At 39.7% G+C, this 60,948-nt stretch overlaps 1 protein-coding gene across 4 annotated transcripts; it reads left to right on the top strand.

The window, feature by feature from the left end:
* The first annotated feature begins 21,756 nt into the window (after positions 1 to 21,756).
* On the top strand, positions 21,757 to 31,535 carry LOC137237003 (uncharacterized). 4 transcript variants are annotated; one of them, XM_067760127.1, is made up of 6 exons: positions 21,757 to 22,021; positions 25,621 to 25,732; positions 28,007 to 28,885; positions 28,984 to 29,196; positions 29,254 to 29,410; positions 29,473 to 31,535. In XM_067760127.1, the coding sequence occupies exons 3-6, from the start codon at positions 28,025 to 28,027 to the stop codon at positions 29,595 to 29,597; spliced, it is 1,356 nt and encodes a 451-aa protein (XP_067616228.1). In that variant the 5' UTR covers positions 21,757 to 22,021; positions 25,621 to 25,732; positions 28,007 to 28,024; the 3' UTR covers positions 29,598 to 31,535. The 4 variants fall into 4 exon arrangements, with proteins under 4 accessions (XP_067616228.1, XP_067616227.1, XP_067616226.1 ...); XM_067760126.1 differs by lacking the exon at positions 21,757 to 22,021 and adding an exon at positions 24,422 to 24,643 and having other exon boundaries at positions 28,020 to 28,885; XM_067760125.1 differs by lacking the exon at positions 21,757 to 22,021 and adding an exon at positions 24,422 to 24,643.
* Positions 31,536 to 60,948: the final 29,413 nt, after the last annotated feature.

Genomic DNA, 60,948 nt, shown 5'->3' with positions numbered 1-60,948 from the left:
TGGCTTTACAAAAAAAATATTTCAATTGTCTCCTCTCTTCTTCTTCTTTTAATCTAACTTTTGTTTGCATAAGTGCTCGTGTACATATACATGTATATATATATGTACATGTAAGTGCACCTATGCATAATTTAATATTTATGAATTTTAAATTCACCCCAAATTCGATCGAATAAAGATCCAATAAAATAAAAATTCACAACAAATATTTTGACGGGAATACAATGAAAAATATTGTTCACAACGAAAACGTTCAAAATTTTACAGGGAATGTTGGGTCAGAAATGTTTAGTTTGATAATGGCGGAATGTTTTTTTTTTTTGTGTAAAAACGCCAAAGAAAGATTTATGGAAAACTCTACTTTCGCGAAGTGGACTTTAGGTTGAGCCGATCTAACGATTCGAGATTATTTTTAACTCAATTGATTTTTTTTTTTTTTTTTTTTTTAAAAAATCTAGAAATAAAATGGTTTACTAATAACTATCCTGTTTCACAAAATTTACCAAAAAAAATGTTAATTCCAAACAAAATTATTTAAAACAACGTTCAAAGAAAACAAAAAAAATGTTCTAATAAAAGGAAAAAGGTGTAAAAAAAATCGCGGGTAAAAAAAAACACAAAGGTTTCAAAACAAAAAATAATTTCATATCTCATACTTTGACTTACCTGTGCCTTTGCTGCTTTCTTGAGGGGATTTTTCCACGCCCAGTGGTGGCGATACTCCTTGCTCTGCGGTGCACCTAGGGAGGATTCCCTGGTATCAAAGTTCACTATTATTTTTTTTCGTTCGCGTTTACTTTTAGCGTGAAACCGCACTTTGAAAAAAACTTTGTCACTCGCGCACCCACACTTTAAGGTGAAAAAAACGCACTTTGAACACCTAACTTTTCACTTCACTGGTGGCACTAATTAAGACCGCGACTTTTCGATTTTTAATGCTGTTGATCAGCGGGACCCCCTTTTATACCTACTAAGCCTTGCGGCATTTAGGTCACGAATCGCCTTCCTGCTTTGGTTGAACCAATCCGCGTTCGCCCCTTAGGCGGCACGTATATACACCTATGTGCAAGCGACAGTTCAACCCACTCACACAATCAAACATCCGCTTTGTTAATATCGTAAAGCGGAGAAGGAGATTTGGTTAGCGGTTGCCTGCACATCTGTTCATATACCCGCTTGCGTGTCGTCAGAGAAATCCTCAAAGGCTGTCGTTACAATTCTTCATTTAAGAGCAGGACCACCTGCATCGTCGCCCTTTCCGTCTCCTCGACGTTGGCTACCCGCCAGCTCTTCGTCGGGAGATTGGGCTTGAAATCCTGACGGGTGCCCAGAATTTCAAAAGGTTCCGTAGGCTTCACTGGAACCCATATTCTCGCTCTTGGGCGCGATGAAATATCCTTCGGTTCCATCACTTTTAGGCGTGCACCCGGGTACACCTCCCCAATAAGAGCCACCGCTGATTTATACAGCTCCACAGACCAGTTGTCCCCACAGGCAATCAATTTTTCGTTTCCCTGGAATCATTCCGCATCATTCCGCGTAGCTCCAGGGTTTTCTCGTAGTACCTGCCGTGCTACACTAGAGATCGCGGCCTCGATCCACTTCCACTGTTGCTTAGGGATCCTACCTTCGGCGTTACTCTCATCAATCACGCCAATGATGTTCCGATCTTTGGCTATCTCCGCGAAAGACTGTGCCCAGCCTCCCTGCGTTTTGACCCTCTATGGTGCCTTTGGGGTAGCTCTATCCGCTGAATGCTGGCGCTTTGAGACTTCCCCTTTGCCGTACATCTTCTCGTCGAAATCCGGCATAACCATCCTCGCCCACGCAAGATCTTGCCGCCCCTTCACCCACTCCTCAGCAGGTACCATGACCTCCCTTATCGGTGAGGTGGCATTCCTACGAAGGATTCGGGCTGCAGTGCGCTTCTTCTGGTGGTTTGCCTTTGCCGGAAATTCCTTCGAACTCCCTTGGCCAAATAGCTGCAGCCCCCCCCCCCCCCTGTGCGAAGTACTGGACTTTGGCCTATTCTACATACAGCGTTTTAAAAGCATCTATAGTAGAGTGATTTAATCGAACATTAAAAGGAATGATGTGGAAAGAGTTTAGTGTGCAGGGAACATTTAAATGGATAAATATATGAGGTGGGTTTTGTCTAAGGCTGGGGTAACAATCAGTCAAGTAAAGGTCCCACAAACCCCTACTGCATAAATACACAATATTGATGTTTTACGAAAACACGCATACACGGCTGAAGGTATCAGGCGGGCAGCAGCTTTCCGTCGCAAGATGGTGACGGGCGGAGCGGCGGCTAACGGTCGTCGGAGCAGAGGAGGTATCGGCAGGACGGTTGAACGGTAGTCGGGTAACGGACGGAATGGTACGGTGCTATGGAAGCAGCGGCGGGATAGAAGCAGCGGCTTAACGGCGGTAGGATGGCGGAAGGCCAACGGTCGTCGTAGCAGCGGCGGGATGGATGCGGTGGCTGAATGGCGATAGGATGGTGGGCGGCCAGTGGTTGGTATCGCAGCGGCGGCACCAGCAAGGCGGGACCGGCACGGCGGTAGTATGGCGGACGGCCAACGGTCGGCGTAGCACTGGCGGGATGGAAGCAGCGACGGCAGCGGCGGTGGGCTACGGAGCGGGTATCAGAGCCGGGACGAGAGGTGAAGTAGGCTGGCGATGGGGTTTACCTAGACAGCTGCGGCTCGTTGCGGGCGGGGTTGGTTGACGGTATCGGCGGGATCGGATTGATCGGTAGTCTTTGGCAAGGGGGGGGGGGGGCGTACGGTCGTGCGGGAGGCGAGCCATCCCCCGCCTGACCAGGGCGACGGAGGGATATAGTCCGAAGACACCACTCTCGTCGTCCGGGCGTAGCAAGGGGGGTGATCCGTGCCGCGGCCGCACTCTCTTTTCCCCAGCTCGCTAGTGGGAGTGGTTAAACCCGCTCCGACCAGCTTATTATACAAGAGCTGAGGGGGCAGGTGTCGCTTGGTCGTTCGGTGACGCGCCACTCGACACCTGGGTGGGAAACGGAGGGAGATAGTCCGAAGACACCACTCTCGCCGTCCAGCCCAGATGTAGGGTGACCCGCGCCATACCAGCGCCCCCTTCCACTCAGCCCGAGCTGCGGGGGAGGGGCGGTTTAGTCATTGGGGCGTCGTGCCCCCCAACACTTAGGCGGACGACAGAGGGAGATAGCGCGAAGACACCACTCGCGCCGTCCAGCCCAGACGGAGGGTGACCCGCGCCATGACAGCGCCCCTTCCACTCAGCTATTTAGCCGGAGTGGCAATTTTGTCTTTAAAGAGACAACCACTCCCGCTGGCTCACCTGCGAGGACTGAATTGCAAAATGCAAATTCGCTGTTTTTATACGGGTGGTGCAGCAAACTGCTTGAGAAATTAATACACGACTATTGTGATTGTCTCGTGTGATGATCTTGTTGACAAAACACACCATTGGTTTGCAATCAGTCGTTTGCAGCGTGTGGTTATTTACCATAGTATTTGTTGGCTATGCTATAGAAAAAGAAGTACAGGGGTGTTCAGACTTAAGTGAAGAAAAGGAAGTACAGGGGAGTTATGTTATTGTAACGCTACGTTACAGTCCCCCTCTCACTTCGCTTGACGGAAAGCTGTGGTGGGGAAATTGGGATCTCCAGGCATGGCCTAGGTCTTATGCCGGTGTGCATATGGGCGAAGCACTTTATTAATTATTTTTTTTTCTTTTCTCTCAACAATATACAGAGTCATTCCACTTATATCTAACAGAGTTAATGTTTATATGTCACGTTTTTATTTAGTTGTATAACGGAAAAGTAATTACATTTCATCGTTCTGACAACTAACAGAATATATTTCTATTTCATACAATTTCGTTTCCATCTTCTTCGGGTTGTGATTTCATCATGAACATCAGGTGTTCGGTAAAATTCGCCCCAAAAAAAATTGATACCCTTTGAACTTCCGCTCGGTTGGCTGGCCACTGGTATTGCTCCCTCCGTGTGCACCCGCTCTGACGTCGCTTTATTCCGCCTAAGTTTATGTATGCTGAAGATGCCTTTGTACACTCTTTGCTGACCATATTTACTGCAAGTGCCATTTGTGGAATCTCCTAATCCCATGCGTGGTGGTCGCTCAGGAACGGTGCTAACGCTTTTCCGCCGAACTGCTTCCCATTGTCGGTAAGGAAGGTTTTCGGACAACCAAGTCGGTATATGACCTTTTCTTGTAGCGCTTTGAGCACGCTTGCCGTTTTTGCTTTGCGCGCCGTGATTAACTCCACCCACTTGTAGAATTTTTAGATCATGGCGAGGAGGTAAGTGCTTCTTTGCTTGCAACGTGGTAGTGGTAGCACGATGTCGGCGTTTACTAATTCCCATGGCTGCGGATATTGCATGGTTGCCAATAATTTCACCGGGCTCTTCTCTTTCACTTTTTATTGTGTAAAATATGTCTGGTTCGGTGTTTTGTAACGGGAAGCGGGAGAGCGCATTGCATATCGCGTTCGGCGCTCTTTTTCGGTACTCTTTATTGAAGTTGTATTTTTGTATAGCCGGGTAACGGGGGTAGAAGCTTTGCTTCAGCGGTAGGTTATGTTTACGAATGGACGAATGTTCGGCTGCGGTAATTGGGCTAACGGCTTTGCTCAATCGCTTCTGGTGGTGCGCTGAAAAAGTATGCTGCTCCGAGTTTTGGCCATTGTTCGCGTGTTCCCGGCTGGTCATTGCACATAGTGTGTCTAGCTCGGCTGATCTCCTGGTTAAGGTGACTTCTAGCGGATGGACATCTAGCGTTAGGGTGATTCCCCTTTCCCGTAGAAAGCCCATTCCTAAGATCATCTGTTCTGCCAGGATCGGGATGACGGACATCATTTTATTAGTCGTTCGTCCTTGGTACGTAATCATTCCTGGGTAGGGATTCGAACTATAGAGACACGTCTGGTCTGCCAATTGGACGCTCCGCCTGTTAAGACGTGGTTTGATATTGTTACTCTCCAGGTGATTTCGCATTGACTCATCGACGCATGTTAGGGTGGCGCCGGTGTCCACTAGCGCGCGCACGCTTATGCCCTCGATGGTTATTGGTATGTAGAAACGGTCATCTATTTGCATTTCGGCAGCGAGCTAGCATGCTGGTGGTTCCATTGGCTTCTGTGGCCGAACAAATAATGCTTGGTGACTTCCTCTCACATAGTTTGATGGCATCCTGGATGTGTTCTTGTCCGTGGATTGGTTGGTCGAAGAGCATAGGCCGTCCCTGGAGAGGATGTTGTATTGCTCACACCTGGAACAGAATATTCTCCAGCGGCCCCTGCATTCAAAGCATTGCGCGTTCCTTGCAGCGCCAGCAGCACTCCTTGCTATCGTACTCCGTTTGAAGATGATACAGGCTGTGGATCGCCACTTTGACCTGTTTCGCTTCCTCGCTTTTTAGCATCTCATATTCCTCCGTTATTACCAGGAGCTCATCAATCATCTTAAACTCACTGCGCTTGACGAAGAGGCGGTATTGAACGCATAGGCCACCCCTTGTTGCCTGCGTTGTCGGATGGCCTCTTCTAAATGTTGAAAATTACGCATAGACAGGAAACAATTTTTCACCTCCCTTCGAATATCGCTCCAGTGCCACAGTGTTTCGTGTAGAACAAGCTAGCTGGACAAAAACAAAGTTCTTATTCCAAGAAAAGTGTAATGAGAAATGAAAGAAAACAAACAAAATAACGGGATTTTTGCTTTTTTTTTGATATTTTTTCTCATATATATTGAGTAATTGAAGTAAGAAGGCAGGAGTGGCCGTAAAATGCATTGATTAATTTGCAAAATTCTTGTTGAATATTAAGCTTCATATTTCTTTTAAGTGAACACTTTTATATAATTTTTTTGATGGATTCTAAGCTCGAAGGTAAGTAAAATTTTTTATTAGTAATTCTTTCGCAATTAGAGTATTTTCAATATATTTAACATTCCCTTATTGAGAAGAAAAGGTATTTTTTCTCTATATTTTTAATTTTGGGATAAAAAAGTTACATAATCCGCCGACATCCAGGCTAAATTTTACATATGTTATAGTCGCATGTATTCTCTAATAGTCCAAAGAAAAAACCATTGCGAATTCTTTGCACAACTATTTTTAACATTTTTTGTAGATTTAGTTATCTCTACATATAAAATAGGATGTATGTACGTACCAGCTCCGACGAGATATTTGAACCTTTAAAGCTGATCTACAAACGGCAAAACCAATCCCAAGGTACAGGGAACACACACGTAGCCATAAAACACACAAAAATAAACGCGCAAGGTCAACAAGAGCACACCAAAAGCAAAAAGGCGAAGATCACTGACTTCAACCTGCCACAACCTACCGCACCAGTCACCAATGCATAAAAACAGGTACATACAAAGCAATCCTAATGCAGGTATAACCACACACGAACGCTACACAAAACAACCCCATTTGGTAGCATCTGCGCCAATACCTGAATGTAATATAAATACTGCGCAACTGATAACAAATCAGAACGATCAACGACACTTAAGATGGCAGCACAACAATCATCAACTATTCACCCTGTCGGAAAATCAAAAACACAAAGCAGTTTAGTTATAACCGTACCAAGAACGGAGTTTTTTGACATTTGGGTTCAACATTCGAAGGAAACCAGATATAAAGAATTATTGAGTTTTGGTGTACTTAAGTACGATTTAAGCGAAGCAGCCGAGTATTCGATAAAAAGTTTAAGCTTACAAATATCGGCATATTCGTCGAAGCTGGATCAAAAGTGGAACACTTCTGGAAGACGTAAGGAGCAATTTTTGAATAAAAACTCGGAGTGGCTTTCGGGTCAAGACTTCACATTTACAATAACGGTGGATTCAAAGTTGCCATCAGACCAACCAACCACTTCTTCAGGTAACCCCGGCACCGGAAGACGAATGAAGGACTTTGTTAGCTGCAGTGAAAAAACCAAACGGCATCGAGTGGATGACCTATTGCAATCTAGTCCTGGTGAGTTATTTTATGCGGCAGAAGTATCAACGCGTATGTCCGGCAACAGAAATGTTGCTAACATTATAAAAAAATCACAGGAAACCACTCAAATATCCGGCAAAAAGATGACATGTGAGCCAGATGCAAGATGCTTGAGCAATGTAGAAGCTTTAGCATACTACGTAGATAGCAAGTCGACGACTCATGGGTACAAAACGGCTCGGAAGTGGAGCATCAAGGCAGGTCATAAGGTTTATCCATTATTTTATAGTCTAAGAAAAGCTAAGGAAGAATGCTATCCAAATGAAATTGATGTGGGTGAAACACGTGCGGAAATTAAAGTCCAGTCCGTATTAGATAAAACTGTTGAGCGTTTAGTTTTAGCAAATCAAGAAGTTTTTGTTAGTTTATTACCTACAAACATGACGTATACTTTAATCAGCAAGTGGGGTTACGATGGAGGCTCTGGCCATAGCACATATAAGCAAAAGTTTACATGCAGTTCTGACACTGATGAGTTTTTGTTTATATTTTCCTTCGTTCCTCTTCAATTACAGGATGAAAAAGGTAACATTGTTTGGCAGAATCTTCGACCTTTTTCTACCATGTATTGTCTTCCAATTAAATTTATTTTTTCTAAAGAAACAAAAGATTTTATTGTTTTTGAAACGAACAAAGTTATAGAGGAGATAAATGCGTTGTTGCCAACAAAGTACATGCTCGAAGAATACGAAGTTTCCGTAAATCACAATATGCTTCTAACAATGATTGACGGAAAAGTTTGCAATGCTTTGACTGAAACTTCTTCCGCACAAAAGTGTTATATTTGTGGTGCCACTACAAAAGATATGAATAATGAGTTACGAGACTTTACGCCTAACCGAGATAATCTTGATTTTGGTTTGTCTACTCTCCATGCATGGATAAGATGTTTTGAATGCTTGCTTCATATAAGTTATCGCCTCGAAGTAAAAAATTGGCAGCTTAGGAATGAGGGAGATAAAGAGAGTGTAAAGCTACTGTCACTGATGCTACTGGCAAGTAAAAAATATATGTTTACTAGTTTTAAAAGTGAACATTTAATTTCCAAGTCTTGAGCGTGTTACACTTTGTTGGCGTCCAGTATTTAACTGAACTTATAAGTTACAAAGAAAGGTTAACAACGAATAAATTGAACGAGTGAAATAGAACAACATAAAGAAATATGATAAATATTCAGCAATACGAAATACAAGAAATAAAGAAATAAGGCAAATATTCAGCAATACGCAGGGTTGCGTTTGTTAATACGATAATGGAGCAGTTACATTCCACCCCTCCGTGAATCCATGGGGATTCACAGCGCTAAAGCGGCTAGCTTACAGGTCGGTCTTCGCAGGATACCGTGGCTTGTTCGCACCGTGGCGCTCCTCACCTGACCATCCTTTGCGGTAATGACTTCGGTTATGCGGCCTGTTTGCCACTGACTTCTTGGGAGCTGTGAGTCACACACCAAAACCAACTGGCCTACCTCCAATGGTCGAACTTCTTCACGCCATTTTTGCCGAAGGAGCAATTGGGGCAAATATTCGGATATCCACCGTTTCCAGAAACGGTTCTTTAAGTTTTGTGCTATACGCCACTGTTTACGTAAACAGACATTCTCCTCACTGGGAGCTGGGGTCTGTGTCGAATTCAGGCCACCTAATAAAAAATGATTTGGTGTCAATGGTTCAGGGTTGTCGGGAGTCACTGGGATGTCTGTCAACGGACGACTGTTTATTATATTTTCAGCTTCGATAAGCACGCTTCGCAATGTCTCGACTCGTGGTGCTTCGTCTTTGAGAACTCTTTGTAATATGCGCTTAACACATTGCACCAGACGCTCCCAGCATCCACCAGCGGCAGGATGACCTGGGCAGTTGAAAACCCATTCAATTCTATTTTTAGCGGCCTCCTGTTGTATTGCGTCGAAATCAAAGATTTGCTGATCCTTTTCCAGTACCTTTTGGGCCCCAATAAAGTTGGTGCCGTTGTCGCTTCTCAAACGAACGGGCACGCCCCTACGGTTAACAAAGTTTCTCATACATATAATGAAGGCATCGGCTGATAAGTCCTCAGCGATTTCTATATGGACAGCTCGTGTTGTCAGGCAAGTAAATAGCGCTACCCAGCGTTTTTCACGACGTCGGCCGATGGTGACAAGGAATGGCCCACAATAGTCTACACCCGCATATGTAAATGGGCGTACATAGGGCGTAAGGCGGTCCGGTGGCAATTGACCCATCCGCGGCACAATAGGTTTAGCGCTACTTTTAATACACACAGGACAGTTTCTTTTAACAGTTTTCAATAGATGACGGGACCGGGGTATCCAGAAGTGCTGTCTCATTTCGTTGATTATAAGTTGATCGTTATGATGATGCCGTTTTGTATGGTAGTAGTCCATTACTAAATTCGAGAGGGCGTGACCATTCGGCAGTATAATGGGGTGACGAGCTGAGTATGGGAGACAGTAAGCTGCATCGATTCTGCCGTTCACCCGTAGGATACCTTTTTCATCGAGCTTCGGGGTAAGCTGGTATAGTGCGCTAGACTTCGGCACAGATTGGTTATTTTGTAGAGCGTAGATCTCTTTATAAAAAACTTCATGTTGGACCTGTTGGCACAGGTAGATTTCGGCCTCAGTCAGTTCCTCTGCTGTAAGTTCTCCGCGTCTGCTCTGTTTAGCCTTTACATTATCAACAAAACGTTTAACCCAAGCAATAACTCGCAACAGTCTCAAATATGACGAAAACTTGCTAATTTCCACAATGTGCTTTACCTTGTTGGCTGTGACCAGCAAAAATTTGTGCGTTTCTTCTTTGACGCAGTGCTCGGAATGCATGTGCAAGGGTTCCTCCGGCCACATGTCTTCGCTGACATGTAGGAAATCGGGACCTTTTACCCACGGTGAATTTGATTGGAGTATGGGTGGCGACTTTATTTTTGTTGCGGCATCGGCTACGTTTATTGCCGATGGTATCCACCGCCACTGTGAGGGTGCGGTGTTGTTTAGTATCTCTGCAATACGATTGGCGACAAACTGTTTGAAATTTCGCGTGGTAGAACGAATCCATAGTAATACGGTTTTAGAGTCACTCCAAAACGTTATACTGTCCATTTTTCGCTCAAGACATTCTTCTATGGAACTCTTTAAACGGCTACCCATCACAGCGGCTTGCAGTTCTAATCGTGGAACGGATATTTCTCGTTTAGGGGCGCACCGCGATTTTCCAGACAAAAATGCGACGTCGATACTGTCATCTTGCTTGATTCTTAAATATGCCACTGCAGCATAAGCTGTGTCGCTTGCATCTACGAAGATGTGTAACTGTATTTCGCCTGCCGTTGAGTAACGGGGTGAGAGGCATCTGGGCACCGCGAACTGTTCCACGTTCTGAAAGGATGACCACCATATTACCCACTGCTTGTTAAGCTCCGCTGGTAAAGGATCGTCCCATTCAATGCTTTGTTTCCAAGTAGCTTGGATAATTATCTTGACGGTAATGGTAACGTTCGCCAGAATGCCAAACGGATCATAGATAGACATAGCGATGGCAAGTAGTTCTCGTTTGGTTGGACCACGTACACAATCGATAACGTCTCGACATATTTTGTAGAACCTAAAATGAAATTCCAAAACATCGTTATTGCTGTTCCAATACATACCAAGAATTTTGTCGGTCTGTGATTGGTCCATATTGACGACATTTGATTTGGCTATGGTGTGTCCATTTAACTGTTGTTGCAGTTGCTTGGCATTGGATACAAAATTTCTCAAGTTAAATCCTGCTCTGGCATTGATGACTATAGTTTCATTAACAACTTCGGCCGCTTCTTGCTCATCGTCGAAACTGATGACCAGGTCGTCTACGTAAGTGTTGTGTATTACTGCTTTGGCACCACGCGGCATGGATTGTACAAACTGATCAGCGTTTTTATTTTTCACGTACTCAGCACAACATGGTGAGCAAGTTGCACCAAATATCATGGACGACATTACGTATACTCGTATAGGCTCGGATTGGTTGCCATCCTTCCATAAAAATCGTTGCGCATTTATGTCTTCCGGTCTAACCTTTATTTGAGAGAACATGGCCTCGATATCCCCAGCGACAGCAATTTTACGTTGGCGAAATTTGTACATAATTGCCATTAATGATTGAGCATGTTCTGGTCCCTTCAATAGTGTAGAGTTGAGTGATGTATTTTCCACAACAGCAGCTGCATCAAATACGATGCGCATCTTATTCGGCTTGTTGGGGTTAATTACACCGAAATGAGGTAAATACCAAGTCGTAGATGTATGGTGTTGTGCTTCACGCATTGTCAACAGGTGTGCATATCCCTTATCGATATACTTTGTTATTTCTGCTTTGTAGGTGGCGGCATAGCTGGCATCCTTCATCATTTTGTTTTCGACACTAATTAATCTTCGCTTGGCCATATCATAGCTGAGGGGCAGTTGGATATGGTTCTCGCGCCAAAGCAATCCTATCTCATAACGATTCCCAAGATATCTGGTGGTTTCTTCCAGAATGCGCCTGGAACGGCTGATTTCATTTGACTCCAAAGTCGCGTTTAAATGCTTGACACCAAAGTTTTCGACACTGAAATAGTCCGCGACAAGCTGATGTAATTGATTTTCTCTGACAGACTGGCGCACATGGAGCACCTGGGCTGTACTCACTGATCCTACTGGTCCGTACGCCAGCCAACCCAATTTGGTGGCGACTGCGATAGGCTGGTCCGGTCCGGCGTCAATCGTATCATTAGGTGTACATAGAAAGCTGTTATCAAGCCCTATCAACAATGACGGCTGCGCGTTTTCATAATCTGCTACACATGAATGTACCAAATGTTCATGCGCATCTTTGCGAAACGACTGCGTCGGCAGATCGAGGTGTTTTACTGTTCGTACATTCTTAAGATGATACGATGCTGAATCTAAACCACGAATTTCTAGATTGACCATGCGTGACTTCTCGGTAGTTTGTTTTTCGTTGTACCACTGTAATGTGAGTGGGGCGATGCATCCTCGAACACCTAAGACGTTGGCAATATTTTCTTCCAAAAGTGTGACTGATGACCCTTCATCCATCACTGCGTAGATTTTAACACTTGCCTTCGGTCCATTAACAATGACTGGAAGGACTTTGAATAGGCATGCAGTGTTCTTATTTATTGACGTATTTAAAATATGTGCGTTTTCTTGTGGTGTGGAAACATTCGATTTAGCTGCAGCCGGTACTGACTCTGCATTATGGAGCAGCTCGTTGTGCATACGTCGACAAGAATCAATGCCACATACCCTTTTAAATTGGCAGTTACTTAAATTATGGCCAGCTTTGAGGCAAGAAAAACAAAGGGAGCGTTGTTTAACGAACTCCCATCTTTTAAATACCGACAATGTTTTAAATTGACCACAATTTTCTAGCTGATGCTCTTGATTGCATTTAACACAGGCTTTGGACTCACCTGATTCGGAAGTGTACAACATTCGACGTGATGTGCTAGGGCCAGAATTTGACTGACGGGACGAAGACTGGTGTGACGTCTGTTGTTTTGTTGGCGATCCATGCTGGCGCCACGACGTTGTGGTAACCGGAGGCTGAAGGGCTGTATAAATTGACGGCATCAGACTAACCACTTTCGCCAATTCACTTAACCAATCAGAAAAAACTTGAAGATTAGGATGTGATATATTCAGGATGTGACGACTCCACTCGAACTGCTTCGAGGGTGGCATCTTAAGGACGAGTAACTCCAATAGCATAGGGCTCATTAAATGATGATGGCCATTGGAAGACTTTAAAAACGCCACTATATTGCGTACCTTATTTGAAAAGTCAACTATTTGTTCAATATTTCTTTCATTTATAACTGGGCACTGTTGTATCTTTTGCATCTGTACACGTAACAGTAACTCAGGACGTCTGAAATTAAATTCCAGCTCATCTAAAACATGTGACACCTCGTCTGGAAAAATTAGCAGTGACGAAACCTTTTGCTTGGCATTTCCACTCAGCGCTTTCTGCAATCGTATCAAATTTTGCTTGTTATTGTAGCCGAACTCTCTGGTGGTGTCAATGTAACTCGCTTTAAATAATGGCCAGTCTTCCGGATCACCACTGAAAGTAGGCAGGGGATAGAGTTTAGCAGCTGCATTTTCCACGTATGTCATCGTTCCTCGATATTGCTCAGCTCCTGGCTGATACATCTGTGGTTGTGCGGCCTGCAAGGTAGGCAGCGATGGTAAATATTGGCTCGGTGGCGGTGTGTTCCCAAGGTTCACAGGAACATTCGGCATGGATCCTAGATATGGCAATGGTTGGTTATAGGCAACTTGTGTTACTGGTGAAACACCGGCGACGGTTGTGGCGACAGGAGAGGGAGAAATAATTAGCGAATTTGCTGTGCCTACAGTTGTTTGGTATGGCATATATTCTGATGATTGTTTGGTAGTCGTTGCGGAGTACTTGCAATGCGGAATGGTAGATACGCTGGTTGAATCAACAGCGGTGGTAGAGTTCAGCCCTAAATTGTTTAAAACATTTGCGGATGATGTAAATGTTATGGCCGATGAACCAGCTGGAAGATTAGCTGCGGCGGCATTATCTCTTTCCATTTGCAATCGCTCGTTGTCACGACGTAGTTCGCTAACTGACTCCTGCAGGGAATTTATGCTGGCTAACAACGCTGTCAATTCTTGTTGTGAAATTTGTGCTGATGCGTTTTCTCCGGTGGTATTATTCATTTCAACCATTGTTCTGTTTAAATTCTCGTCTTCCTCCGAATTTTCTGCCGAATTTCCATCGGTATTTTTATTTTCTTTTGATTTGTTTCTTGTCATCATTTACACGAAATTTTATGACGCAAAATGAACTTCTTTGTTGCAATTGTTTGTTCAAATGAAAATAAAGTGGCGAGTATTCGATGGGGCAAATGTTGACGGTTAATTTGATTTTCAGCAACAAATGTTGACGAGTTATGTATCTATTGCAACCAACTACAACAGACTTATTTTCTGTTATGCTACAATATGAAATGGCGAGGGTTGCGATGTTGACTGCGACGCTTATAAATTAAACAACCTGACGTGCTTCAACACGACTATGGCAAAGTGGCGACGGTTGCGACGCTGACTGCGACGTTTTGAATTAAGGCAGCCTGGGTGCTGCGAAGTGACGACAAATATTTAGAACGCTGACTGCGTGTGCGAATTTGGGCAATATTTAAATTTATTGTCACAATGGACAAGTTAATTTGGGACGCTGACTGCGATGTTTTTAATTACGACAGCTTGGCGTGCTGCGAATTGACGATAAATAGTTAGAACGCTGACTGCGCGTATGAATTTCGGCTATATTTCGCTTTATTGTCTCAATGGACAAGTTAATTTGGACGCAAAGTGTAAACTTATGTCACTGATGCTACTGGCAAGTAAAAAATATATGTTTACTAGTTTTAAAAGTGAACATTTAATTTCCAAGTCTTGAGCGTGTTACACTTTGTTGGCGTCCAGTATTTAACTGAACTTATAAGTTACAAAGAAAGGTTAACAACGAATAAATTGAACGAGTGAAATAGAACAACATAAAGAAATATGATAAATATTCAGCAATACGAAATACAAGAAATAAAGAAATAAGGCAAATATTCAGCAATACGCAGGGTTGCGTTTGTTAATACGATAATGGAGCAGTTACAGCTACGTTCCAACGAAATCCAGAATAAATTTAAAAGTGTACTTGGATTGATAGTAGATAAACCAAAACCAGGTTTCGGCAATACCAATGACGGCAACACTGCTCGTAGGTTTTTCGAAAATTCTGAGGCTAGTGCTGAGGAATCGGGATTGGATGTAACGCTCATCAAAATATTCGACACTCTCCTTCGCGCATTAGTATCTGGGTACAATATAAATATCCAAAGATTTGAAAAATTTGCGGTCGAGACTAAAAAACTATACATAGATCTCTATCCAGGTTTAATATGCCTGTTACAGTTCATAAAATTTTAATATTATAAAATCAGCAATTTTACCTATTGGTCAACTTTCTGAGGAAGCACAGGAAGCCCATAACAAAGATTTGAGACGATTCAGGGATGATAACACACAAAAGCAGTCGCGTGAAGCCACGAATAGAGATCTTATGAATATGTTGCTTATAACATCGGATCCTTTAGTTAACAGTTTTAGAGAGATACCTAAGATAAAATTTAAAAGTCTGACTTCAGAAGTCTTAAATTTACTGTCCCCCGATAATGTGAGAAGTCAATAAATACCCAGTTGTTTCAAGCTTGCAAAGTAGTGTTGCTGATGCTCATGACTATTCCACAAGTGACTCATCGAATGAAAGTGATGATAGCGAATAATAACATAATTATAAAAGATAACCTACCCTATAACTTTTTGTTGGATCAGGTTTTGTTTAATTTAAATCTATTGTCTTTTCTACTTTGTATTATACTTTACTTTTAAGTTTTTGTAATAAGTTATTTTCACATAATTAATTTAATTATTTACATTGTTGTTATTATTATTGTAATTTACTTTTACATTCCTGATTGGTGCTATAAAATAATTTTGTAAAAATTGTAGTGCCAGGATAAATATTCAAATAAATACAAAATATGTATGTACATATATACAGTCACTCACATAAATAAATAGACACCCCTTTGTGGACAATTCTTACAATCTTCGCTTTCGCAAATTTATTTTAACTAATTTCCCATAAGAAAATTTGTCACGATCTATAACAAAAACTAAATTATATTTAAAAAATGTTTGAAAAATTCGACGAATTTTCATAAAAAATTTTAATTTTTTTTCGGAATTTTTTAGAGTATTGAGATTTGTAGTCCATTCAATTTAAGTAAAATAAAGTAATATTCTTAAGTCCTTTAAATTTTTTTTGATCTATGTCACTTATTCACATTAGTTACTGTATATGAAATAAGCAAATGTATGCATATGAAGTAAAATTTTGGGAAAAAAATAAAAAAAAGAACATATGCCTGAAAAAAATGACGTAGTTGTAATAAATGACTGCATATGAAACGGAAAATCTCATAAAATAATTTTGTCCAGCTAGCTTGTTCTACACGAAACACTGTGCAGTGGTTGATTTGTTGCTTACGGATGCGGTACCATTGGAGTGCTTTTCCACGTAGCAGTTCCGGCAGCGCTAGGAGGAACCGGTCGACGGGGATGCGGTAACATTCGGCGAGCTTCTCTATCCTCTCCAGAAATTCGTGCAGCGACTCCCCTCACGAAAAATGCAGATCACAGTGGCGGACGGTATTCATTAGCTCGCCGGCGCTCATTTCGTCTCGTTTCGGTGGTGCGCTTTCTATCTCATGCGCACGCGAGTGCGAATTTTGTACCTGGATGGTGGGGATTGATTTGGTCGGTGGTGTGGGGGTGATGTTTAGTGTCGATGTTGGTAGTTTAGCTGGTTTCCCTTCGTCCTATTTTACTTCCTTCTCCAACTCCTTCAGTAGGTCTTCGCTTGACTTCCTCGGTTTGGCCCACCACGTAAATCCTATGCTTCTTGCACTCCTCTATCAGCTCCTCCTTTTTTAGTAAGTAGATCCAATTGAGTGAGTCGGTGTTCAGCATTGTACCTTCGGGAACCGGTGTGTTTGTTGTTTCTGGTAGTGTGTTCGTCGAACCCGCCCCGGAAGTCTTGGTGGTTGTTGTATTTGTTTTTTCATGGGCATCTGCGTTGGAGGGCCCCTGCTCAGGTGCCATTTATGAGGTGTGTTTTGTCTAAGGCTGGGGTAACGCTCAGTCATTACAGAGTTGAGTAAAAGTCCCACAAACCGCTACTGAATAAATACACAATCTTTATGTGTTACGAACACACACACACAAGGCTGGAGGTATTAGGCGAGCAGCAGCTTTCCGTCGCAAGATGGTGACGGGGCGAAGCGGCGGTTAACGGTCGTCGGAGCAGAGGAGGTATCGGCATGACGGTTGAACGGTAGTCGGGTAACGGACGGATTGGTACGGTGGTATGAAAGCAGTGACGGGACGGACGCGGCCGCTGAACTACGATTGGATGGCGGGCGGCCAGTGGTTGGTATTGCAGCGGCACCGGCACGGCGGTAGAATGGCGGACGGCACGGCGGTCGGCGTATCACCGGCGGGATGGACGGCACCAGAAGGCGACGATGCGACGGCACCGGCGGTGGGCTACGGAGTGCGTACCAGGTCCGGGGTGAGAGGGGAAGTAGGCTGGCCATGGGGTTTACCTAGACAGCGGCGGCTCGTTGCGGGCGGGGTCGGTTAACTGTATCGGCGCGATCGGATTGATCGGTAGTCTTCGGCACGATCGATAGCCGGCGGGATCGGTCACCTGGGGAAGAGACTGCGAGGACTCGGGTTAGTGCTGGTTTCACAGCTGGATATCTTCGCCTCCCTACTTGCACGCTAATAGAACGTGCTTAAGGGGGCGGGGCTGTACCAGCCAAGGCACCGTGGATCGATCCGTGCGCGGAGGGGAAGTGCACATTAACGGCACAGCGGTAGGCCCTTGTGCACACGCATCGGCTCACGGCCGAAACCAGAGCTGTGGAGAGAGGGGGGTGGTGCGGTCGTGCGGGCGGCGAGCCATCCCCTCCCTGGCCAGGGCGATGGAGGGAGACAGTCCGAAGACACCACTCTCGCCGTCCGGGCATAGCAAGGGGGTGACCCGCACCACGGCCGCACCCTCTTCTCCCCAGCTCACTAGTGGGAGTGGTTAAACCCGCTACGACAAGCTTACTATACAAGAGCTGAGGTGGGAGGGGTCGCTTTGTTGTTCGGCGTCGCGCCACTTGACACCTAGGTGGGCGACGGTGGGAGATAGTCCGAAGACACCACTCTCGCCGTCCAGCCCAAGTGAAGGGTGACCCGCGCCATGCCAGCGCCCCTTCCGCTCCGTCTGAGCTGCGAGGGAGGGGTGGTTTAGTCATCTGGGCGTCGTGCCCCCCAACACCTAGGTGGACGACGGAGGGAGATAGCCCGAAGACACCACTCGCGCCGTCCAGCCCAGGTGGAGGGTGACCCGTGCCATGACAGCGCCACTTCCACTCATCTAGCTAGCCGGAGTGGCAATTTTGTCTTTAAAAAGACAACCACTGCCGCTGGCTCACCTGCGAGGAATGAATTGCAAAATGCAAATTCGCTGTTTTTCTACGGGTGGTGCCGCAAACTGCTTCAGAAATTAATACACCACTATTGTGATTGTCTCATGTGATGATCTTGTTGACGAAACACACCATTGGTTTGCCATCATTCGTTGGTAGCGTGTGGTTATTTGCCTTAGTGGTTGTTGGGTATGCTATAGAAAAAGAAGTGCAGGGGGGTTCAGGCTTAAGTGAAGAAAAGGAAGTACAGGGGGGTTATGTTATTGTAACGCTACGTTACAAATATAATAATACATTTCATAGAACAATCAAAATGATTCCAAATAATGTAAACTCATCAAATGGAAATTTTTTACTGAATACAGTTTAAAAGTATTAGAAGCCAAAGTTTAAAGTTGGCGATATGTTCGTATAAGTAAATACAAACATATATTTGAAAAGGGTTATACCCCAAATTCTACAACAGAAATTTTCAAGATAAAAACTCTTCAAATACAAGTCCCACTACCTACATTTTAGAGGATTATCAAAATAATGAAATTAAAGGTAGATTTTATTAATTTGAGTTAATAAAACCAGATATCCAAAATTCATATTTGAGCCGTTTATTTTGAAAGTGGCATAAGTCATTTCCAACTCATGGTCTTAAATGCATTGTTATTTTTGAACGAATGCATATATAGATGGTTCTACAATTATAAAATAATAATAAGAATTGCATCTTTTGGGTATTGGACTCTAAAAAACTGGAGGCGAGGAGAGATACAAACAAATTATCACTGAACCTAAACGACATGAAATGACTTATGCCACTTTCAAAATAAACGGCTCATTTGATTGAGAAGGTTTTAAGAAGAAGAGGAAATATGGTCTACGTTAAATGGTTAGGATTCTCTTCAGAACACAATTCATGGATAAATAGCGCATCCATATAAAGTTATTACAAACATAATAAAAAATTTTATCCAATCATCAAACGTAAAGATGACAATAACATTATCGCTAAGCGGCAACTCTTCATTGCTTGCTACAGACTATTTTCCTCCAATTGAACTTGAGGAAAACTATGTTTGCGGCTTGATAAATTTTGATTCAATACCGATTGTTGATCTCGATAATAATCTATTTCATATTGGTAAACATATCGTAGAATAACTGATATATCTAGTTTATTATGGGATAAATATGAAATATTAAACGGCAAAGGAAATTTGAGTATCAAAGCAAATTATAATACATTGCAAACGGAAATAAAATGTTCTACTAATACAATTTATTTTAACAAGGATCTTTCAATCCGTGCATTATTAGGATTTGGTAAAACGGTTTTGGAACCAAATAAAATACATTCTTCAGACATGCCAATCGATATAACGAAAATAAATACAATATTAGTTTATTGTAACATTATAAGTGGTTCGTATATAAATAGTGAATCAGCACATTTGATGCATCAATTTTCACTCGGCGTTAGTCCTGGTTACAAAATCAATGAAACACAATCGAATGTAATATATTTATCAGTAAATACTAAAAAAATATACAGTATCGCTTTGAGAGTAGTCGATCAAAACGGGAATTTAATAAATTTTCGTGGTGAAGAATTAACTATAAGATTACATTTGAAACCTTTAAAAGGATGATTATTTTTAATTAAAATCAACAAGATATCAACCCACCGTTCAATTTATCTCAGTAAGCCGTAGACAACGAAAGGAAAAATTATCAAAATCAATTAGCAGAAAGGAAAACTAAAACGATATACAAACGCAAACTTCACAGCAGCAGCAAATCAATAGCTTCACTACTTCTAGTCGGGATTTCTTGGAATGTTTAGGATTTCGATAAAGTAAGACAGCTTGTGAACAACAAAAAAACATGAGTAACATAATAAATATATTACAACAACCTTTATTTGATACTGCTATCACTAAAAAGGAATATCACAGCTATTCATCATATTTACAATCATCTGATTATAATAATGAAATTCGTATACCAATTTAAAATCAAGATTTATATGTTTTACCAGCTGAAAGTTTTTTGTATATTGAAGGATTTGTTACGAAAAAAGATGGAACGGTCTCTACAACTATAACTCTAAAAAATAATTGTATGCCATATCTATTTGGACAAATACGATATGAACTTAATGGTGTAGAAATTTATCGTACTCGTCGAATGCAGGCTGGCGCACTCCAACCACATACGATCATAAGCTTGTTAGTGGTTATTTTGATTTTTGTATACCGCTGAAAATGATGCTTGGATTTGCTGAAGATTTTAACAAAATAATAGTTAATGCAACACTAACTAATATTACTACGTGCTAAGGACAACAATTATTCTGTTAAAACCATGGTCGCAACTGATAAACCAAATTTAGAGATATTGAATATTACATGGAAGGTCCACATGTTCAACTTTCAGATAGCTATAAATTAGAAATGCTCAAGACTATTAACCGCTCAATATTTCCTTTAGATGTTGCGATATATATTATAATCAATCTCTACCTCAGGCTTCGTCTGTTTTGTGGAATGTTAAACTCGCTAGCGAAACTGAAAGACCACGCTTCCTACTTCTAGCATACCGAAGGGATAATAAATATGAACATTTTGATTTTACAGATATAAAGGTACGTCTCAATTCTATTGCATATCCTTATGACGATCTAAATCTTAAAATGGATCGAAATCGTTATGCACTATTATATGATATGTATTTGAGATTTCAACGAAGTTCTTACTCACGACATACGCAACCATTGCTAACACGCGAACAATTTCACAGTACAGCTCCCATTATTGTAATAGAAGTGACTCATCAAAACGAATTAATAAAAACTGGACCAATCGATACATCTTGAAAACCTGTAACAAAGAAAGACCAAGGTCAACGTATGGGAGGTGGAAAGGGCGCTATTGATTATTATGTAATCCCAGTAAAAAAAGGAAGAGTAATTCTTGAAATTGGTGGCAAATGCGAACTTGCAGAAGTAAAAAATTTTTTAGATTTAGTGGCGCAGCAGTTACCATTCAAGGCCCGTGCCATTTCGCAAGATAAACTAAGCGAATTATTACCAAAAGAAGGTGAAACGTTCCACAACCGTTCCTTGCAACCTATAATACAAAATAATTTGAGTGGATGTCATAGATGACTTTCTCCTGTCGATCACAAATGGTTTGGAAAATATCTCTAGTTTTAAAGATTTGTCGACTCATAACTCCCATGGGTGTACCACTTGTTACGTAATGGTTTTGGGGTTATCATCATCTTTTCGTTCTTCACTATACATAAAATTGAAGACACTACACTAAGAGAAAATATGCATAGTAAAAATAAATATTTTTTACTTGATTGGCGTTTAAATATGTCCGTGTTCAAAAATAATACGATCAGACCAAAGTTTAATACGTACGTATTTAAATACTGTACAGAGAACCTTGAATCATAGATGTAAGAATACCAAGCATGCTCAGCATAAATGGCAACCATGTTCAGGCATGCATGCCTACCTACATCCATATATATGTAGGTACATACTTTTGTATGTTTGTAGATGAGCTGAGCGGAGCAAGTACCCAGCAAAAATCTAGTGACCAAAGATGGCGACCAACAACAAAATATCCCACATTGTTCCACAATTGTTAGTATGGCAGAATGAGATGGCCTAATTGAAATGCCCGATACATATATGCTTGCCTTTTCTTACATGCTATGTACCCTCAAATACGTCACAAAAATTTTCTGCGAATCAGCCATTCCGTTTACCATAGTTGCACGCAACATCAATTGATAATCTTCCAAAAATTATATGCATAAATTGTACAGATAATTTGCAAGCAGCATATAATTTCAAACAAGTAAATTGTACAGATAATTTGCAGGCAGCATATAATTTCAAACAAGTAGCTCGTCGTTCAAATTGATCACGTACTAATAAACAGCAGATGGAGGTCATCCTTGCTAGATGTGCGCGTTAAAAGAGGAGCAGATATTGGTAGCGATCACTACCTTGTAGCTGGTAGTTTCAGATTTAAGGTAGCCGCAGTACAGAAAAACCTTCAAAAAATTAGCAAGAAAATTGATATTGAGAAACTAAAGCATGAAGAATATCAAAATGCCTTTAATGCCGCAGTACGCGAACGTGTTGAACAGGTAAACATGAGTGGTAGTACAGGTGACAGGCTAGACTCCGTTAATAATATCTACCAAGAACTTGGTAGCAGTATCCTTGGACACAAAAACAAAGCAAAGAAAGTATGGCTAACAAATAATACGTGGACACTTATTGAACAGCGGCGGAAAATTAAAGAATCGCTTCTCAGACGGACGAACAACAATGACACGGAGGAAGCAAGGCAGTTAGCCGCAAGGTATAAAGAAAAATGCAAGCAAATTAAGAAGTCTGCTAGAAAAGACAAGAGGGAATGGGCTGACACATTAGCAAGTCGAGCTGAAACGGCAGCCAGATTAAATAATATGAGGGAACTCTATGAGATTAGTAGGGAACTCACCGGAAAATACAGGAGTGGTCAAAAACCAGTAAAAGACTTAAACGGAAATCTTATTACTGAAAGCGAACAACAAATGAGTGTATGGGTGGAACACTTCAAGAAAGTATTAAATAATCCTGTAGGTGAAGCGACCTTAAATTCCAACACTATTGCTGCAAACTACAACAGCCAACCCCACTTCAATGGGGTAAACAGCGCGCCCCCTACGAAAAATGAAATAATTTCAGCAATCAAGTCCTTAAAAAAGGGCAAGGCCCCAGGAACTGATGACATATATGCTGAATACCTCATAGCAGATCCAGATACCGCAGCTGAAACCTTACTTCCAATCTTCCGTCAGGTATGGGAAGAAGAATCCTACCCTCGTCAGTGGAATGAAGGCATACTTGTAAAAGTCGCAAAAAAGGGAGATACCTCTGATTGTAACAACTACAGAGGTATCACCTTACTCTCGATTCCTAGCAAAGTGTTCTCCACGATCTTACTGTCCCGAATTGAAGAGGCGGTGTATGGAACTCTAAGAGAAAATCAGTTTGGCTTTAGACAAAACCGATCCTGTGTTGATCTAATAAATACCGTCCGAATCATTGTTGAACAATGCTGTGAATACAGAACATCAGCTTATTTACTTTTTATCGACTTTAAAAAGGCTTTTGATAGTCTCGACAGGAAATATATTTGGGAAATACTACGAAAACGAGGGATGCCCAATAAAATAATCAACATTATAAAGGCAATGTATGCCGAATTTAAGTGCCGGGTCAGTCACGATGGGCGCCTCTCAGAACCCTTCGAAATTAAAAGCGGGGTGCGACAGGGATGCATACTCTCCCCGCTCTTGTTTATCTTGGCATTAGACGAGATTATGAGGAACGCAGAAAATGGTGGACACGGTGTACAGTGGACGCCTTTCACTCAGCTAGGGGATTTAGAATATGCAGACGATGTCTGTCTGCTAAGCCACAGAAGTACTGACCTTCAACACAATTTAGAAGCTGTCAACACACATGCAAAGGAGGCCGGACTAAGCATCAATACAGCGAAAACCAAAGTCATAAGATGCGGCTATAGTATTTCATCAAGGCCATTGACGCTTACGGTTGACGAAAATGAAATCGAAGGTGTAGAGTCCGTTGTTTATCTTGGTAGTATTGTCTCAAATAAGAGCGGTGCAGATGAGGACGTTCAGTCTCGCATAAACAAAGCAAGAATGGTTTTTGGGCAACTGGCAAACGTGTGGAGGTCCAGCCAAATATCTTTAAAAACGAACTGTTTAATTCGAATGTTAAATCAGTACTGTTTTATGCTTGCGAGACGTGGAAAAGCTCAACTTCAATTCAGAAACGTCTACAAGTTTTTATTAATAAATGTCTGCGCCGAATCCTGAAAATTCGATGGCCGGAAAGAATTTCAAATGACGACTTATGGTCTAGAACAAATCAACCTAAGGCTACCACAGAAATAACCAAGCGTAAATGGTCGTGGATTGGTCACACTCTCAGAAGACCTCCAGTAAATATAGCCAGACAAGCATTGCGATGGAATCCACAAGGAAGCCGACGACCTGGTGCACCTGCGAAAACTTGGCGCAGAACTGTGGATAAAGAACTCGAAGACGCAGGATATACGTGGAATGACATCACAAGAACTGCACCTAACAGAATAAGATTTAAGTCGGTGGTCGAGGCCCTATGCTCCAATAGGAGTTGAGGAGGATGATGATGATGATGATGATGAGCTCGTCGTTCAGATGAAGAATTTAAGAAATTGTCGGCTACGCAGAAAGTGGAGACAAAATTAACAGCTTTGTAATGTCATCGATAAAATATATACATACATAAATGTGAATGTTGCTACAAAAGCGCGATTTATTTAATAAAAACATTTAAATTAAGTAAAAACAATGCAAGAATTACATGTGAAATATACTAAAATGAAATTTAAGTGTATCGTTGCCAATTTATATAGGTATTTATGAGCATAAAAGTTTTGAAAGATGTGTAAATTGTAAGTGAGAGTGCTATAGAAATTTGCTAAATTTGCAAACTTTAACATCAAATAACTCGTAAACTATAAGTCTGCGCACTTTAAGTTATATATATTTGTGATCGGGAAAACTCTCTTTCATTTGATACCAAGTTTAACCCCGAACTCGGGGGGTGCTAAACTAAATCGCTGCCATGCTTTCTTACAAAGTGAAATTTTATATCTAGTGTGGAGAGGAAGCCCAAGATTGAAACCACACAAGGCCCACCAAAAGATGAAGGGAAAAGGAAAATGCGCCCACCGAGTGCACCTAAATTGGATGCCAGCACGTATGCTTACATTATAATATGAAATCAAGGCAGCGATTTAGTTTAGCACCCCCCGATTTCTGGGTTGAACTTGATATCAAATTAAAGAGGGAGTTCTCCCGATCACAAATATATATATATATTTTAAAGTGCGCAAACTTATAGTTTAAAAGTATATAGTAATCCCTCTAGATATTCAGATTTCATGGAATCTCAACGTGGAGAAGGAGGTGAAAATTCCTTGACTATGGTGGACAGACACACAAAAAAGTATGCATACCAAAAGGTTAGAGGTGGTGTGCAGATTAATAATGCTAACCACAATGGCCAAAGATATGGCGTTAGCAACTGCAACAAGCCTGAAGGCTTCGGGCAGCTTATAAATAACACATACTTTCAATTCACAATCTCATCAATTAGTTGCTTGGCTCGGATATTGTTGTATCCAGTGTAGATTTAGATAATTCAAGGTTGAAGGGAGGCACGATTGTTTGAGGGACATGGTTTATAATTTATTCAAGTCCATAAAGTTGAGTCTGAAAAAATCAAAAATTTAGAAACAAGTTTTTTCAATTTCAAAAGTTTTTCTAAGCAGAGTCGCCCCTACACAGTGATTTGGCTAACATTTACATTTTTTTATTCAATGTTTAGGCAAGCATATACTTTGGAAAAGGTTAAGTATATCAGCAGTGGAAGCAGAATTTTTACGCTCGCGTGTTTGGGTCCGCGCTATTTTTGTGTTTCTGAACGTGTCCTATATCAGGTAAGAAATATGAAGAGAAGAACGTTTTATAACCTTTGCAGTCAGGAAAATCAAGAATTTAAGCGCAGTGTAGCCGAATACGCCAATATTTCAAAATTTGCTCGGGCAGATGCTGATTTTAATGCAGTTGCGACAGATGTGTGGGACACCACCTCCGAAAGCTCTTTCTGCCGTCAGGAATCTTCTGAATGTGCAACAGATGCTGAGAATACGTTCGACAGCTTCCCTTCTGAACTTTCGACTGCAGAAAAATTGTATTATATAAAGTCATGGGCCATGCGACATAATATTACCCAAGAAGCATTAAATGATCTCGTTCGGACCTTATTAATTATTGGGGTGAAAAATCTGCCGCTGTCGGCACAGACAATTCTTGAAACACCCAAAAATAGTGTGGAAGTACAGAATATTCTCGGTGGTGAGTTTGCATACTATGGCATTCAGTCCTACTTCGAGTCAAGGTTGTTTCCTAGTCTAAAAACGCTACACAAGTATTAATAGATGTGGGAATTGATGGTCTCAAACCATTTGAAAGTTCGAAGAGAGTGCTATGGCCGATTCTAGGATCAATTGTCGGTAATGCAATTGAGCGTCCTTTTTTGATTGCGTGTTTTTCAGGAAAACAAAAACCAACAAACGCAAACGGTTTTTTGAAAGACTTCGCGGAGGAAGTTAGTCTATTAAGGACAAATGGCTTGAAAGTAGGCTCATTCCCCGATTTGAAACGGTTTGATGTTCATCTATTTATATGCGATTCACCCGCACGAGCTTTTATTTCTGGAGTACAAGGACATAGCGGAAAACACAGTTGTCCTAAGTGTTGCCAGGTGGGAGAACGTATAGGAACAAGATTGTCATTCTCAAAACAGATATGTGAGTTGCGAACCGACTTATCCTTTAAGAACAGACTTGACAAGGAACACCATAACTTACAACAACAAAGTGTGCTTGAGGCAGCAAACTTTCGTATGGTATCCCAATTCCCCCTAGATCCAATGCATCTTGTTGATCTAGGCGTGACAAAGGGAAACATTGCTGAAATGAATACAAGGTTTGACTATATATCTTCCTACGTCCCTTCAGAATTCGGAAGAGTTTGCAGAAATTTAGAAGAAAATAAAAACTGGAAATCAACAGAGTACAGACAGTTTTTCCTTTATTCTGGGATATTTGTTTTAAAAGGTTGCGTTGATGATAATTTGTATTATCATTTCCTTCTTTTACATGCCAGCATACGAATCCTTTCTTGTGGAACATTTTGCGAAACCGAGACCAATGTTGTACAAGAAATGTTAGACGAGTCTGTCAACCTCTTTGGTGAAATTTACGGTGACGATTTAATTAGCTTTAACATCCACTGTTTGTTGCATTTGCCTGCGTGTGCCAGAGATAATGGGACTTTGGATCAATTCTCTGCATACAAATTTGAAAATTTTATGCAATTCCTGAAAAAGTTGATAAAAAAGCCCAATCAAATTTTGCAGCAACTTTATTTTCGCCTTCAGGAGAGAAAATGCCTAGAAATAAAAAAAACATCAAAATATGGTTCTCTTATTATTGATCCAAAAAAAGAGAAGGATTCATATTTCTTTAGTAAGGGGACAGGTCCAATAAAAATAATAGAAACAATAAACGAATCGGGAAAGGACGTGGTAGTAGCGAACGCATTTCTTAAAGTCGATAATTATTACGAAGCACCACTTGAGTCACTTTCAGCCCTTGGTATATTGGTTGGAAGTAGGTTGGATGAAATGAGACTTGAAATTTCCTGGGAAGATATTGAACATAAGTATTTTTGTATTCCTTTTGAAAATAAATATCTTCTCATACCCTTACTTCATAACCTTTTTCACAAATTTTCTAACTAATATTCTTATATTATCGCTTGCTCCAATTTGATGACATGCGGAGGTCCACACCAAAACGTAACATTTCCAAAATGTTTATTTTGGAAAATATATATATATATTATATTCGTAAGAAGCTTTCCTAAGGCATCAATGGTAAAATTAACTTTATCAATTTACTCGAATTCACATATGAATGAAATGTTACGTTTTGGCGAGTGTAGTATGATTTATTATTTTTTATTAATATGAATAGTCACATACATAATATCTTCTTGATGTAAAAATTGAAAAATTACAAAGTTCAAAGTAACTTAAACACAAAGTTAAATAAAAATAATAACCCTACAGTGAGGACCTCCTCATATATTTTCAAACAAATTACTATAAATGCTACTCGTAATTGTATTTCTTTTTTTTCATGGAGAACATATGATCAGAAAGAATGGCGAGCCAGGACATATTTGAAGAAGACATAGATATGTATAACTCTACTTCGAATAGGAAAAGCAACGCCTTTTTAAATATTTCCAGCTCTACTACCAACCAAACATTCAAGGGTATGGTAGATGTACTTCCCTCCGCTCCCAATGCAACGGACCCCTATTTCGTGGATGTAGCACAACACAGCGAACCGTTTCCATCTCAATTGTATGCAAATAACGCCAATTTGCATAGTTCGTCTGGCTCTACAGCCAACCAACTAAGAATTAAAAAGGTAAAGCTGGTGAAGGGCAAAGTAAATGCCAATTTGGTCGATGAATTTGCTTCGAATTATATTGCAACAAACCCCCATGTCGTGAATGTAGCACAACGCAGCGAACCGTTTCCATCTAAATTATATGCAAAGAACGCCAATCTCCGTCATCCGTCTAGCGCCACAACCAGCGAACCATATACGCCAAAGTTCCGAAAGTTTTACTTGTCAAAGGGCTTCAATGCAACAAATGCGCATTTGGTCGATGTAGCACTACACAGCGAACCGTTTCCATCTAGCTCAAAAGCTATAAACAACAATTTCAATAATTCGTCCAGCTCTAGTACCAACCAAAAACACAACAAATTGATTGATTTACTTCCCTCCAATTCCGATTCAGCAAACGCCGATTTCATCGATGTAGCACAACACAGCGCGTCCTTTCACTCTTCCTTAAATGCAACGAGTACCGTTTTGAATAATGCGGCTACTTCCTTAACCAATGAAGGGACATTCCCTACAACAAACGAAAATATAATGGCAATACTACAAACAATATTACAGAAGCATATCGACCTGGAATTTAGATTGACTAAGATTGAAGAAAAGGTGCGTAATGAAATATTGAACTGTTATTTGTGAAACCCTAGCAATTGTAGCCGCAATACCTTGATTCTCTTTAATTATTATTTATGCTATCATTTCAGCTTCCAGAATTGGCAGAAGTCATGGCTATCTATAAGGTCATGCGTGACTCAAAAGTTCTGATTAAGAAAACGCACAAAATAGTATGCCGTATCAGCGGAGAAACGGAAAATGATACTCACACCGAGCTCTCTATCGTTATGCCACTAACATCGCTGGATTCAGTTTATGACATTGAGAAAAAGTTGGACTCAGATGATTATCAAGAATCAATGGTATTTTTGAATATTTTTAATTGTGTTTCATAACTTAAATTGGTGGTTTTCATTTAGAAATCATATATCTTTATGCTGCAAGGTGCATCATTAGACATTATTGGAGTAATGAAAAAACTTTTCTCTGACAACGTTCTTTTCAATTTTAACTGGGACGGAGTACAGGGCAAACGATCTTTATCTAAACTGAAACTCGTGAACAGCGTACTTTTTGGTAGTGTAATTTAAATAGTTTTAAAATGTTATTACTAACATTGTCCATTCCTATTAATTTAGACGTTTTCAAACTGCAAGGCAGGATCGACTTCGAAGACAGCATGAGACGGTGTTTAACGCTGAGCCACAATCGGCATAAACAAAGGCGGTATCTGACCCATAAATCCAGCTCTGAAACAGCATAAACCTACCTACAACAAACGAACAAGACACACTGAAATAATCTTGATTAAAAATTATATAAGAACCTAATAATTCTTTTTTTCCTACGTTCCTATTCTAAGCTTTTTATGCTCTTATTAAAATAATATTCAACAATCGCACAAAGTTTGCGAAGATTCTTAAAGCAATTTAAATGCAATGTATAACAAAAAAGTATTTTGACTATAAATATTTGTGATGAACTTAACTGAAATAATTCTAAGTTTTTTCCTACGTTACTAAGCTTTTTATGCTCTAATTAAAATAATATTCAACAATCGCACAAAGTTTGCAAAGAATTTTAAAGCAATTTAATTGCAACGAATTTGTCAATAATTTTTAACCAAAAATTTATAAACTAGATGTATAAGAAAAAAGTATTTTGAATATAAATATTTGTGATGAACTTAACTGAAATAATTATAAGTTTTTTCCTACGTTACTAAGCTTTTTATGCTCTAATTAAAATAATACTCGAATTTCAGAACCTGCCTGAATATTCAACAATCGCACAAAGTTTGCAAAGATTTTTAAAGCAATCTAATTGCAACGAATTTGTCAATAATTTTTAACCAAAATTTATAAAATAGATGTATAACAAAAAAATATTTTGAATATAAATAATTGCTGATGAATTTAACTGACAGTACCAATACCATCAACTAAATAGTCCTTATAAATATTGTAATCACATAATTCAAAACAAAAAATTACTATGAGTACCTACGTTTATTTTTGCAAAATCACGAAGAAAGAAAATTGCATGAAGTACATTCAATCTAAAATTATGCCACAGAATGCATATATCGCATTTTAAACTAAAAAATATGAAAACTTAAAAAAATTTCAGATCGGTATTTAAGTGTAAATCGATCCATGAAAGCATCGTGAAATAACTTTTTTTTTGGTAGTTAACGTTATCGTTTAGCCTGGTTTTGTTACCAATTTTGTTATTTTCGTGGTATAAATCAACATTCAACACAAATCTTCTCTGATTATGAGTTGAAATACTTTTTGGTTTAGGTTGTGATATGTAAAATTACATATTTTTGTACACAGTTCTAAAATGTAAAGGGAAAAAATTTATATTTGTGTATTAATTGAATTATTAAAAAGATATTGTTATATTAATGATATAGAGAAGCGCCAATACGAATGTAAGTGGTTTCAAACCACTGGTAGGCAATTCACCAATTTAACTGTCAATAAAATGTTAAATTGTTCATTTTATGTAAAAAAAATTTGAAAGTTGCAATTGAAGTTCTGAAAGCTCGGAAATTTCAATTGAAGTTCAAATAATTACAATTGAAGTTCACAATTTTCAATAGAAGTTCAGTAAATTATAATTGAAGCTCAGGAATTTCAACTGCAGTTCAGCAAATTACAACTGAAGTTCAGAAAATAACAATTTAAGTTCAATTATAATTTTCTGAACTACAAACAGAAATTCTGAACTTCAATTTTAATTTTCTGAACTACAAATTGAAATTCTGAGCTTGAATTTAATTTTCTGAACTTGAATTGAAATTTTTGAACTTCAATTGTAACTTTCGAACTTCAATTGCAGCTTTCTGAACTAAAATAAAAAAGTTATAGCATTAAAATTGGCGAATTACAAGTCAACTTACCCAAATTGTGAATTGCCTACTCACGATTTGATGGTTTACTGCAACAAATAGTTCTGTTAGTTCTTTTCTTTTGTTTTCTATATCATTAATTAATTTATTTAAGTTTCCCTTAACTTTGTATGCATACAATCGCATACAATCGCATACAATAAAATTTGTATTTATGGGTCACCAACAAGACTGAAAAACTATTCCTTAAGACTTATAGTTAATAATTTACAACTATTATAAATAATGTAATATATTGTAAAAATGTTTAATAAAAGAAATGTTAATAGATTTGAATTAAAGAAATATTTTATTTATATAGCAGTATAATCCAAGTAAAAAAACGGTCATAACACTAGTCAAATGACGGTCATATTAACGTAAAAATACTCGTAAAGTTACAGGTATATAACTCAAAAAATGATTGCCAGAACGTGAATGTAAGAACAGTACAGCACTATAGTTTGTTTACATTTCGATAACCTAAAACCGTATACGTGTGAGCAGTATGGACAATCACATAAATAGGTACGACGAAATGGACTGGTCACGAAAGTTACCGCTGCCCTGTACAAATGCTACTTAACGATTTACGTGTTCCATCGACACAGCTGTTAGTCATTTTCCTAGTCAATTTACGGGCACATTTTTGCTGGGTACATACAAATGTATATTGAGCGTTTATTCTGTGCAGAGTTGCCGGTGCGCTTCACAAACTTCAAAATTGATACTTATTTCAGCCCGTTTTGGAAAGAGACTTTTGGGCTCGTTTTGCTATTATACGTTTCTAACTAACATTTTAAAAACTAAAAAGAAACAAGTTTTAATAGCTAACCGAATTAAATAATAGGAAAATATTTTTTAAGTACAAATAGTGCTAGTGCAGTAGTAGAAGATCGAACAATCAATCATAATTACTCACCTCAAAATAAAATCTAAGTTATTAACAGAAAAATTCAATTCAGAGTTAAAAGTAGGATGCTTGATATATTTAAATAAAAATATATGTGAGAGGAAAGTTATGAAAAGTAGTAAAAGGTACTCCACGCTTTTTTACTCTGAATTGAATTTGTTTGTTAACATCTTAGATTTTATTATAATTTTATTTTAATACAGTTATATAATTTTTTTTTTAACTATATCTTTAGTCCCGAAATGACCCTAATGGGTTCCCGAAAACTATACAGAAATTACTACAGCAGTGTCCGCAAATGATTCCGAACGCAAGTTCAATCGAAATATTAATCCTGGATAACGAAGTTCGATAATTTGTGCCCTTCGTCAAATATAATTATATTGCGGAAGAAACATTTACAACTTAATTCAATTCGGTACCTACCAAATGAATAAAATTAGTTGGCAACTATTTAATAACGGTATGATTTTGGAGCAGCTTCAAGAAATATGGAAAAATATGTGACCAACTGAAAGAAATTTTGCGGCTTTTTCAATTAGATAAACTGCTAGACGAATTAACCGGTAACTAAAAATATGTGTGTAAAATATTTATTAAAAACATGTAATATTGTTTGTTATAGTCGCTGGCATTGAATTCCGTCATTTAAGCTACTTAAATGAGGCTGATATTGACGACGCTGTGAAGAAAGTTGGGAAAAGGACTGAATTTCGAGAAAAGATTTTTGCTTGGCGAACGAAAAAAGTAATATTCTGAATTACGAAATTGTTATTGAAAGTGCAAGTGTATTTAAAATAATGCATTTGGAAGCAAAATAGTTTGTGTACATATTGTGACGAATATTAGAATCACTAAGCTGATACTAAATAAATAAAGGCACAGCAACTAAAACATTAAAGCTGCCGCTCTTATGTACATGAACACATCAATTTAATCATCATTTAAGACGAGAAGTACATGCACACACAGAACCAGCAGCTCGAAGTGAAGAGATACCTCACACACTCAGATGTTGTCAGCAGCCAAAGTTGTTACTGACATATACACACGCATATATGTATCTCAATTACCAAGCAGGAGATACAGCAGTTCTAGAAGGCGAAACGTCTAGACTTCAGTAGAAATATGCGAATGAAACAACGGAGAGTATAAAAGCAGCGCAAGCTGGGTAATCAGAATCTGATTTAAACACGCTATTGGTTTTAAAGTTTAAGTGTTATTGTGAAGTACTCTCAAAGTAGTCTAATAAAGCCCACTTTGCAATACAGAATATTAGAGTTATTTATTCAACAATTTAGCGATTTGAACGCTAGCAGAAGGTTTGAAATAAGCGGAATTTCCCTAAATTCGTTCCAATATGTTTGCTAGTTTGCTAGTGCTGGACGTAGCAGAGCAGTTTTTCCGTGGCTAATTAACCACACGGTGTATTTTGTGAGGATTCTGTGCAATATTAGCGTAATAAAAATTTGAAGTGAAAAATGTTTGTTATTATAAATATTAATACATTTATTTATATATATGTAGTTCTGTGCTGGTGATGAGCTCCACAAAAAAAATGATCAAGACGATTTCCATTATGCAGAACTTTTATTAGATATAGTAATAGCATTAAAGCTTATTATGTGTCTTAAAATAACTATATATGTACAACCAAAGCTATATTTAATAAAAATAAGTATATACAAAACCATAAAAGTAATTTTTTTATTTCGTATTCAGATCGCTTTCAAAAACTATGTAGTAAAATTTAATATGAAAGTATTCAATTGAGCTTCAAATATTGCATATTCGATTCGAATAATTTCGTGTTCAATGTCATATCACTTAACAAGGGGGCAGATACACTTACTTGTAAGAATGTGCTGACACCACACTTCAACAAACACGAGCGAAGCCAACGCAGGTAATTGATCCGATATCATATTGCGTAAGAGGACGAAATGCAATTAATGGGAATTGCAGCGTAAGCGATATGATATGCAGACAAAATGCAAGTCGTGTGATTGGCCACGCAAGCGATAAAATATTATTTTTGCCAGTCGTAGGAAGTGCAGTGTCAGCAAATAAGAAATCAGTTAAACTAATGTAGAAGCTTAGAGTTAGCTTTTTTTTTGGTTATCAAAGTAAATGGTAAATACACTTAAGAACTAAATCAATTAGTCTCGTTTTTTCTTGGTATGTTATAATGGGGCCGCGGGCGGCCCCAACTTTAATTTTTTGGAGCCCTAGTCCTTGGGCTCCTTAACTGGCGCACGAGCAGGGACCCACTGGCATGTGGGTCCTTCAAAAAGGACCTCCTTAAATGTGAGGTCCATAGTGATTAGTGTCATCATTTCTAGTGACAGTGGAGTGCTAAGGAAAAAAGAAAATTAAAAAAAAAAAAATTAAGCCGATAAAAGAATAAAAAAAAATATAGGGGCAAGACCTCAGCTTAGATAATTTAAAGCTTGTACAGCCAATAACCAAAATATTAAAACCGCGATTCACCTTCGAGGGGACCCTCCGGTTATAACAAAAGCTTAACGTTGCGATTCCCTTCGGGACCCTCCAGGGTATAAAAGCTCCTCTCCCCAGGAGAGGTAAAACGAATAAAAAACAAGTGAGTAACAAAAATTGAGTGAAAAGTGATGCTAAAAGCAATAAATTACTACGTCCTATCCCAAAAGCCCTCATAGGGCTATACAGGAATAATATCAAAAGAAGCGAACCTGTGACCCCTAAGATCCTCTGGCGCGCGAATAAAATTTAACACGAAAAGTGAAACATTTGATAAATGAATTATCCTACGGCCCACTATTGCTATTCCAAGTGTACGTATAATCACATTGGCTGGGTGAGTCCGTATACCTATACTTCTAGGACGGACCTCACCATACCGAAGGCCGAAAATGGTTAACGACTCCTGCGACCGTGTCATGTACACAAAAATTTGCATGCAGTATGCACTTAGCTGCTCCCTTCAGGAGACGGCAAACATTTCCTTTAGAAAAAAGTTACCCCGAGCGTACACATAAGAACACACTTGGGCCGGCTTATCCTTTTGTGGAGTTTCCAGGGTACTAATCAGAACACACTGAAAACGGCCACTCGTTACTTGCGATACTTTCAGCGTACCCATAAGGACACGCTAAAGATTTGCAATATGTCCAGAGCGTTGTGGAGCAACTGTGCCTTAGTAAGTTGCCTTCAATCTGATTGTCGACGACTAAAAAGGAATGACACAGACTCCCCTGACCAAAATTCTAATTATTTAAATACTAATGTACTGTGAAACGCCAACTTGGTACATGTCGCCGTTGCCATAAGACAGTTTCACAAATGTAACTAAAGTCCTTTTTTCTTTGCAGGAAACTGTCAGAGTGTAAGGACAACCTTAAAACAAAAACAAACAAATCGTCTGTGCTATAAGGACTATCCCGTCAGGTGATCACGAACGCCAGTAAGTAACACAAAAAAAAAAAATAAAAACAATTTTTATAGAGCCACCGCGTGCCAAATTAAAATTAAAAAATATATTTTTTAATATGAAAATAAATTTTTAAAAAAATCTGAAATGGACGCTTTAACCACGAAAGTTAATGAACTTAATGGGGCATCAATGCTCTTCTCGAGCAGATTAGGCGGCTTGAGACTTGGGGGTATCGAAAGCAACGGTGTTGCTCTGAACTCTAGGCTAGGGAAATCTTGCCAGAATCGATGAGCGATTGGGAAGAGTAGAACAGGGTGGCGTAAGAACGCAGCCACATGGGGTACTGGCAGCGGTGCGAACACCACTGTCGGAGCAGGACTTAAAGGATATTGGTAGACTTCCGACTGCGTAAAGGAGCTGCAAGTTTTTGAAGGCAGCCCTTCTCAATACATCTCATGGGTTCACAGCGTTGAAGGAATTCTGTCGGACTACGACATCGTCAAGGCGGTGCAGATGCAGCACTGGTAGCGTATAATGTTTTCGATAGCGATTGGGTAGAAATAAAAAGGGTATTATGCTGCATTACGCAGACAAAAGGGACATTAGGACTTTCGAGCCCCAACTGAATCAGCTAACTTAGAGAGGTTCAAGACTAGATGAGTTCTACGCAACGATAAAGTTGTCTCTAATAGACAACAAAATCAAGTGCGATGACTATAGCCAGGAAACCGTGTCGGTCCTTGTGGAAACGTACCGTAACAGGGCACTCGATGTTTTCATACGGGGTCTTAGTCCAGAATTGTCGCGTATGCTTATAGTGCAGAAGTCAAAAACGCTGCCAGAAGCGTACTTGGCCTGCTTTGACCTCCAGAACCTAACGTTAAGGAATACAATAGTTCATGCAAACACTCCAAATAGAGTAGTTGTCCCCACCAATACCTTGTCGCAAGTGTCAGAGACCACCGTTACCTCCTCGTTCACGGTCAACATGCAACTGGACGAATCGGAACAACACTCATCCTACAACAACGGAACACCGGTCATCCTACAACAGACTCCAAGGCAATCAAGGGACGAACACTACACCTCTTGGTAGACCTGTAGAAATAAACAAAAAAATCAGTGGGAGATTTTTCCAAAATGCTGGTAACGAAGCTATGGTGACCTTTAACGCACTTTCTGGTTTAAGCTCGTTTGATGGGATAATAGGCGATGACTCCCTCAAAGAACTGTGTGCCGTCATAGATAGAAAAAAATATGTCCTTACAATAGATGCCAATATAAGAATTCCGCTCAAAAACAAAGTCGTAGGAAGCCTAAATTTTTTCGAAACTACAGATATACCCTAAAAGCTATGATAGAAAAATATTCTCATTTGTTCGGTCCACTTAACATCAAAACAAATATTAAAAACACAGCTAAGATAAAGACTACTACGAATGAGCCCATATACGCGAAAAGTTACCCATATACTGAAAACATGAAGGAAGAAGTAGAAAAGCAAATCACCGAGTTGCTTAAAGAAGGAATTATACGACCTTCCAAAAGCCCGTACAACTCTCCTATTTGGGTAGTTCCGAAAAAACCCAAACCCTCTGGTGAAAAGCAGTATATAATGGTAGTGGACTTCAAACGTTTGAATGCGGTCACCGTGCAGGACGCCTATCCTATTCCAGATATTAATGCAACGCTGGCCAGTTTAGGGAATGCAAAATATTTCACATCCATAGATCTGATCTCAGGCTTTCACCAAATCATAATGAAAGAAACAGATATTCCTAAAACAGCGTTTTCAAAGATGAATGGAAAGTACGAATTTCTGAGATTACCTTTTGGGTTAAAAACGCTCCGGCTATATTCCAGCGAATAATTGATGACATCCTTAAAGAGTATATAGGGAGGATATGCTACGTGTATATTGACGACATTATTGTCTTTGGAAAAAGTACCGAAGAACATTTACTAAATTCAGAGATAGTGTTTAAACGGCTTGCGGATGCTAACTTGAGAGTGAATTTGGAAAAGACTAAGTTTATGAGAACGGAAGTAGAATTTCTGGGATATGTAATTACATCCCACGGGAAGAAGGCGGTTCCTTCAAAGGTCCAAGCTATAGAGAACCTCTCACCCCAGAAATGCTTAAGGAACTAAAAAGCTTTTTGGGAATGACGTCGTATTACCGAAAGTTCATTCGCGATTACGCTAAGGTTGCTAAACCCTTGACCAATCTCACAGGCGGTGAGAATTCGCAGGTCAAGGCAAACCAATCTGAGTGCGTATCAAAATGAATTCCGAGGCCCTTTGGGCCTTAGTTATCCTAAAAAAACTACTCATTTCCTCAGATATTCTCGCATTTCCAGATTTCGAAAGACCTTTCAACCTTACCACCGACGCTTCAAACTATGCCATTGGTGGGGTGCTATCCCAAGGAGAAACAGGCATGCCAGGCAAACCTTTGACAGCACCGTCGGAACCCAACGATATATCAACAGAAGCTGGAAGTGAGAGTGGGGACAGCTCACAGTGCTGAACAGATTCTTCGGACCTTATTCCACACTAGAATCCCCTTTGAACGTTTTCCGAAACCAAATAATTTTTACAAAGGGCAATGCATTGACTTGTGTTGAAAACCCACATCCAGGATTCACTCGTCATTATGTAAGACTAGATATAATTGAAAAGGCCAGCTTAGCCGAAGCCTTGAAGGAACGGATAAGCCCGGCACTCATAAATGGAACATTTCTTTTTATACAAAATTAGGATAACTCAGAGGGTGGTCGAGAATGTGGCCAACGAAGATAGGATTTGCGGTATAATAGAGACAGAACATAGGAGGGCCCCTAGAAACTCAAAAGAAAATAGGGAACAAATCTTGGAAAAGTACTAATTTCCCAAAATGGCTAGTAAGATAAAAGATTTCACGTCTATTTGTGAAGCCTGCCTTGCTAACAAGTATGATAGGCATCCGGCAGTACCACCGATAAAAGGGGCAGTGCCGAAATATCCATGCGAAATAGTGCATGTGGACATGTTTGAAATTCAAGGGGAGACATTTTTATCTTGCATAGACTAATTTGCAAAATTTGCCAAGCTTTTTCACATTTAAATAAAGCATCCGTCACTCTCCGCGCTAAGCTAGCCAAAGTAATACACTATTTCACAACTCCTAAAATGATAGTCATCGACAATGAGAGGGGATTTATGACTCCCTTGGTATGTAACTACATAAGAGGTTTGGGCGTTGAACTCTATCAGACTCCAGTTCAAAGAAGTGAAGTAAGTGGCCAGATTGAAAAATTCCATTCTACCATTATTGAGATTTATCGGTGTTTCGGAAAAAAATTAATAACGCTAGACCAAAAGAACTGGTGTATATTTTTGTCGATCGTTACAACACAACAATACACTCTGTAACGAAGAGGAAGCCTAGCGACATATTTTTCAACAGATCTGAAAGAATTAACTACCAAAGCCTAACCAACTTCAAAAGCAGGTTCCACAAGGAGATCAGGGAACAAATCAAGAGAAACCAGGAGTTAAGAAATCTCCAATTGAATAAAAAAAAGGAAAAGAGCTGAGGAATTTAGGCCAGGAGATGAGCTTTACGTCAGGGATAAGCAGATAAAACCAAAACAAAAGGCACTTTACAAACAGGAAACGGTTGGTAAGGACAATAGTGACATTGCTCCCAGACACTGGCAAAAGGATTCATAAAAAAAAAAGAAACATAAAATTATGATCAAAAAAAAAAAAAAACACAAAAAAAAGGTCACCACGGGAAGTCAACAATAAAAAGATGTCCCAATAAGGGACAACACAGATTTGAAATCCTATAGCACAGACGACGCAAAAAAAGGCGTCAGCCAAATTTCAAGATCAAAGATCTTTTCCATAACAAGCCACTTAAGCGATAAAAGAGTCAAAATAAAATATTGCAAAAAAAAAAACGGAGGAAACGATTTTTCGTTTAAAAAATTTAATGAAGCAATATCTGCCCACAAGGTATTAATTACACGCTTAATAAAAGAGGCAAAATAAAAAATAAAATGTTTTCTTAGAAAAAATCTGCCCACAGCATATTAATTATGCGCTTAATAAAAGAGGCAAAATAAAAAAAAATAATAATAAATCTCTTGTTTTAGAGAAATCTGCCCACAACGAACTAATTATGCGCTTACTAAAAGAGACAAATTAGATAAAACAAAAAAATAATTAAAACCTAAAAAAAATTTAAGAAATAAAAACAAAAAAACTTTAAAGAAGGGAGTAAAGGAACAACATTTCAGTAATTCTTATAAATATTATTTTCTTTCCTCAACTTCTTTACCACGAGTTTTTGTAAGGCGGCAGGATCCAAGGGTACTAACTTTTACCGCTACCTTTCAAACAAAAGTAAAGAATTACAAACTACCTCCCTTTCATATCCATGCTCTTGGATCCTGTAGACCTTCCAAGTACCACGATGGGTAACCGGGGACGGTGGTAGGATATAGGAATTCATTTAAACGCAACAAAAACACATAAATAAATTGCAGTTAAATTCAAAAAAGCACACAAACAAATTTATTTTTTTAATATTATTTCTTCCTTTAATGTGGAATGATTTTTATACAATAGAATGTTCTTTAAATAATAATAATAAAAAAAAACAAGATTTACATTATGTAACCATTTATTATTAGTTCACCGTCCCTGGGATAAATAATAAAAGTGCCAAAAAACAAAAAAATTGGCCAATACTAGTCTTACCAACACTAATGATTTTTTTTCTCTCCATAATGGAACACAATTTATTTTTAATATCTGGCGTGTACGGCCTCAACATCTACAAATATGGCTCCCCGCTGGTAACTATTGAGCATGGGCGTAGTTGGATCCTGAACGGACACTTCAGTTTAGTCCATGTGGTCGACCTAAACTACTTCAACACGGCTTTGGTCAAATTGATGGAGTCAACAGAGCACGACATTACAAGCAGGGCTGTGTGGACTGGGTACAATTCCACCTAAATCAAACTAAGCTGCGTCTCTGCGAACTAAAAATAAGCAAATCACTAAGGGTACGTTCCATTGACTGGGTTTGTTCTGCATGGAAGTGGATAGCTGAGTCTCCAGATGCAGCGGATTGGGATTATATTCTTCGAAGCATGAATGGCGTGGTAATGAACAACAATCACCAATACCGGGTCAACGAAAAACTATTCAACGTTACCTGCGAAGCAAACGAAGCGATGCTCCATATTAACGCTATAAGCAAAAACTTTAGCGAGGAGAATATGGAACTTCTTGACCTAAGCAAAGTCCTTATCTTGAAGGAACAGGTGTCAGAAGCCGTACAAGCGTGCAAATGGCGAAATCTGGCTTAATTAACACAAATCTTCTTGATCGAGACGAGATTGGAAGGCTCATAATGGAGGAAGATTATCTACTATATCAGATCACCTTTGAAGCCGTAGAGTACGGGTCGGCCTCCGTGTGTTCAAACGGTAGCACAATTTTATACGTACTCTCAATGCCAAAGGTAAAACCAGATGGCTACGGCCTCCTAATAACACGGGCAGCTGTTATAAAAGGACAACGCGTTGACCTAGCTATAAAAAAATGCTAATAAACGAAGTTGAAACGTTCGGAATGAACGACGATTTCCCTTCGATCAGCAATACAGCAATTTGTTCCCCCAAATCCCTGACCAAACTTCGGGAAGGCAGGTGCCTAGCTAGGCTAGATATAGGTAGCGATGCCAAATGCCACTTTGAACCAGACAACACCAAAACCGTCGAGATGATAGCAGACTCAACAATATTTTTTACTGTTACAGAAAATCAGTAGTAAGCTCTTAAAATAAAACGCGTAAGTGAAGTACAAAAAGGTTTAATTCAAACTGATAACTTCAATATTTACAAAGTAATGAATGTTGCTTACCATAGCTACTGTGGTGTAAAACTCAAATTGATATTTTATATGCAACGTTGCCACACAGGACAAATATTAATCTTATTATTTGAACACTTCTTCTTAAGGTTAAATATTTGCTTCGAAAAACTAACTTTAATTTATTTTAACCCAAGCAAATTTACAAAATGACAATGTTTTTTCTTCTTTAACCATTTGGTGCCAATATCGCCAACATTTTTATTGGTAGAAATATACTCAACTATAATCAATTTCATTATTTTCTACTTTTTCACGAATGAAATGGTACTTAATATCTATGTGTTTGGTCCGTTTATGATGAACTGGATTACGTGCTATATGCTGCGCACTGACATTGTCGCCATAGAGAACCATTGGAGCTGTATATTCATTTAATAATCTTTGTATGAAAACCGCTTCCTTCGTTGCTGTTGCTAAAGCCACATGCTCGCCTTCAGTGCTGCTTAAAGCTGTTACATTTTGTTTTGTTGAAGCCCATGAAAATGCACTGCTCCCAAATAGAACGCATTACCTGAATATGACTTTCTGTCGTATGGATCGTTAGACCAATCTGCATCAGCGAACCCTTTCACATATTCGCCAGTCTTACGATATACAATACTTAAATTCATTGTAGCCGAAAGATAACGCAATACGTGTTTAGCCGCTGTTTCGTGTTCTTTATATGGATCAGTATTACGCCTAGAAAGCTTACTAACAGCGTGTAAAATATCTGGACGACTCAAGACTGCTAAATACATCAGAGAACCTATTAAAGATTGGTATTCAGTGACATTTACCTTAACAAATTTTTCGTCTCTGCATCTAACTTGAAAACCTGGATCAAGTGGTGTTGCAACTTTTCTACACTCCTGCATTCCGTATGTTTCAAGCACAGATTTAATTCACTTCTTCTGATTTAGAGAAATTGTACCTATTTCCCCTTGTCGCTGAATTTCTAAACCAAGAAAATACCTTACAGCACCGCCATCAGGCATTTTAAATTTCGACGCTATCTTCATTTTAATTGCCGATATTTCGATCTCACTGGAACAAACTATGAGTAAATCATCCACGTAGACTGCTATGTAACAAAACTGCTGTTTGTCTTTTCTCGCATATAAACAGGGTTCATATTTGCATTTTTTGAAGCCAATATCTTTTAAAACTGTATCCAAAGTACTATTTCATACACGGCCGGACTGCTTTAATCCATAAATCGCTTTCTGAAATTTCAAAACTTTGTTAGGATACTCTTTGCTGATGAAACCCTTTGGTTGTTTCATATACACATTTTCGTATAGCTTCCCATTTAAATACGTGTTAGATATGTCCACCTGATGCATAAAAATCTGTTTTTCCGCAGCTATCGCAAAAAGAATGCGTATAGTTTCATTCCGAATTACTGGAGAGAATGTCTCCCACTAGTTGACTCCCAGTTGTTGCCCACAACCTTTAGCAACTAACCTTGATTTGAATCCCTCGGACTCACCGTGCTCGTCTCTTTTTATTTGAAAAACCCATTTCCACCCTATGACTTTTTGCCCCATTGGCAAATCAACCATAGTCCACGTATTGTTTGCTATAAGCGCGTCGTACCCTAATTGCATGGAACTTCGCCATTCATCAGCACATTGACCAAATAATGCTTCTTCACGAGTTTCTGGTGTCTCGCTGTCTTCTAAACCATTTATGTTATTAAGTGTTTGATACTGCTTCCTTGGCCTGCCTCTTTGATGTGTATAAACATATGCTGGTCGTCCAAGTCCGCGTTTTTGTATTTCTTTCTCATCACTTTCAGCTTCGTCAGGAGTTGCATACTCTTCTTCTTCGCCGAAATCACTTCTTACTACATGCTCGACTACTTCATCTGCTAATTGTTCATTTTCTTGAACTTCAGCAGATTTCAGACGTATAATGTTTGTCGCAAAATCATCATTTATATCTGACAAGTCACTTTCTGACGTAGTACTTTCACAAAAATCGCCTTCTACAAATTTAACATCACACCGCTCTATAATTGCACGTTTTTGCCTGTCATATAAGCGATATGCTTTTGCTGTTTTTGAATATCCGACAAATATATACTCATGGCCTTTTGCTTCAAATTTCTTCTTACTTATTTTATTAACTGCAAATGATCTTGACCCGAAAATACGTAGATGTTGCACTGAAGGTTTGCGCTTTTTCCATATTTCAAATGGAGTAACTTGATTTAGTACTTGAGTAGGACATCTATTGCGCAAATACACTGCGGTCTGTACTGCTTCAACCTACAAAAACTCTTCAAGGTTCGCATGAATCAATAAACTTTGCGCCATTTCAACTATGGTTCTATTTGCTCGCTCCGCTACACCGTTTTGTTGAGGTATATACGGCGGTACAGTCAATTCTCTTTTTATGCCACATTTTTTTAAATAATTTTCAAAATCACCATTCTGTGCCGTTATCGGCAACTTCATTTTTGGCTTTCACAAAATATACAAATATTTTTCGAGAAAAATCGTCTATGAATGTGACAAAATAGCGATTACCACCCAATGATTATACATTCATAGGCCCACACCCATCTGTGTGTATGGGTTCAACCACTTTCTTTGTTGAACGTTCAACTTTTCGTGTAAATGGCAATGCACACATTTTCGCTTTATTGCATGTATCGCAATTTACCTGCCTTGGCATATTTTTTAAATTTATACCACAAACCAGACCTTTCTCACTAAGTTCTTTTAGGCTTTGAAAATTCAAATGTCAATACCTATTATGCCACATCGTTGTCATTGAATCAACACTTAACATACTTACATTTGCTATTTTGTTTTCAGTGTACAAATACAAGTTATTTGTTTGTATTGCTTGCAATACTATTGCATTCTTTTTATCTCTCACTGTGGCCAATAGTTTTTCAAACGTTATGAAATTACCAAATTCTGCTGCTTTACTCACAGACAAAAAATTCATACGCAACGATGGCACATACAAAATATTTTGAAGGGTTATTTTTTTATTACTGTTTTGTAACACTACAGTACCTATACCGGGTGAATCAACAAATTTATCTGCTTCCAACATTACTTTAACTTCATTGGCAATAAAGAAACAAACACACATCTATCACAACACATATGTGACGTTGCACCACTGTCTATGCACCAAATATTTTTCTTTTGCATATAGTCGCTATTACAATACATCAAACAATTTGACGTTTCTAGCGCTTCTTCTTTTGTTTGAATGCTCTTTCTTTTATTTCGGCAATCATAAGCCGGATGACCTGTTTGTTGACAAACGAAGCATTTCCCTTTAAATTGAGATTTCTTCAGTTTCTTTGTCGCCTTTGAATTCACTTCACTTTGCTTATCGTTGTTTGTGTTATCCGTGTTTGTATGCCTTGGTGCAATGCTTGTATTTTTAGTTTTATTTGCACATACATATACTGCTTGCATGCCGTCTCGTTCGTCTCGCTCTTGCCTTCTCACACCTTCTTCTAGAATTTTCGACTTAATGCCATCGAACGTCGGCAAACTGTCGCGTGTCTCAACAACAACAACAAAGTTTTGCCACGAATTGGGAAGACTTGACAACAACATAATAACTTTTAATTCGTCATTTACATGTATGTCTAGCTCTGCAAGCTTGTCGATCGTCTCAACAAATGAGTGTACTACATACTTTGATACATTATAATCTTGCTGCATTTTCAAACGTAATAGTTTCTGGTACAGCTGAACTTTTCTAACAGGACCGACTGGCATATGAATTTGGCGTAACTTTTGCCATGCTTCTGCATGTTAAAAACAGGTGTTTCACGTCACAAACTTATTCACAAATTTATTTTATATATCTTGTATTTAAAAGCCCCTTTCACGTTCTTCTGGGCCCATAACCATTGTTACAGAAAATCAGTAGTAAGCTCTTAAAATGAAACGCGCAAGTGAAGTACAAAAAGGTTTAATTCAAACTGATAACTTCAATATGTACAAAGTAATGAATGTTGCTTACCTCAGCTACTGTGGTGTAAAACTCAAATTGACATTTTATATGCAATGTTGACACACAGGACAAAGATTAATCTTATTATTTGAACAGTTACAAACTTTGAAGGTATATTACAAGGGAGGAACTACTCCTCATCCCTAAAGGGAAAGTAGGCCATTCTTTTGAACAACGAAACAGTCACGGTGGGAAATCAAACATTCACCAGCAGATCGGTACGCACAGCGCAGGCCCTGCTATTGCCCTTGGTAAACATCACGAGCGAAGGACTAAAATTTAACCTTAACTACATTCACGACCTCAGCATGGAAAATATCAGCTTAAACAACTTGGCAATAATTTTCACTATTCGCTAATTTTGACGCTCTTGCCTTGGCCATTCTGGCAACCGTAGATATATTTTTTTAAATATATCAAGCACCCCACTTTTAACTCTAAATTGATTTTGGTTGTTAATAACTTAGATTTTATTTTGGGGTGATTAATTATGATTGATTGTAAGATTTTCTACTACTGCACTGGCATTATTTGTATTTAAAAAATATTTTTCTATTATTTAATTCGGTTAGCTATTAAAAGTAAAGCCCAAAAGTCTCTTTCAAAAATGGGCTGAATTGTGTATCAATTTTGAAGTTTATGAAGCGCACCGGCAACTCTGCGCAGAATAAACGCTCAATATGTATTTGTATGTACTTGCTCCGCTCCGCTCATCAACAAGCATACAAAAGAATGTGCCTACATATAGATGGATGTAGGTAGGCATGCATGCCTGAACACGGTTGCCATTTAAGCTGAGCATGCTTATATCTATGATTCAAGGTTCTCTGTACAGTGTTTAAATACGTACGTATTAGACTTTGGTCTGATCGTATTATTTTTGAACACGGAGATATTTAAACGCCAATCAAGTAAAAAATATTAATTTTTACTATGCATATTTTACCATATCCACAATAACCGCCATATTATCATTAAAATCAACGCACGCATAAGGGAAAATAACTGTATCCACTATACTAATTTTTATTTTTAATAAAAATATTTATAAATTTGCTAAAATAAAAAATCAATTTTTATTATTTCAATAATATCGAAATTAATTTCCAAAAAATAATGGATTTAAATAAATTCGTGGCTATTGGTTTGTAAGGATTTGTTGTTAGTAACAAATTCATTACGAGGGAACTAAGTATATCTAGAAATGATTCAACCATTCATACATTTCTTATTCGATCGCCTTTCGAATATTTTAGTTTATCGCAAAAAGATAAGTTTACGGTACATTGGTAATATCGACATCATCATGGATTGCAATGGAGGGATGGTAAAACATCGAATAGAGATGTTCAAAAATATATTCAAACCTATTTTAAAGGCGAGAAAAATGTGAGTATCTATGTTAAGGGATTGGAATAAATTAAATGGATAAAGGACTTATTTTTGGAAAATGTTTTCATTTTAAATTTAGTCGATTTCAATTGTCCAAAATTAAAAAAACTATATATGCAGCTAATATAAATGATATTAGTAAAGTAAAAATGTGTACATTTCATCAAAGGAAAACCAATATTCCAATTAATTGTAAATGTTCTTAAAAAATTGTTGTTATGTTAATAAAGAAAACGAAAATTTAAAAAAATGTGTTCAATTATTTCCTTCGAAATATTTGTTGTACAAATTTCAGCGAAATAAAAAAATAAAGACAATTTCACTAATATATTGTGATACATTGTTGTCTGAGTTTATTGTAATAAAAGAAAGTACAATGGCGTTGTGTAAATCCGTATCAATATTTTAATACATACATACATATTCATATATATATATTTTTATTTTTTTTTTATTGTGTGTGGATTTAGGCGGTGAATTAAAAAATGTTGGTGTAATGCGATTATTTTCAAGTCGAGATACCGAGATACGAGTAAAACCTGTTTGGGAAAAGGAAGATAAAAAGGAAATTCTTCATTGAGCAGAGCGGTTTTTGGATTTTGATAAAGACAAGTTTTTTGCAAGGGCTAATTTTAAATTGACCATGAAAAAGCAGTATTCCAGTGGTCAATGGTTAACAAAAGGACCTATGCAATATTTTGAAATAAAGATTGAGTGTGATACATTGTATATAATAAATGATTTTTAAAAAAATATTAATTATACAAGTTTATTTAATAAAGAAGTATATCACTAAGCAATTACAATTAAGGAATTACAGGTGTATAATTTATATGTGTAATATTTCCACTATTTCATTCTTCATTTGTAAGTAAGCTTCTCTTATGCCCTTGTGGTGGATAAATCAAACATATCATTAACTAACTCTAAAATATATTTCCTACTTAAATATATTTCCTGCTTTTTCTAGATTATTTTTATTATGCTTTTTCCAGGACTTGAACTCAGTTCCTTCGATATGATTGCCGAGCACTCTACCCCATAATTTTGTCGTTTCTGGTTTTTCAGTTTCCCAAATTACAAAATAAGGGGCCCTTTAAAAAATTTGGGCGCGACTCCCACTCTACACTCTTTTACGGACCTGGGTTTAGCCTTTGCACACTATAAGCTTTTATCTACAAAAAGAAACTTTTATATACAAGTTTAGATCTGTGCGTAAAGCGCGAACGCTAGCTTAAAGCGTGGACGCTTTCGCTACCCCCGCGCCCACCTGTTGAGGCGCGCGACTTACGGAATTACCTTTTTGTGAGGTACTCCAGGTATGTGCTTCAGCACAGTAATAAAAGTTCTCGTACTAGATTTGCTATATTTAGCAAATATAACACATGCTTTTGCCGCATTCAGCAAAAATAGTCACTAATTTCCCAAATTTTAAATAAATCAACACTTTTTAATAGGGTTTCAGTAATTTTTATTTTCTCTTTAATTTAGTATAAATAAAATTCACAAAGCACTTTAGTTTTCGTCTCAAATTTAAATTTTTTGTATTTTGTGACTGAGAAAGGTATAAAGCAATCAAAAACTGTTCAATTTCCAAAAATGTACAAGACTGTGTTAGTTGGGACGGAAGAGCTTAACAAAAAGAGATAGTACCCTGTGTTCTAATTATAAATAACATTGTTGTGTACAGTGAAAGCGCTAAATGAAGAGATTGTTTGCGCTCTATTGGAAATGCTTACAGCTAACGATTAAAATAACTTAAGCTATAAATATTTTAACATAGAGCAATAGCTTTTACATGTACACTCACCAGCTTAACGTTAATATGATTTGTAGTTAGAATTTGAGTGTAAAAGAAAAGAAATGAGAACAAGGAGACGAAACAATTCCAATAAGAACTGAGAATGATGATGATAAGTAATGGTAGTAGTCGTGTGACATACTCATGATGTTAAGGGAGTATGTTACTCTTCCCGCCATGATCTTAAAATACTTGTTCGGCTTGAGTGCGTCGTAAACCGGCAGTGGGTAGGCGCACAAGGGTCGATCTCAGGGTTGGTGTGATGGTTCACTCAGAATAAAGTAAAAGAGCACAAGAGGAATTCCTCGTTATAAAATAATATTTAATTAGACAGTAAAGAAAATATACAATCTATATAATGTTACCTTAATGTCGAAATTGACGATGGTGATCCTGGGCGTTGTGAACTGCTTGGCGGTCGATCATAAAAGAGGCCGGTTGTCCCGTTGATGACAACCGCTAAGCCGCGAAAAAGTCCTCTGGTGTTAGGAAGGGGAAAAGCCACACACCCAACCACCCCCACATATACGTGCGTGAGTGCTGACAACCTGCACACACACACGTGCATATGTATGAAACGCATGCATGTGCATGCATGCACACAAATGCGGCGTGAGTGTGGGTGGCTGGAAATATTATTAAAACGTTAGCGAGGGGCGCCGTCAATCAAGGAAAAGTTAGGCATTGGGCCTAAGCATTCCACCCCCTTGCGGCACGCAAGCTCACAGTCCTCCAAGGATCACCGACCGCGAAGAAGAAAAAAAAAATAAAAAACTTATAACTAATTATATCTAACTTAACATAACGATGGCCAGTCTGCCGGCTTGGCGGTACGCAAGATGGTTTGCTTAGTGTGCGAGCTTGGTTGCTGATGCCTCGGTCATTCGCCATTTTTCTCGTCATGGTTAGAGGCCTGAGCCATGTTTGCCTAAAGCTAGGGATTTCGAAAAGAAGTAAGAAGATATACGTGTTGATATTTCTTGCCGTTTATTACAAATTCATTGGAAACGAACAAACAAAGAATTTTGTATGAAAATAATTCAATAAAAAATAACGTATTGTGACGATAAAAGATTGTAACCGCACACCTCTTTGTAATAGATCAATAGATCATAAATATATGATAAAAAATAACGATAAAAGATTGTAAATGCACACCTCCATTGTGAATTCATAAAATAGGCGAATGTATGAAAAAAAACGTTCACAATAGTAAACAGCCTCGATCACCTATTCAATCGCTGTTCGATTACTTAAATCATTAGCTCAGCAAAGGGTTTCAGACATTTTTGTTGACGACTGGTATATTGCTATATTTTCATATTTTAAAATGCCTGCCTAGCTGGTTGCTCTATAAACTTGCTTTTAGAAATGAATATTAATATGTAATCTGATTTTCTGTAGACACATTTAAAAGAAAAGCGGATTTGAAGCACAAATGTGTAATTCATGGCACTTCAATTTAATAACGGCGAGCAAAAAACAAACCTTTCTTCCATTCTCTGGCCATCCGCGACAGCCATTCTCCCTGTCAGCTATTATTTGACAGGTAGGTATGGCAATGGAGGAATAGAAAGATTTTTCACTTGCACGAATTTACAATGCACACCTCTTGCAACTGTGTACAACAGAAATTCAATAAAAATTACAAAGTATAAAAACGCATGTGTTTCGGTTTTTACCGAACATTTTGATGTTAGGCCTTGGTTGTGCCCGAGAGCACCCAACCGAAGATGGTACTCTGAGTTAGCAAAGGGCCAAACGTGGTGGGCAGAATCCCATACATCTGTCCCTAGGACGAGGCGGATCGGGCGGATGAATAGAATTGCGGATCCGCCAGACGGAGATGTGCGTACGGGGCTGCGATAGCGCTGTCGATGCTGGTCGTGGGTGTCATGCGCCGAAAATTGGATACGACCGCAGCATGGGCCGCAATTCTTTTGTATTGACCGTGTCTTCCTCGTAAACGTAGTAGGCATCCTGCTTGCCCACCAATGTTGCTGGCCGGTAGTTGGAGCTCCTGTGCGAGCTCATCTGCAATCACGGTGGTGGGGGAGCATCCGTCAATTAAGGCACGGACGAGGTGTAGCCGCCCCCCAGCATCTATCTTCACGACCGCGGTGGGTGTGATCGCTACCGTTGGTATCATGGTAGCCGTAGCAGCTGAATGCGGGGCTAGGAGCCTTGCCCGGAAGGTGGACACTGTGGTGAGTTGTAACGATCCGGATGAGTTTAGTGTTGTGGTTGTAGGCGAAGAGGCCTTGTCTCCGCTCTGCGGTCGCGTGAATGTCGTCACCGTGGGGGGTTCCTGGTTTGCCGGCGAAGATACCGGGTCTCCGCTCGGTCGTTACATGTATGGCGCTGCGCTGTCGCTGTCCCTTGTTGAAGCCGCTTCATCTCATGCTGCAATCGAGGTCGAAATGATTTCGCTGTCGGTGGTATGGTCGGGCGAAGAGACCGTGTCTCCGCTCCGGTTCGGCTGGCATCTTGGTTTCGGGGTGGGCGAAGAGGTCCAGTCGCCGTTCCAGCGTCCGACGCATATAAAGAAATTTAGTCGTATATCCGCTCTCGGGGTGAGTCTAGCTCCTCTTCCACATGGACGCTCCATGGCTTGGAGCGGGCTTCTCGTAGTAGCTGCTCCTCCTCGTCGATCGAGGCGATGTGCAGTATCGTGTGGTGCTTCTCGACGCACCGTTTACATCGCCCTTGGTTTCGGCACGTGTTAGAGCGGTGATCAGGCGCCAGAAAGATGGGGCACAAGCGGATAGGGTGTCGCTCAAGACACACTCGGCATTCCGATGAATAACGCGCGGCGGCATTGCATTTCAAAGCGGAAAACGACCCATTTTTCTGAAAGGATGCAATAGGTTTGAATTAGTCGGCTCATTATCGAAGTGCAGGGGCGAGTGGTCATTCGAGAGTGTGAAATATATCTCTAAAATCCTATTCGGTAGAGAATTTTGGGCTGAATTGTCAGGTTGGTGAGGCTTGATGCACGACGGGTTCTATCTGCCCGTATAGTTATGCAAAAATGTTCCGTGCAAGCCTCTCCGATGTTTCTTTGTCAGCTGATGGCTGGGACTATAAGACTGCGGCCTAAGTTAGAAACTTGCCCACGTTCCGACACCCGGAGTGGTGGTGAATTATATGTTTCGCGGATAAATAGCGCGGGACAATTCTGGTTACTCGGTACCGGGTAAATAGGTAGAAAGTGTGAGTGGGTGTGCCAATCCCTAATGGGTGAGTTATGACTTTGTTGTTGGTGCTAAAATGCTAATACGCGACATGCGATATGTGGTGTCCGAAATGAATAGCGCATGAGGCCTAACGTCGGTATTGCAATGCTTGACTGCTTGACTGTCAGAAGTGAAGTGTAGACATGTTGACGTTTGCTACGCTTTTTCACATCCTGAATGGAAAAAATGTCATTCATTTAAAAACACGCGGTGGTGAGTATTCTTGGTTGTAGATTTGGTTTTCTTATTAATTAATTTCTCTTTTTCTTTTCAGATTTTTCGCTTTATGGTGACTTTTGTGCCCTCATACAGTTAGTTACAAATCATTCCTTCGATTTTCCTGTAATTGGTGACAAAAGCCGTGAGATAGCGTACAAAACTGAATATGCTGGATAAAGATGAATTGGCAGGGATGGTATACCGCTTACCTCTCATGCTGTATACCTTTTTGATGGCAAACAGAAATTGTGCGCATCAATTGTTATCCTGCAACTATTTGCCGTAATTTTGATGAAAGTCTATGTGTGATTGATTCACTCCCTTTGACTGATAAGCATTCTGTTGCCACAACGGCTGATTGGAAGGATGGTGATGCTTGCATGATTTTGCCCACTGTGAGGCGAGATGTGGCAAATTCGTTTCCGGCAGGCATTGCAGTGATACCAGTTCCATCAGGCAACCCTTATTTGCGTAAAACTTCACAGCCATAAGTTACATTTTTGTTACATTACATTACTCACTACGACTCACAGAAATTCCTACCGAAATATACAAATATGCTAATTAAACTAGCCAACTTCGATGAAGGTGAGCACAGACCCATTGTTGAGTGTAAGTCTTTATGTATGTCAGTAGTTTATTCCTCCCATTTGTCGCCCGCCTTCGAACTAAGCCAAATTCCTGCAAGGTCAATCTTTCATGTCATGTCGATCCTTTTGATAAAATCAAAATTTGTATTCACCAGATTACTAGAACAATGTGCTGTAACTATGGTAAAGGGGGTTTATCGGGTGTTGTATCTTGTCGTTGAAAGTGGTGTTGTTATTGCATCGCTATTTATGTGCGATATTTGAAAGTGAGTTAACTGAACCGACAATACGTGCGAGTGCATCATGTAGTTGGTGGCGACTTATCATGCGTATGCGTCCGTTCTCAGATTGTGCACTCGATCCTTTACGTTCATTACTTGTGGTGGCGCCCATTGAAATTTCCTCTTCTTAGGAATTGGTTGAATCAGTTGCCGGCTCAGACACTGTGGTAGATGTGCTTCTAGCCAAGTATTTTGAATGGTACCTACCATAAATGGTGCAGTTTCACATATTATAGGGTAGGTTTCCGAGATACTGTTCATTCAATAACGTTAAGACACTTTTTGATAATGTAATAAAATGTAATAATTAAGTTGAACAAAGAAATGTAAAAAAAAGTAATAATTAAGTTGTAGAAGAATATATTTGTAGTTGCGTATTTGCAAATTTCATAGCGGAAAATATATTATTGAATGCAAAGCTGCTTTGGGGATGAAATTCAGTTTCATTAAAAAATTAATGGTAAATAAATAGAAAAATATTTCATGTAAAAAAAAAAAAAATCGAAAACAACTTGTGGGTGATGTAAATTACTGAATAGCACTGAATCTTTTATAAGTGCTTGTGCGCCTAAATTACGTCGGAGCTCTGGATATTCAGCTAATCTTTACTCGTGAATTGACGTTTATTTGTGTGTGGGCGATTACACTTAAGAGTTCATGTGTGTGACTTATATCAGTGTTTCTCGTAGATAAGTTGCAATGAGATTATAACAATCTGCGCAGCTGTTGGATGGGAAATAGTGTGGGATACTAATGCAAAAAAATAACAAGGGCCTTCTGATGATCCCGCTTGGTCATCCATTAGATATAAAGTTTATCATGATATTAATGCCATGGGGAATCACCTTCGCCATGTTATTCGGTTATAGGAGAAAATTGGCTATAAGCAAGTGCCGATATGACTATGATTGGGGTTTGCGATGGGCACAGGAGTATCCATTTTTAAATGTATCTCTAAGTGTGCAGAAGGCTCTTTACCGTCAAATTGTTAACCACTTTCCTGCCTCGGTAACGTTTTACAAAACGGTGCACCACCTAATTTTATCAAAATATTAATTTGTGGTAATAATTTACAACAGGGGTCGGTTGTTAAGACTCGTTTTTTTTTCTCTGGTTCTGAGATTAATAGTTAAATATTATATTGCGCAAAACTTCAAAAAAAAGAAATGATGGCTGACCAGAAGGGTTTTAGACATTGTTACACGCCATGGAAATAGTTACATCCGACAGAAGTATTGGGATAAAACTCTGGTCCGCAATGGCTAAGAAATAAGGGAGTGGACATTTTTAACTCACGTTGGTTTCTGAGTAACTAAGTGCACGATCTTTTCATTTCAATCCCCAATGATTGAGTCAATTCCATTCTAGTTCTAGACTAATGGAGCAAATTCACTACCAATTGTTGTGAGCGTTCTCCGCTGGCAGCTGACGTAAGACTCTTCAATGTCATTTTTACAAGCAGGTGATTGCCTTTATACACCGCCAAAGTGGTGGCATCATGTACGTGCGAAAAGCGAAAGCTTTCCGGTTAGTTTCTGGTGTTCATAATTATGGTTGTAGAAAAATAAAACCCTGAAAATAAACTGAAAAGTCCGCTGAACTGCTTAAGAAATGGAAATCTTAATCAGAAATATCACAATGGCTGTGAAAAGTATTTATATTTTCAGTTTAGTAAAATTAAATTTTTTGATTAACGTAAATTATAAAACAAAAAATTGGATTTGGGCAACTCACAAATATGATATTGAGCGTATGCCGGAAGCCTATAGAGTGAAAGCGTAATACAGGTTTCGCATTCAAGTGGCTGATGCATACCCAGCAAGTAGTCACTAAACTAAGCAGATGTCTCAGCTTGAAGTCGTTGTTGGGCATACATATGTATGGCTAAGCACGCGTCAAACAAATCTCCCTTTGACTAACATAAAGATAAACTGATGGACGTCAGGTACACGAAACAAATCGCAAGTTGACCGGCATGACGGATTCGACGCCATATTTTAATGATAATAAATAAATAAGTAAATAAATAAATAATTTGAGAGTTTTAAAATGCCAAGTTATAAGTAACCTTTGTACTTTATTAGCCAGAAATCCTTGAATAAAACAAAAGAGGGGACTTATAGGGACATACGCGTCCGTGCTTGTGAAACGGTCAACAAAATTTCTGTGGAGGTACAGCTACAGGTATCAAACTAATGATTACTCGATTGATAGTTTCAGTTTGTTTAGACAACTAATAACCCCTGATATTTGGGTGTGAGATCCATACAAAGAAATATTAAAGTGATTTAAAACTAATTTGTGTGACTGCAGGAAAGCAAATAACAGGAGTAAAAATTAACTCACTAAAGCAACCGTTACCATTACTTCTATTCTTAATTATATTAAACTTTAGTTTTTCACGATCAAAGGAATCTGATGATCTGACCACATTGGCACGTGTACTGTTTTGCTTTGAGTTATTTTTATGACAACGTATTCATGGAGATACACTTGCCTTTGGCGGCTACCTTTTTGTTTTTTTTTAAACACGCCAAGTTTTATGATTAGCGTTTGTCAGTTGACAATTCTGGCAAAAAGCTATGCTGGGAATATTTAAATATTTTATATTGCGATTGGATCCTTGATTGAAGCTTATTACCAAAATACGGCAGATAATGCACGCATCATATCATGAGGGGAATATGGATACCTAATAGCGGGTATGGCAACCCGAACTACTTTGGTGGATAACAAGACATGGAATAGTAGTCACATAGCTTTTGTTGGCACGGCCATGTCGTCTACTGAAGATGTATCGTATGAAATAATGACTTCCTTGAATGTGGATTACGTGCTTGTTATATTCGGCGGAGTCATTGGAGATTCTGGTGACGATATGACTAGATTTCTTTCGTTAACTTGGTACATTTCAAATCATTTTCATGAACGTTTGTTCTGGGGCAGATGGGTTTTCTCATCAGCGTTAGGCTTACGATGGGCCTCGTTGCGCGCCAACGGGTGCAGATGTTCTCTGTGGCAGATCGGTTCGCCCTTCTGCGGTAGGCTTTTCTGGTGTCCTCACTCTGGGTGAGCGAGTGAATAGTGGGTTTTATTGGTATAAAATAAAAATAGAATGGGCCGAGTCCCTTTAGGTTCTGTGGCAGATAGCGGGTCTGCGTTGGGTTATTGCTTGGCCTCATTTAGGTGAACGAGCGCTGGGGTTTTGGACATCCTTTTTTCTCGACGAAACTGTTCCATATTTCTGTTAGGCCTTCCCCCGTCTCCGTCACCGCGAGAGCATGAGTGTAGGGGATTGTGTTTACTCACGTGGCGAGCCCGGGGAATCCGCTTTGGAACATTGTCAATTAGTATTAAAGTTAAAAGTAGAAAGTGTCGAGTGCCTTAGGGGGATTGAAATCTCCAGTGGGAGCCTCACACGGTGAGCCCATATGTTGGAGTATAGATTGTTAGGTGTCCGTTCACGTGATGAGCCCGAGGATTCCGGGGTTGGCACTGAGTGCCCAGGGTGGTTGGGATCCCCGGGAGCCTCACACGTGGAGGCTGGATTACATAGGTTGATTTGGAGATTGGCCGCTCACGTGGCGAGCCCGCGGATTCTGCTGATGAATACTAAGTGAATAGAGTGGTTTGGAAACCGTAGTGGGAGCCTCTCCGGCGTAGGAGTAGCGGAGTGGATAGATTATGCTCTTACGGTGACGAGATGAGTTCGGTGGGAATGCCGAAAGTCTGTGAAGAAGTGGAGGGGGGATGGATTCGCGATAGGAATGCGGAATTTGGAAGGGAGGGCGAGGAACGGATTGATGGTTATGAGAAGCTCTTGGTCTTCTCGCAATCCATCTCCTCCGTTGGAAGAAGGATCAGTTTGACCAAAGGTCGTCTGACTTGACCCTGCACAAAAGTGTTTGGAACTCCTCCATAGTATACATTTGGGGAGAAGTGATCTTTTTGAAGTGGCTTTTGAAGCTCTTCACTCCCGCTTCCCACAGGCCGCCCATATGTGGAGCGGCGGGGGGGGGGGGGGGGGGGGGGGGGATAAAATGCCAGCTCAATGCTTGATGGCTATACTTTATACTTTGAGACTGTTTTGTCTCGGCTTTCGGCCAGAAAGGCCTTAAATTCGGATCGTAAAGATCTTGATGCTCCGACAAAGTTTGTACCATTGTCGGAGTAGATGTTTTTCGGACATCCTCTTCTCGCGATAAAACGCGAGGGGGCTGCGAGAAAGCATGGGGTGCTGAGGTCACTAGTAGCCTCTAAGTGAATGGCCTTAGTGGAGAACCAGACAAAAAAGCATACGTAGCCTTTTGACAGTCGACATCCCCTACCGCGGTAGCTTTTGATGTCGAAAGGCCCCGCAAAGTCTACCCCGGTATTGGTGAACGCGCGTGTAAAAGTATTCCGTTCGCAGGGAAGGGTACCCATAAGTTGGAACTGCGCCTGCTTTCGGTGAATAATGCAGGTTTTGCAATTGTGGATGATGGCTCTGATCATGGTCTTGACATTCGGTATCCAGTATTGGGTTCGGATAAGACGGAGCATGAGCTGGTTTTCGCCATGAAGGGAGTCATGATGAGCCATCATAACTGTAAGGCGAGACAGCCTACAATTGTGAGGCAAGATGATCGGATGACGCTCGTTGTATGATATGTCTTTTGAAGCCCCTAGACGCCATCCTGTTCTAATAATATCATCTTTGTCGATGTATGGGTTGAGTGACGGTATTTCACTCTTTCGATCAATAGGTTCCCAATTTTTCAATTTTAAATATTCTGTCCCGTAAAATTGTTTCTGGCAGACTCGTATTAATGCTTGAGTCGTTGCCTTAATCTCATCGGCTGAGATTATACACGACCTTTCGTGGAACATTGCTTTGATTTTAGGATGCGTTCTTTTATAGAATCTCCTAACATACGATAGAACTTTCAAAGCCATGGGCAGATTTGAAAATCGGTCGTGAACATCTATTTGATCTACCCTTGTCGTGGCATATGTTTGTGCCCTCTTCTCCTCAACGGACATTTTGTATTCGGTCTCTTGTGCTGGCCAGTGGGAATTGTCTTCTTGCAGCCAAGAAGGTCCCTGCCACCACAACGAATTGTTGACCAACTCTGATGCAAGTAGTCCTCTGCTTCCTAGATCTGCTGGATTAGATTCCGAGTCCACGTGAAGCCAGTCCTTGCTACCGAGCATATCGATGACCTTAGTGATTCGATGTGCGACGAAAGTGGACCAGGAACAGGGCGGCTTCCTTATCCATGCGAGCACTATGGTTGAATCCGTCCATAGACGCAGTTTTACGGGTCCCATTCTGATGTTCCTAAAAATGGATTCGGTTATTTCTGCGAGCAGAACTGCTCCACAGAGTTCAAGATATGGAAGTGATATAGTTTTCACTGGGCTATTCGGGTTTTGGCTAGCAAGAGTTTTGTGAAAATTTTATCGTCCCTTTTTACGCGCATGTAGATTGCTGCTGCATCCGATGCATCGCAAAAACCATGTATTTCGATGCCGTCCTCGGGCGTAAAATTTACCCATCGCGGTATCATAATGTTGTCTATCTCGTGATACTGTTCGGTGAAATTTTTCCAACGTTCCAATGTACTAGTCGATACTGGTTCGTCCGAAGCTGTGCCCTCTAACCATATACTCTGCATGAGTATTTTTTCCACGATGGCCATTGTTGCAAGCCATCCTAAGGGGTCGAAAAGTTTGGCGATTGCCGATAATATTGCTCGTTTCGTAATGTTTTCAGTGTTTTCCAACGCGCCTGATTTAAAATAGAAGATATCGGAATGGGTATTCCATCGAATGCCTAACGCCTTGACTGAGCTGGTATCTTCGAATGCCAGGAAGTTTTCACTGAGCAGATCTGCTGTAGGTATATCCTTAAGAATTTCTCCTGAATTTGACGTCCATTTGCGTAGTGGGAAGCCCGCCGAGTGTAGGACTTGACGAATTTCATCTCTCGCTATAATGGTTGATGTGATTGTGTGTGCACCCGCTAGCACGACGTCTACATACATGCATTCCTTCAGTATGTTAGCCGCTGTAGGGTGCGAATTTGCCACATCTTCGGCCAGTTGTAGGAGGGTTCTTATCACAAGATATGGAGCGCAGTTCACTCCGAAGGTAACAGTCTTTAGCTCGTAAAGGCTGATAGGGTCGTTCGCGGAGGTGCGATAGACAATCCGTTGAAATCTGGTGTGATTTTCGTTCACCCAAATTTGCCTATACATCTTTTCGATGTCGCTATTAAAGACGAAGCGATACAGTCGCCAATGTAAAATTAAAATGGGCATGTCTAATTGGAGTACTGGAGCTGGGTGGAGTATGTCGTTTAGACTAATGCCGTTTGCCGTCGGACTTGACGCGTTGAAGACGACGCGCACCTTGTTAGTGGTACTTTCCGCCTTTACAACGGCGTGGTGAGGCAGGAAATAATTATCCGAATCGTCGGATGGATTATTCTTTTTGATTTTTCGCATATGTCCGAGCGTTTCGTATTCTGCCAACACCCGAACATACTCTTTCCCTAACTCTTGGTTTTTTAGTAAACGCCCCTCATTTCTAAAGAATTGTGAACATGCGCGTCTCAGTGACGGTCCTAAATGCGGATAATCCTGCCTGAATGGCAGAGAAACTATATATCTTCCACTTTCATCACGTTTTGTTGTGTCCTTAAATAATTGTTCACACCACCTTTCTTCTTCATTAAGCATTTTATCATTTTCTACCTCCCAGAAAGATTTTAATTGATTGTCTAACGCAACCTCGTTGTAGAATGACATGATACTCTTCGTTGGACTCGGTGCTTCGATGCGACCGGTCAGTATCCAACCGAACACTGTCTCTTGGGCCAAAAGTGTATTTAGTACATTCTTTTTCAGACCGCTCAGTATAATTTGGGGATATATGTCTCCTCCAAGTATGAGGTCTACGTCTTCGTTGATGTAGAACCTCTTGTCTGCCAAAAGCATAGTCGTGGCGTTGATATGGCAGGATGGACTAGAACGGGTGTAGTCACACTGAAGGAGGCATTCACTGGTGAACGTAATTCAATTTTGGATGCTTCTTTTACCTGAGCTGACACCGCATTTGTGATGCCAGAAACTTGGGCATGCATTTACCTCGCTGGCAAATTGATTCTGCGTTTCAGTCTTTCAATTATAAAGGAAAATTCAGACCCTGAATCAATTAATGCCCGCGCGGAGAAGTCGGTACCATTATGGTGAATGTGTACGCGAGCAGTTCCTAATAGCACACGTGTGCTGGAATTCGTATGGCAGGATGTCACATTTTTGTTCCCGTTTGAACCTGGTTTTTCTGATTCCTGTCTCGCTAGTGCCTGTCTAGAAGTAGACGCCCTATTATCGTAGGATTTTTGGGGCGGGTTGTAGGTAGTGTTTTTCTGTAGGGTATCCGCATGCAGGAGCGTATGGTGACGAGAGTGGCACGTATTGCAGTTGTAGGAACTGGTGCATCTGGTCACTGTGTGTCCTGGGGATAGACAATTAAGGCACCCACTTACAGATTTTATGAATTTAATCCTTTCTGGAGGGGTTAACTCGCAAAAGCGTGAACAGGTTCGTAATCTGTGCTCTTCGGACTTGCACATTTTACAAATTGACTTTGACATCGGTCTGGATACCTTTGTTTGAAGGGCACCAATCCTTTTTGAAGGGGCTTCTGTTATCTGCCGCGCTGAGTTTGGTTTTTGCACTTTCGAAGTGGCATGCCCTGTAAACCCAGACACTGTTTCAAGTGTCTGAAACCGATTAGACAGAAATTTATCCATATCCTCCCACTTGAATATGTCCATTTTATGGTCTATACTTTGCTCCCATAGAGCCAACGTGCTCTCAGGTAACTTGGTTGAGCATAGATAGGTCAGGATTGCATCCCAATTGGAAGTGTCAATTTTGTGGCATTTGAGGGACGAAATATAATTATTTATATCATTTTGTAGC

The sequence above is a fragment of the Eurosta solidaginis genome, chromosome 1 (genome assembly GCF_040869045.1).
Source record: "Eurosta solidaginis isolate ZX-2024a chromosome 1, ASM4086904v1, whole genome shotgun sequence".
Classification (NCBI taxonomy): Eukaryota; Metazoa; Arthropoda; class Insecta; order Diptera; family Tephritidae; genus Eurosta; species Eurosta solidaginis.
This window is presented reverse-complemented; position numbering and strand designations above follow the sequence as displayed.

What these genes read in the sequence shown, in the direction of transcription:
- LOC137237003 (XM_067760127.1), top strand. Translation starts at nt 28,025, where the DNA reads ATGGCGAGCCAGGACATATTTGAAGAAGACATAGATATGTATAACTCT. An exon ending in TGACTAAGATTGAAGAAAAG is followed by an intron (nt 28,886 to 28,983) that starts GTGCGTAATGAA and finishes CTATCATTTCAG; the next exon opens with CTTCCAGAATTGGCAGAAGT. An exon ending in CGTGAACAGCGTACTTTTTG is followed by an intron (nt 29,411 to 29,472) that starts GTAGTGTAATTT and finishes CTATTAATTTAG; the next exon opens with ACGTTTTCAAACTGCAAGGC.